At 44.2% G+C, this 72,089-nt stretch overlaps 2 protein-coding genes across 3 annotated transcripts; both read right to left on the minus strand.

Moving 5' to 3' along the window:
• Positions 1–19,611: 19,611 nt before the first annotated feature.
• Positions 19,612–28,722, minus strand: LOC109751327 (protein TIC110, chloroplastic). Its single transcript, XM_020310217.4, has 15 exons — positions 27,993–28,722; positions 27,560–27,619; positions 26,756–26,879; positions 26,538–26,606; positions 26,355–26,453; positions 25,463–25,529; positions 25,221–25,285; positions 24,606–24,700; positions 23,802–23,926; positions 23,612–23,712; positions 22,389–22,602; positions 21,706–21,860; positions 21,451–21,573; positions 20,324–21,313; positions 19,612–20,172 (listed from the first exon to the last, which is right to left on the minus strand). Exons 1-15 carry the CDS (start codon positions 28,535–28,537, stop codon positions 19,921–19,923), a joined length of 3,084 nt encoding a protein of 1,027 aa, XP_020165806.1. The 5' UTR covers positions 28,538–28,722; the 3' UTR covers positions 19,612–19,920.
• A 19,448-nt stretch (positions 28,723–48,170) lies between these two features.
• Positions 48,171–50,995, minus strand: LOC109751336 (zinc finger BED domain-containing protein RICESLEEPER 4). Of its 2 annotated transcripts, XM_020310226.4 has the most exons (4): positions 50,643–50,995; positions 48,736–49,443; positions 48,588–48,652; positions 48,171–48,476 (listed from the first exon to the last, which is right to left on the minus strand). In XM_020310226.4, exons 2-4 carry the CDS (start codon positions 49,340–49,342, stop codon positions 48,444–48,446), a joined length of 705 nt encoding a protein of 234 aa, XP_020165815.1. In that variant the 5' UTR covers positions 49,343–49,443; positions 50,643–50,995; the 3' UTR covers positions 48,171–48,443. The 2 variants fall into 2 exon arrangements, 1 of the variants encoding a protein (XP_020165815.1); XR_012180906.1 differs by lacking the exon at positions 48,736–49,443 and having other exon boundaries at positions 50,643–50,991.
• Between the last annotated feature and the right edge of the window lie 21,094 nt (positions 50,996–72,089).

Consider the following 72,089-nt stretch of genomic DNA (forward strand, 5'->3'; position numbering starts at 1 on the left):
CCGAGTTTGACTTTTGGTTTAGGTCATATGTGGATGTGGGAAGGTAGTTGAGTGTTTTGGAGCATATCACTAAGCACTTTGAGCAAGCAAGCCATTAAGCAACACCTCATCCCTCCTTGATAGTATTGGCTTTTCCTATAGACTCAATGTGATCTTGGATCACTAAAATATAAAATGTAGAGTCTTGAGCTTCAAGCTTGAGCCAAACTTTTTGTCCTTAGAATTTTGAGGGATCCACTTTCCTCATCCATGCCATGCCATTCATTGAGCTTTTCCTGAAATATTAATCTTGGAATAATGTTAGCTCAATGAGCTATATGTTGTTAGGAATTACCAAAACCACCCAGGGATAGTTGCACTTTCACTAAGCGGTAGCGATAGTCGTAGAAGCAATAGTTGGCGAGACGACAACGATGCTTCGATGGAGATCAAGGTGTCAAGCCTGTGACAATGGTGATCATGACGGTGCTTTGGAGATGCAGGTCAAAGGCACAAGATGATGATGGCCATATCATATCACTTATATTGATTGCATGTGATGTTTATCCTTTATGCATCTTATTTTGCTTAGTACGGCGGTAGCATTATAAGATGATCTCTCACTAAATTTCAAGGTATAAGTGTTATCCCTGAGTATGCACTATTGCTACAGTTCGTCATGCCAAGACACCATGTGATGATCGGGTGTGATGAGCTCTATGTTCACATACAACGGGTGCAAGCCAGTTTTGCACATGCAGAATACTCGGGTTAAACTTGACGAGCCTAGCATATGCAGATATGGCCTCGGAACACTGAGACCGAAAGGTCGAGCGTGCATCATATAGTAGATACTGAAGGAAATATGCCCTAGAGGCAATAATAAAGTTATTATTTATTTCCTTATATCATGATAAATTTTTATTATTCATGCTAGAATTGTATTAACCGGAAACATAATACATGTGTGAATATATAGACAAACAGAGTGTCACTAGTATGCCTCTACTTGACTAGCTCGTTAATCGAAGATGGTTATGTTTCCTAATCATAGACATGAGTTGTCATTTGATTAACGGGATCACATCATTAGGAGAATGATATGATTGACATGACCCATTCCGTTAGCTTAGCACACGATCGTTTAGTATGTTGCTATTGTTTTCTTCATGACTTATACATGTTCCTATGACTATGAGATTATGCAACTCCCGTTTACCGGAGGAACACTTTGTGTGCTACCAAACGTCACAACGTAACTGGGTGATTATAAAGGTGCTCTACAGGTGTCTCCGAAGGTACATGTTGGGTTGGCGTATTTCGAGATTAGGATTTGTCACTCCGATTGTCGGAGAGGTATCTCTGGGCCCTCTCGGTAATGCACATCACTTAAGCCTTGCAAGCATTGCAACTAATGAGTTAGTTGCGGGATGATGTATTACGGAACGAGTAAAGAGACTTGCCGGTAACGAGATTGAACTAGGTATTGAGATACCGACGATCGAATCTCGGGCAAGTAACATACCGATGACAAAGGGAACAACGTATGTTGTTATGCGGTATGACCGATAAAGATCTTCGTAGAATATGTAGGAGCCAATATGAGCATCCAGGTTCCGCTATTGGTTATTGACCGGAGACGTGTCTCGGTCATGTCTACATAGTTCTCGAACCCGTAGGGTCCGCACGCTTAACGTTACGATGACAAGTTTATTATGAGTTTATATGTTTTGATGTACCGAAGGATGTTCGGAGTCCCGGATGTGATCACGGACATGACGAGGAGTCTCGAAATGGTCGAGACATGAAGATTGATATATTGGAAGCCTATGTTTGGATATCGGAAGTGTTCCGGGTGAAATAGTGATTTTACCGGAGTACCGGAGGGGTTACCGGAACCCCCCAGAGGCTATTGGGCCTTATGGGCCCAAGTGGAGGAAGAGGAGAGGCGGCCAAGGGGCAGCCGCGCGCCCCTCCCCCCCCCAAGTATGAATTGGACAAGGAGGGGGGCGCCCCCCCCCTTTCCTTTCCCCTCTCTCCTCCTTCCCCCCAAGTCCTAATCCAACTAGGGAAAAGGGGGGAGTCCTACTCCCGGTAGGAGTAGGACTCCTCCGGCGCGCCTCCTCCTATGGCCGGCCGCACCCCCCCTTGCTCCTTTATATACGGGGGTAGGGGGCACCCTAGAGACACAACAATTGATCATTGATCTCTTAGCCGTGTGCGGTGCCCCCCTCCACCATATTACACCTCGATAATACTATAGCGGTGCTTAGGCGAAGCCCTGCGTCGGTAGAACATCAACATCGTCACCACGCCATCGTGCTGACGAAACTCTCCCTCAACACTCGGCTGGATCGGAGTTCGAGGGACGTCATCGGGCTGAACGTGTGCTGAACTCGGAGGTGCCGTGCGTTCGGTACTTGATCGGTCAGATCGTGAAGACGTACGACTACATCAACCACATTGTGCAAACGCTTCCGCTTTCGGTCTACGAGGGTACGTGGACAACACTCTCCCCTCTCGTTGCTATGCATCACCATGATCTTCCGTGTGCGTAGGAAAATTTTGAAATTACTACGTTCCCCAACAGATATGATCAACATAGTGGTGTTCACCATTGAAAACTACTCCATCTCACGTGATGATCGGACATGGTTTAGTTGATATGGATCACGTGATCACTTAGATGATTAGAGGGATGTCTATCTAAGTGGGAGTTCTTAAGTAATATGATTAATTGAACTTTAATTTATCATGAACTTAGTCCTGGTAGTATTGGCATAACTATGTTGTAGATCAATAGCTCGCGATGTAGCTCCCCATGTATTTTTGATATGTTCCTAGAGAAAAACTATGTTGAAAGATGATAGTAGCAATGATGCGGACAAGGTCCGTGATCTGAGGATTATCTTCATTGTTGCACAGAAGAATTATGTCCGTGATGCACCGCTAGGTGATGGACCTATTGCAGGAGCAGATGCAGATGTTATGAACGTTTGGCAAGCTCGGTATGATAACTACTTGATAGTTTAGTGTGTCATGCTTTACGGCTTAGAACCGGGACTTCAAAAACGTTTTGAATGCCTCAGAGCGTATAAGATGTTCCAAGAGCTTGGTATTTCAGAGTCATGCCCGAGTCGAGAGGTATGAGACCTCTGACAAGTACTTTGCCCACAAGATGGAGGAGAATAGCTCAACCAGTGAGCATGTGCTCAGATTGTCTGAGTACTACAATCGCTTGAATCAAGTGGGAGTTAATATTCCAGATAAAATAGTGATTGACAGAGTTCTGTAGTCACTATCACCAAGTTACTGGAACTTCGTGATGAACTATAATATGCAAAGGATGACGAAAACGGTTCCCAAGCTCTTCGTGATGCTGAAATCGACGAAGGCAGAAATCAAGAAAAGCATCAAATGTTGATGGTTGACAAAACCACAAGTTTCAAGTAAAAGGGAAAGGGAAAGAAAGGGAACTTCAAGAAGAATGGCAAGCAAGTTGCCACTCCCATGAAGAAGCCCAAAGGTAGACCCAAGCCTGAAACTGAGTGCTTCTACTGCGAAGGAAATGGTCACTCGAAGCGGAACTACCCCAAATACTTGGCGGATAAGAAGGATGGCAAAGTGAACAAAGTATATATGATATACGTGTTATTGATGTGTACTTTACTAGTGTTCATAGTAGCCCCTGGGTATTTGATACTGGTTCAGTTGCTATGATTAGTAACTCGAAACAAGAGTTACAAAATGAACAAAGACTAGTTGAGGGCAAGGTGACGATGTGTGTTGGAAATGATTCCAAGGTTGATAAGATCACCATCGCACACTCCCTTTACCTTCGGGATTAGTGTTGAACCTAAAATAAATGTTATTTGGTGTTTGCGTTGAGCATAATATGATTGGATCATGTTTATTGCAATACGATTATTCATTTAAGTCAAAGAATAATTGTTATTTTGTTTACATGAATAGAACCTTCTGTGGTCATACACCCAAGGTGAATGGTTTATTGAATCTCGATCGTAGTAATACACATATTCATAATATTGATGCCAAAATATGCAAAGTTGATAATGATAGTGCAACATATTTGTGGCACTGCCATTTAGGTCATATTGGTGTAAAGCGCATGAAGAAACTCCATGCTGATGGGCTTTTGAAATCACTTGATGCTTGCGAACCATGCCTCATGGAGAAGATGACTAAAACTCCATTCTCCGAAACAATGGAGCGAGCAACTGACTTATTGAAAATAATACATACTGATGTATGCGATCCGATGAGTGTTGAGGCTCGCGGCGGGTACCGTTATTTTTCTGACCTTCACAGATGATTTGAGCAGATATGGGTATATCTACTTGATGAAACATAAGTCTGAAACATTTGAAAAGTTCAAAGAATTTCAGAGTGAAGTGGGAAATCATCGTAACAAGAAAATAAAGTTTCTACGATCTGATCGCGGAGACGAATATTTGAGTTACGAGTTTGGTCTTCATTTGAAACAATGTGGAATAGTTTCGCAAATCACGCCAGCTAGAACACCACAGTGTAATGGTATGTCCGAACATCATAACCGTACTTTATTAGATATGGTGCAATCTATGATGTCTCTTACCGATGTATCACTATCTTTTGGGGGTTATGCATTAGAGACAGCTCCATTCACGTTAAATAGGGCACCATCTAAATCTGTTGAGACGACACCATATGAACTGCGGTTTGGCAAGAAACCCAAGTTGTCGTTTCTTAGAATTTGGGGCTGTGATGCTTATGTGAAAAAGCTTCAACCTGAGAAGCTCGAACCCAAATCGAAGAAATATGTCTTCATAGGATACCCAAAAGAAACTGTTGGGTACACCTTCTATCACAGATCCGAAGGCAAGATCTTTGTTGCTAAGATTGGATCCTTTCTAGAGAAGGAGTCTCTCTTGAAAGAAGTGAGTGCACTACTGGAATCAGAGGATTTTTCATCAGCCCCTTCTTTGTCGTCTGCTAGCGGACGGCAAAGGAGGTCTTTGCCGTCCGTTTCCAAAAAACAGACGACAAAGAACTGGCTGATGGCAAAGATCATATTTGCCATCAGCCAGTTCTTTGCCGTCTGCTAGCGGATGGCAAAGAAGCTTTGCCGTCGGCTAGCAGACGGCAAAGAGGGAGGGGCCCCACTGACGAGCTGCTTAAAAAAAACTTAACGGCCCCCCTCTTTGCCGTCTGCTAGCAGACGGCAAAGAGCAAAAAAGCGGACGGCAAAGGGGGGCGAACGGCAAAGATTTAACATATCTAACGGCCGCGCCCCACCCCGCCCCTCTCTCTGTTTCTCTCTCTCTTCACACGCGCGCCGCCGCCCCCACCACTCGTCGCCGCCCTGTCGCCCCACCACCCCGCCGCCCCACTGGCCCCCCGCCCCGGTGCCACCGCGGCCCCGCCGCCCTGCTGTCTCGGCGCCACCGCGCCCCGGCCCCCCGGTGCCCCACCGCCCCGGCCCTGTCGCCACTGCCGCCCGGCGCCGTCGCCCCACCACCCGGCGCCCCACCGGCCCCCCGCCCCGTCGCCCCCGCCGCCCTGTCGTCTCGGCGCCGCCGCGCCCCGGCCCCGGCCCCGTCGCCACTGCCGCCCGGCGCCGCCGCCCCAGGCCGCCCCGCCCCCCTCCTCCACCGGCCCTGCCCCAAGTGAGCTCTACCTCCTCTTTTTTTTTTCCTTTTTTTTGTTTTTTTGTTTTAGGTTTATGTTTAGTTTAGATTTAGTTTTAGTTTTAGTTTTAGTTTTAGGTTTAGGTTTAGTTTAGTTTTAGGTTTAGATTTAGTTTTTTCCTTTTTTCTGTTTTTTTAGTTTTAGGTTTATGTTTAGTTTAGATTTAGTTTTAGTTTTAGTTTTAGATTTAGGTTTAGGTTTAGGTTTAGTTTAGTTTTAGGAAAGAAGAAGAAGAAAAAAAGAGGAGAGGAGGAGAAGAAGAAGAGGAAAAAGGAAAGGAAGAAGAAGAAGAGGAGGAGGAGAAGAAAAAAGAAGAAGAGGAAGAAGAAGAAGAAGAAGAAGAAAGAGGAGAGGAGGAGAAGAAGAAGAGGAAAAAGGAAAGGAGGAAGAACAAGAAGAAGAAGAAGAAGAAGAAGAAGAAGAAGAAGAAGAAGAAGAAGAAGAAGAAGAAGAAGAAGGAAGAAAAGGAAGAAAAGGAAGAAGAGGAAGAAGAAGAAAAGGAAAAAAGAGGGGGGAAACCCGACCCGACACGGCACCCCGGCACGACACCCCGACCCCGACCCCGACACCCCGACCCCGACCCCGACACCCCGACCCCGACCCCGACACCGACACGGCACCCCGACCCCGACCCGGCACCCCGACCCGAGACCCCGACCCCGACCCCGACACCCTGACCCCGAGCCTGACCCGACACCCCGACCCCGACAACCGACCCCCTGACCCCGACACCCCGACCTCGACACGACACCCCGACCCCCCGACCCCGAAACAGCACCCCGACCCCCCGACCCCGAAACAGCACCCCGACCCCGACACGGCACCCCGACACCGACACGACACCCCGACCCCCGACACCTCCCGAAAAGGTGTTCTTTGGCCTTCCAGAGGCCGACGGGGTCATATATTTGTGAATTATTAGTTAGGTCATATATTTTTCAATTTTGTTATGAAAACATCATATATAATTGTGTTGATCGGGTAGTTTTAAATGTGCAGTTGTTTCATCGCTGCGAGGTTTGGTGTTCGATGACCTCGCCGTGCGTTTGACGAGCTCTGCCCCTTCGTTCGTGGGTGAGCACAAATGACATGTCCTCCTCCCCCATTAATTATTTGATCTATTCCGATGAAACTTGATAGCTAGCTATATATGTGTCTTGAATCATCAGTATGCGTAACCAATATGTGTCTCCCGTTTGAAAGCGTCATAGTTATAAATATGCATGCATTTGCATATTTATAACCTTGATTCTTTCGAATTGTCCAACGCTATCCATGGACAGCCCGAGTATGTGTAGATTGGGTTCGTTTTCCCATATGCTTTGCTCCGGATCCGACGCATAAATTTCGTCAGTGCCTCCCCTGTTGTTCTCCGGGTACACATCCTCTCTGTTTATTGCAGAGACGTGTATCAGGAGAACAGCGGGGAGGTGCTGCCGAAATTTTGCGTCGGATCCGGAGCATAGCATGGTAAAATGAACCCAATCTACACATACACGGGTGGGATTAGGACCTATCATTACCTATTAGAATGTAGGTTGCATGGACGTAATAAAATTGACAAAGTAGATCAACTGATGAATATATACATGGTGAATTACATATATAATTGTTGTGTGTCCAGTAGCTCTGAAAGTCAAGATGAGTGATCGTGCGTGGATGTATACCGGTCACACTGGTCAGAACAAATGGAGCGCTGAATGGTTCACAAAAACCAAGGGGTTTGTGCAAGCCGCAATTGCAAATGGCCAGAGGAAAACCTGGTGCCCCTGTTTCCGGTGCGACAATTGGGAAAACAGGACAGAGGCTGAAATGGGCAAACACCTGCAGAAGAGTGGTTTTATGCCCGATTATACGGTGTGGACATTTCATGGTGAGTCTGCCCAACGTGACCGAGCTGAGGTGGATCGTCGTCGCACCGACGAGCATGGTACCGGGATGGAAAACATGGTGCAAGACTATGATGATGCTCGGGATTATGACGAGGAGATGGAGGAATCTGCAAAGGCCTTCAATGAAATGTTGGAGTCTTCAAAACGTCCGCTCCACGAGCACACTGAGCTTTGTCAGTTGGATGCCATCTCACAAGTAATGGCTCTGAAGGCTCAGTTCAACTTGGGCAGAGAATGCTATGACGCAATTATGACAGTATTTGGACGCTTTCTACCCAAAGGCCATGTAATGCCTGCAAACCTGTACCAGTCCGTTCATTTGACAAGTACGACATCAACGGGTATCGCTTTCGTACCTATGGCAAAGAGCTATCTATGGCCGACCGAAAGTCTACAAATTTTTGTGTATCTGCTATCGGCGAAGGAGGTACCGAGTATTATGGGAGAGTTGAAGCAATTTATGAACTTCTGTTCTATGGTGAAAACCCACCGAATGTCGTAGTCTTCAAATGTTATTGGTTTCAGCCGAAGGAGACTAGAAGGACTCATGAACATATAGGGCTAGTTGAAATCAACCAAAGCACCCATTTAGATGTTCCTGATGTCTATATTACGGCTCAACAGGCGACCCAAGTATTCTATCTACCGTGGGCCCGCCAAACTAATCCAAATCTGAAAGGTTGGGATGTCGCTTATGAAGTGCCGCCACGTGCTAGACTTTCTCCCCCAAAGGAAGAGGATTATGAACCTCACATTAACCCAGACACATATGAAGGAGAATTCTTCCAAGAGACACGTCTTTCCAAAAAGTGTTTCAAGAACCGCTATACTTCACCCCAAAACATTGAAGTAGACAACGACAGTGAATCCGACATCACCCCAGAGGAGGAACAAGAAGAGCCAGAACAAGAAGAGGTTACTGTTGCGGATGACCTGTCAATGCTTGACCGATTACGTCAAGGTGGCCTTGCACATGTTGATGCAAATGAACCCTATGAGCCCATCATTGATTATAGTGATGATGATGATTATGCATTTATTGATGATATTGATAGAGATTATTAGTAGTGTCAGGTATTCAATTTTTTTATGTTGTACTTGATGATGATACACTTAAGTGATATACATATTATTATTCATGTCGGTACTTTTTTTATGTTGTACTAATTTCGTTTATTCTTTGTCATGGCAGGTGTTGAAAGATGGTGGGCGCTGGTCGGGAGCGCGCCGAGGCCCCTTCTTCGTCGGCGCGTGGTGCGAGGTCTTCCATTCCACACGCACCTCTCCGCCGAGCGTTGCTGGACAGTATGGCGACACCGCCGGGCCCTTCTTCGTGGACCGCGGTGCCCAGCAGGGGACGAGGTAAGAAGAAGAGAGGAGGTGGAGCACGTGGTCGCGGGAGAGGAGGTAGGGTGACTCTTACGGCGCCTTCCTCGCCGCCACCCCCAGCTGTTTCACCCGAGCACGTGACTGCTAGGGTGGACTCGTCCGAGGAGGAGGCTACACGGACTCCGGTCCACGAGCCTCCGGTCCACGGGTCTTCGGCCCACGAGAGTTGGGCCCACGAGACCCCAGAGGAGCACACGTCTGGATGGGGTACCTGGTCGGGTCAGCCTGAGGAGCCGAGTGGCCATGTTGATGATGGCGGGGAGCCGAGTGGCCATGCTGATGATGGCGGGGAGCCGACTGATATTGAGGAGGAGGGGGGCAACGTCTACCAGCGTGGTGCTACACGGCTCCCGTCCGTGCCAGCGACCCGCGAGCAGAGGTGGTTGATTTTCCCTGATGGGGAGAGGTAAGTGCATTTAATCTTTTTGTACCTTCTGCATTCACGTTTCTTCAAATAACTAATGCGTTGGCCTTGTCATGCTGCAGGGGTTGGGACCACCATGAAAGTGTCCATCGGCCCAACTCCGTCCTTGGAGTTCTGATTCGGCAAAACTTCTCGGGGTTTGTCACGTTGCCTGGTGAGGGTCGGCTTCCAGAGGTTGGATTGAGTTGGGAGGACTACTTGGCTGCCCCGGCCCCGCCGGGTGAGATTATCGACGGTGTCTTGTGCAAGACGAGGGCAGACGTGGTGATCAGAAAGTTCTGGGTAATTTCTCCTTTACACAATTAAAAATCTTCAACTAGATAGTTATTAATTGTACTAATCAATATTGTCTCATTTGATTGCAGACATTCTACAGGTGTGAGGAGGGATACGAGGAGGAGGCGGCAGATGTTATCGACAAGGAGTGCAAGCGCCTACTTCAGAACTTACGGCATGAGGTTCGGGTGCAGGCTGTTCGAGACTACTACGCCGGGCGTGGTATCAAGAAGCCCAAGCAGGAGTGCCGCGATAAGTTCTTGAGTAAGGAGTAGTACATGAAGGTAATTCTTAAGGCCTTGTACTTACTTCCTTCATTTAGTAATTCATAGCCGTAGCGCTCAAGTTTCTATTTGCTAACTTAGGCCCCTCCGAGATGGTGTGCGGATCGGATGGATTGTTGGGAGGTGTTGGTCAATGCGTGGTGCTCAAAAGAATGGCGGGCCACCCACAACGAGGCCAAGGACAAACGTGCCCAAATGGAAGGTGTGCCACACCATCAAGGCAGCTCCAACTTATTTCAGTACGGGCGGAACTGGGTATGTGGTTTGCTTCATGATTCATGCAATTCATTCATCATGCTAGTTTTAGCCCTTTAATTACTAGTTTACTTTGTTTCTCTCTTTCAGGCACGCTACAATAAGGCGGATAAGGTGCCAGAGGTGTACGACCTGTATGCCATGGCCCACACTGGCCCTTACAAGAAAGTCAAGGCATTCTCTGCGTCTGACCTCGATGATCCAAAGAACTTCACCAACATCTCCGCCCACGACAAGCTCGTGCAATATAGAGATCAGGGGAAGGCGAGGAAAGGGGAGGACTTTAACCCGAGCCAGGGTCCCATTGATACAGAGCTACTGATGATATCTGGTGGCGGGAGGTCCCATGGATCCATAGCCATGGGAGATGGACTTATCCGTTGTCCTAGCACTCTCCCGGAGATCAAGGCGCGCCAGTCGAGCTCCGCTCCTGAGATAAGGCCTCGTGAACGGCCAGTCCAACTTGCCTTCAAGGTTAGTTATACGTACTCAACTATCTTTCTCCATTACATTGTGTGCGCTTCCATCAATGATTACAAATGGTCATGTGAGTGGTTTTGCGGGCTGCTATACAGAGTGAGAGAGATAGAACGGAGAAACTTCTGGCAGAGGCGGCGGAGAGGCAGCGTGAGTTGGAGGAGAGGACGACAAAGATGTTGGAGGAGGAGAGGGCACGGAATGACATGCAGGCAAGGGCCATGTACGAGCTCCTTGTGGTAAGTTTCTTCTGCAGATTACTTGCTAGTATTAACATTTGAGTCTCATTACTAACTAGTATGACTCTGTTGTGAAAACCAAATGTGCAGTCTGTGTGCGAGAAGTCCGGTCAGACCGCTCCGCCGATGCCAGTGATTGCTCCTAGGAGCACGGTGAGTTTAATTTGAATGGACATTACTTGCTAGTCTTAACATTTGAGTGTCATAATGCTAACGAGACATTGGAAATGATCTTTGGTGCAGCTTAACTCCAGAAACGCATCGCACGATCCTTCTCCAGCTACCGGCGCGAGCCAGCCTGCTCCTACACCTCCCTGATCACGGTAAGTTTCTCTAGTGTTTTGCTTAACAAATGCATAAAGACCTAGACTTAGCTTTATTTCCTCCAATATGCTTACCATAATGACCTAGAGTTAGCTTCTTTTCCTCCAAAATGACTTAATAAGCTTACTGACCTCATAAACCATCCATTTTACCTAAGTTAGCTCTAAAACGATATGTACTTAGCTTACTTATGTCAAAAATTGCATAATTAGCTTAGTTAGCTCATAAACGATCCATTTTACCTAAGTTAGCTCTAAAATGACTCATTTTACCTTAGTTAGCTTATAAGTGATCCAATTTATCCAAGTTAGCTCTAAAATGACCCATTTTACGTAGATTAGCTCCTAAATGATCCATTTTACCTACGTTAGCTTTAAAATGACCCATTTCACCTAGGTTAGCTCCAAAATGACCCATTTCACCTAGGTTAGCTCCAAAATAACCCATCTTACCTAGGTTAGCTTATAAATGATCCAGTTTATCCAAGTTAGCTCTAAAATGACCCAATTTACCTGAGTAGCTCCTAAATGATCCATTTCACCTAAGTTAGCTAAAAACGATCCATTTCACCTAAATTAGCTCTTAAATGATCCATTTCACCTAAGTTAGCTCAAAAACGATCCATTTCACCTTAGTTAGCTCAAAAACGTGGCATTTCACCTTAGTTAGCTCATAAACGACCCATTTCAACTAAGTTAGCTAAAAAATGATCCATTTCACCTAAGTTAGCTCAAAAACGATCCATTTCACCTTAGTTAGCTCAAAAACGATCCATTTCACCTTAGTTAGCTCATAAACGACCCATTTCAACTAAGTTAGCTCATAAATGATCCATTTCACCTAAGTTAGCTCATAAACGACCCATTTCAACTAAGTTAGCTCATAAATGATCCATTTCACCTAAGTTAGCTCATAAATGATCCATTTCACCTAAGTTAGCTCAAAAGGATCCATTTCACCTTACTTAGCTCAAAAACGATGCCCTTCACCTTAGTTAGCTCATAAACGACCCATTTCAACTAAGTTAGCTCATAAATGATCCATTTCAACTAAGTTAGCTCATAAACAACCCATTTCAACTTAGTTAGCTCATATATGATCCATTTCACCTAAGTTAGCTCATAAATGACATATACTTCTTGTTCTAGTCTTCTTCTTGTTCTAGTCACCTATTTCTAACTTTCTTATTTACCATTTTGCAGATTTCATTCACTTCATGGAAGCTAGCTTGCTATGATGGAGTGCTTGCTTTTCCTTTGATGAAACTTTGCATTGTATCTAGCTTGCTATGATGGAACTTGCCATCTTGATGAAACTTTGCATTGTAATATATATATGGATGGAACAATGTGTATGGATGGAACTTGCTTATGTATGAACAATGTGTATGGATGAAACTGATGTGATATGTGATATGAAACTTATGTGCTGGATATGTGATATGGAAATATATCTATATATGTCATATATATTTGCTGTGAAAATTGTTGGATTTAAAAAAAATAGGAAAAAAAGAGCCAATATGCAGGCTCTTTGCCGTCTGCCACCGACGGCAAAGGCCTCTTTGCCATCAGCAGCGGACGGCAAAGAGGCCACGTGGCAGGCAACTGTGCTTCCTGGGAGGCTGACCAATTTGGTCAGTTTGCCTACAGTGCCTGACGGCAAAGGCTTTGCCGTCCGCGGCGGACGGCAAAGAGTAAAAACTTTGCCTACAGCGGCGGACGGAAAAGGCCTGCCGTGTAGTGACATCGGCTGACATCATTCGGCAGACGGCAAAGGCCTTCCGAAGTTTGCCGTCAGCGGCGGACGGCAAAGGCCTGCCGTTAACCACCTAACGGAGTAACAGCGCATTTATTGCCGTCTGCATTCTTTGTCATCCGCTTCTGATGGCAAAGGCCCCTTTGTCGTCAGCCGCCCGAAGCAGACGGCAAAGTAGCTCTTTGCCGGACCTTACTTTGCCGTCCCCTTTTGCCGTCCGCGGCGGACGGCAAAGACCTTTGCCGTCCGCCATCCATGCCTTTGCCGTCTGCCGTGGCAGATGGCAAAGTAGCTGATTCATGTAGTGGTGGGAGGAAAGTAGAACTTGATGAGGTAGTTGTACCTTCTCCCTTATTGAAAAGTAGTTCATCACAGAAATCAGTTCCAGTGATTCCTACACCAATTGGTGAGGAAGATAATGATGATGATCATGAAACTTCTGATCAATTTACTACCGAACCTCGTAGGTCAACCAGAGTAAGATCCACACCAGAGTGGTACGGTAATCCTGTTCTGGAGGTCATGTTACTTGACCATGACAAACCTACAAACTATGAGGAAGCGATGATGAGCCTAGATTCCGCGAAATGGCTTGAGGCCATGAAATCTGAGATGGGAAACATGTATGAGAAAAAAGTATGGAATTTGATTGACTTGCCCGATGATCAGCTAGCCATTGAGAATAAATGGATCTTCAAGAGGAAGACATACGCTGATAGTAGTGTTACTATCTACAAAGCTCGAATTGTCACAAAAAAGTTTTCGACAAGTTCAAGGTGTTGACTACTATAAGATTTTCTCACTCGTAGCGATGCTTAAGTCTGCCCGAATCATGTTAGCAATTGCCACATTTTATGAAATCTGGCAAATGGATGTCAAAACTACATTCCTTAATGGATTTCTTAAAGAAGAGTTGTATATGATACAAACAGAAGGTTTTGTCAATCCTAAAGGTGCTAACAAAATGTGCAAGCTCCAGCGATCCATCTATGGACTGGTGCAAGCATCTCGGAGTTGAAATATACGCTTTGATAAGTTGATCAAAGCATATAGTTTTATACAGACTTGCGGTGAAGCCTGTATTTACAATAAAGTGAGTGGGAGCACTACAGCCTTTCTGATAAGTATATGTGAATGACATATTGTTGATCGGAAATGATGTATAATTTTCTAGAAAGCATAAAGGAGTGTTTGAAAGGAGTTTTTTAAAGAAAGACCTCGGTGAAGCTGCTTACATATTGGGCATCAAGATCTATAGAGATAGATCAAGACGCTTGATAAGATTTTTCAATGAGTACATACCTTGACAAGATTTTTGAAGTAGTTTAAAATGGAACAGTCAAAGAAGGAGTTCTTGCCTGTATTGCAAGGTGTAAAGTTGAGTAAGACTCAAAACACGACCATGGAAGAAAATAGAAAGAGAATGAAAGTCATTCCCTATGCCTCAGCCATAGGTTCTATAAAGTATGCTATGTTGTGTACCAAACCTTTTGTGTACCTTGCCATGAGTTTGGCAAAGGGGTACGATATTGATCCAGGAGTGGATCACTTGACAGCGGTCAAAATTATCCTTAGAAGACTAAGGAGATATTTCTCGGTTATGGAGGTGATAAAGAGTTCATCGTAAAGAGTTACGCTGATGCAAGCTTTTACACCGATCCGGATGACTCTGAGTCTCAATCTGGATACATATTGAAAGTGGGAGCAATTAGCTAGAGTAGCTCCATGCAGAGCATTGTAGACATAGAAAATTTGCAAAATACATACGGCTCTGAATATGACAAACCCATTGACTAAGCTTCTCTCACAAGCAAAACATGATCACGCCTTAGTACTCTTTGGGTGTTAATCACATAGCGATGTGAACTACATTATTGACTCTAGTAAAACCCTTTGGGTATTAGTCACATGACGATGTGAACTAATAACATGGTGATGTGAACTACTGGTGTTAAATCACATGACGATGTGAACTAGATTATTGACTCTAGTGCAAGTGGGAGACTGAAGGAAAATATGCCCTAGAGGCAATAATAAAGTTGTTATTTATATTTCCTTATATCATGATAAATGTTTATTATTCATGCTAGAATTGTATTAACCGGAAACTTAGTACATGTGTGAATACATAGACAAAACAGAGTGTCCCTAGTATTCCTCTACTTGACTAGCTCGTTAATCAAAGATGGCTATGTTTCCTGACCATAGACATGTGTTGTCATTTGATGAACGGGATCACATCATTAGAGAATGATGTGGTGGACAAGACCCCATCCGTTAGCTTAGCATTATGATCGTTGAGTTTTATTGCTATTGCTTTCTTCATGACTTATACATGTTCCTCTGACTATGAGATTATGCAACTCCCAAATACCGGAAGAACACCTTGTGTGCTATCAAACATCACAACGTAACTGGGTGATTATAAAGATGCTCTATAGGTGTCTCCGAAGGTGTTTGTTGGGTTGGCATAGATCGAGACTAGGATTTGTCACTCCGTGTATCGGAGAGGTATCTCTGGGCCCTCTCGGTAATGCACATCACTATAAGCCTTGCAAGCAATGTGACTAATGAGTTAGTTGCGGGATGATGCATTACGGAATGAGTAAAGAGACTTGCCGGTAACGAGATTGAACTGGGTATGATGATACCGATGATCGAATCTCGGGCAAATAACATACCGATGACAAAGGGAACAACGTATGTTGTTATGCGGTTTGACCGATAAAGATCTTCGTAGAATATGTAGGAGCCAATATAAGCATCCAGGTTCCGCTATTGGTTATTGACGGGAGATGAGTCTCGGTCATGTCTACATAGTTCCCGAACCCGTAGGGTCCGCACGCTTAACGTTCGATGACGATCGGTATTATGAGTTTATGTGTTTTGATGTACCGAAGGTAGTTTGGAGTCCCGGATGAGATCATGGACATGGCGAGGAGTCTCGAAATGGTCGAGACATAAAGATTGATATATTGGATGACTATATTCGGACACGGAATGGTTCCGAGGTGTATCGAGTATTTACCGGAGTACCGGGGGGTTACCGGAACCCCCCGAGGGGGTCAATGGGCCTTCATGGGCCTTAGTGGAAGAGAGGAGGAGGAGGCCAAGTGGAGGGCGCGCGCCCCCCAAGCCCAATTCGAATTGGGGAGGGGCCGGCACCCCTTTTCCTTCTCTCCCTCTTCCCCTTCCTTCCCCCTCCTAGTTGGACTAGGAAAGGGGGGAACCTACTCCTAGTAGGAGTAGGATTCCCCCCCTTGGGGCGCGCCCCATGAGGTCGGCCGGCCCCCTCCTCCACTCCTTTATATACGGGGGAGGGGGGCACTCCATAGACACACAAGTTGTTTTCTTAGCCGTGTGCGGTGCCCCCCTCCATAGATTTCCACCCCGGTCATATTGTCGTAGTGCTTAGGCGAAGCCCTGCGTTGGTAACTTCATCATCATCGTCAACACGCCGTCGTGCTGACGAAAATCTCCCTCGGCCTCAGCTGGATCTAGAAGTTCGAGGGACGTCACCGAGCTGAACGTGTGCAGATCGCGGAGGTGTCGTGCGTTCGGTACTTGATCAGTTGGATCACGAAGACGTTCGACTACATCAACCGTGTTACTTAACGCTTCCGCTTTCGGTCTACGAGGGTACGTGGACACACTCTGCCCGCTCGTTGCTATGCTTCTCCTAGATAGATCTTGCGTGATCGTAGGATTTTTTTTTTTTTTTGAAATACTACGTTCCCCAACACCCACTCGTGCAGCCAGCGGCGGCCGAAGCCCTTGGCCGCCACCTCGTCGTCGGGGAACCTCTCCGTCATGGTGAGTGTGGACGGTGAAGGCTGGGTTTTTTGGGCAAGAAAGGTGGTCGGCACTAGAGCGGTGCAGGCGAGAGAGAGATAGCTTGGCGAGTTTGCAGCGAGCGGCGACGAAGGTCGGCTTTTATAGCGGCGAGAGGGCGGGAGCGATGTGGACGCATGGTGGGAAAGGGCGGAACGCGCAGCGGGATTGGGCAGGGACGCGCGGCGGTAGCTCCCATCACTGCGTCGTCCTTCATCAATGGAAGGTTGACCGGCGACCACATTGATTCGCGCAGGAGCCGAGGCTAGGCGATCAAGACGACGAATCCTATTCGCTGACTCGGCGAGCCCATAGGGTGGGAATCTAGCGCGGGTTGTTTTCGTGCCATTTTTCTTTCCCCCGGCGCCCCCGGTCGCCCCCAGCGTGATGGGTTCGGCCTGAGCCCGCCGACGCCAATTTCAACCCAAACCGATGAAAGTTGGGCTCCTGAGGGCGTGACTGGGCGCTTTTTTTTGCGCCGACGATAAAAAAAGTGCCTTGAGGACCTGTTGGGTGGGGGGGGGGGGGTGGAGATGCTTTAGGCACTAGCACCTTTGAGGTGTACCAATGCACCAGGCAACCAAAAACACATTTAGAAGCTGTGACTAGAGATGAACATCTATACCATGTCATAAAATCTAAGGTTTGAATTCAATTCACAAATTGATAGACAAAAAGGCAAAATATGGTGTAATGTAAAAAAAGGGCAAAACTTGAGTTGATTCTCACAAAAATGATGGTATTCAAATTTTAGGAGCGAAGGATTTGGTGCCACATGAGATGCCCTATTTTCATTGGTAATTTTTTTAGTTGATTTTGCAAGAATCTTGGCATATAATACAAGTTAGAGCATCTCCAGCTGCGTCCCCAACAGGCCCTCCCCGGGCGTTTTTGCCGCGCCGGCGCCGAAAAAACGGCCCAGTCGCGCCCCCAGAAGCCCGTTTTTCGCCGGCTCGGGCCGAAACTGGTGCCGGCGGACCCAGGCCGAACCCGGCGCCCCGGGGGGGGCGCCTGGGGCGCCGGCACAAGCGAAAAGGGCGCGTGGGTCCGCCCTGTCGGCGAGTCGAGCGCCTCTTCCCGCCGTTTCTTCCCACTTTTCCCCCACTTCCCTCACATTCTCTTCCTTCCTCCCGCCAATCTCCCTCCCGCTCGCCTTCCAGACGGCCGCCATGCCACCGAAGAAGTACGTCGTCCCCCGCGCGGCGGCAACCGCGACCGCCTCCGTCGCCCATCCGAAGCAGAGGAAGCCGAGGGCGCCGCCGTCCAAGCCACCGGGCATGTCAAATGCCGAGTGGAGGGCGGAAGTTCAGCGACGGGAGGCTGTCACCGCCGACCGGCAGAACAGGGCCATCGCCAAGAAGACCCGCGACAACGCAGCGCGTGCGGCTGCGGCTGCCTCATCGGCGGACCAAGCCGAGGCTGAGGCGACTCGCGCGGGGATGATGAATCCACCCGGTAGCCACGCCCGGTACGCGCCCTGGGGCCAGCAAGGCGTCGACTCTCCGCAACCATGGGGATCGCCCTCGCCGGGCTACGCCGACGGGGACGCGCACGGTGGGTTCAACCCAAACGTCACCTTCCCCCATGGACACCCGGCCCAGCACACGCCCTCGCCCGCCTTCGCCGGCGTGCAGTACCCTCCATACAACTACTCGCCGCCCGCCTACGCTTCCTCCCCGACGCCCCCACTCCGCCATGGCCGGACGGCAACAAAGGTGCCAAGAAGGGGAAATACGCCGACGCGACTACCGCTCGAGTGTAGGAGTCCATCGAGCACTGCCTCGCCGACGCGCAGGCCCAGGCCGTCCTTCGAGAGGAGAAGACCGACGCGCGGTGGTCGGCGTTGATGTCGAGCAGCGCCGTCAAGCTCGACCTGCTCCGGTCCAACGTCGCCGCGAAGAAGAGAAACACCGACCTGGTTTTCCTGCTGGGCGGGGCGGACATGCTCCAGTGCACCGACGAGGCGGTCAAGGCGTGGTACTTGGCGGAGCGCGGCCTCATCCTGAACCAGCTTCCCTCGACAACACCGCCGACGCCGCCGCCGCCGCCAAGCCCGCGTGATGACGCCTCCACGACGCCCAGCACCACCGAAGCCACGCCGACACAGCCCAGCGCAGAAGCAGCTCCGACACCGCCAAGACCGCGCACGCCAACTCCGCCGACGCCTGGGGCAGAGCCCGCCGAGTGGTGCGTTGCGCACGCGAAGTTCTGCCGCTCTATTTTTTGTACGCCGAACTGTGACTTGCGATCGCCGGACTTGTGGCGTCTTTTGTGAGCGGGAACGACCAAGTTCGAATTTTCCGCGTCCTAGGGGCAGCGCCTGGGGGCGTGACTGGGAGCTAGGTCGCCCCCAGGGGCCGAACTAGCGCCGGTTCGCCCCCAGACCGCTCTTTTTTTGCGCCCTCGGGGGCCGAACGGCTGGAGATGCTCTTAGTTGTCGATAACAGGAAGTATGATATACTAATATCATGCATATTATACTAGTGTACAATACTACTTTATACTAATATCATGCATATTATACTAGTGTACAATACTACTTTAAGTTACTACATCTTATGTTACTTTATTAATTGTCATGTATGACATAAAGTAGTACAACATTTACTATGATGCAGTATCATAATATGATGTTACATTCTCTCTTTCCCCATTTAATTGTGTGCCATCAAAAAAGTCTAATTGACATGCATGATACATATTCTCTCTTTCTCCATTTAATTGTGTACCGCATCATATAAAAAATCTAGTTGGCATACATGATACTGTTTATGATACTACCGTTACGACCAGCCTTACACAACAAACCACATTTATTACAGAAGGACCTGCAGTGACTCTGGTACATGACCAAGAGGCCAAAAGCGCAAAGGAGAAACAGAAAATGATTTCAGTATGGTTTGAAAGAATGCAGCAGAAAACTGTCACCTTGTGGTGTCAAATCTGTCTATACAAAATACTTATGCATGTCAGGATTATGCGTTGCTTCTCAAAACCATGCCTAGCTACAACAGCAGCTATTGGCGCCACAGCACCGTGTCTGGCAGGAGCTCGACTCTGCTGGCTACCTAACAAAAAAGTGCCTCTTCCCATCATCATCCCCTCTAGAACGCCAACTCTTCTTCCTCTTGACCTGTTTGAGGCAACGTGCCTGCCGTCGCCGCATCCCGAAGGTCCTCAGCCTTCTCGGCACTGATGTCGAGTAAATACTGCAACCTTGACAGCTTATCCTGCTTCGGAATGCTCTTCATGTACACACAGTACAGGTCGTCAAGCTCGCGCGGAGTGGGCCATGACAAAGGCTTCGAAGCAGGCACAGCAGCATCACATGCGAGCAGGTCGTTCAGTGATGAAATCTGCATCAGATATGAAGCAATGAAAATTTTCACCACAAACTTCAAGAAATCTGCAGGAGTATAACCTAGCAGATGTTATTATACCTATATCTCTAGGAGCAATTACGTAAATTTAACAAAACAAGCAGACAATGGGGCACACGGTACGTACCACACCATCTCTCTTCTTCTGCCGAAGCAAAGCAACAGCCTGGACAAGGGCGTTCTCCAACCTAACCTTCGCAATGTCCTGAACAATCGACCTGGCCTTCTCAGCACTTATGATAAGATCAGCTGGCATCTTTACATACACTTCCTCTTCATCAAATTCACCTGTGCCTGATGAGAATATCTCCTCAGCACACTTTTTGTAAATGGTTTCTCGCAACGGTTCTGAAATCAAGCTGTCCAGCTCGAAATTTGCGTCTTTCAATCCTCGGACCTGCTGTATACCAATCTGTCCTCGCGATATAGATGCTTCAATTGCACTAGACAACTTTGTCGTTGTGATGCTCTTAATGATTTTCTGTGCATGCTCAGATGGCAAACCAACCTGCTTCTGTATCGTTGCAAGCTGGTCAGCCTTGGATTCTGTCAACTTCCCATCAGCTAGAACCACTTCAGCCTGTTGCACAAATGCTTTTTCTGCCAGCTTAATGTGGACATCTTGAGCTTCTTTGGCGGTTAAACCAAGTATGTGTCCCAATTGCTTTAGCATTAAATACTCCGAATCGTCTTTCTTCGAGGAGATTGCTGTCCCGAATGAAACATTAGTAGTCTCACCAGTGATACAGAACATCAAATATGTTTGATACAGCTCAGCTCTATCTCTCAATGGAAGATCATCCTTGAGGCTTATCTCTTTCTGACTTGACTTGCCCAGCTTTTCTTTTAGCTCTTTATCAGGCCTTGTCTTCTTCAATGTTTCTAGTGATTCCCATTCATAGTCCTCATCCTCTCCCTCAGATTCAGTCGTTTCAGGTTCTGAGGTCGCACTTGATGTTGCAGGTTCAGCAGTTGTTAGCTCCCCTTTAATGTCAGCCAGAAGCTCACTTACAACAACTGTGTTGAAGGAAATTAACTTCTTCAACTCTTTTGCCTGTTCAATGCGATTCCCAGCTGCTTTTGCTTTCTGAATGTAGTTCAGGAATAATTTCCGTACCTGCCATTTGAATTTGGCAATACAGAAAATTAATTGGATCTGCAGTTGGAATATACCAAAAGATATACATAGTAGTAGTTTCTACAGAAGAATATAGGCCAATCTATATAGCCTAATTTTTTAGGTAAGAGGCATACTGCTTTACTAAAGATGGTCATAGCAGCCTCCTTTTTCAAGTTTAGACTCTGTGCTGCTTTCCTAACTGCCTCTCGTCTATCAGCGTTGTATCCATCAACTGACAAAATTGCTTCCTTGACAACCTGCAATGTCCTAAAAAGGGTAAGAATACATTTACACAGAACAGGCCATCAACTTTGCTGAACTAATGCAGATCTGGAATTTAACCTAAAATTATGCAGTGTGTTAATGAAAGGCACAATAAAATACATCACCTTTTCAAACAATTGACCGCAGATGTCAGTATGAGCAGCATCAACAGTTTCTTGAGGAATGCAGAGACGCACTTGGAATGCCATCAAAGCTTCTGTTTCATCCTTGCTCAGCTCTCCGTCAGCTACAAACTGCTGAAGCTTCTGTCTGTAAATGTCTGAAGTATGAAGCGGCATTAATACGCGCTGATAATCATAAATACAAAGGCAGTAATTTTAGCCATATCATATTTGTCTCTTTCCTACTCCCTCCGATCCATAATAAGTGTCGTGGTTTTGGTTTAAATTTGAACTAAAACCATGAAACTTATTATGGATCGGAGGGAGTAGTAAAAATCCATAACTGCTCGTACAACACAAGAACAACAATGTATAACAAGATTAAGTAAATGCAGTCAGTTCCCTTGCTGCATATTACTTCCTATAGTCAATGTAAAATGTTGGCAACTAAAATAATAAGCAGCAGTATCAGCCCACAGCTAATGCCTGATGATTGTATAATGAATAATTGTGTGTACTGATGCAGCAAAAGGATATAGGATACCATATAGAACCTAGTTAAACCAGATTCTCAATTTGACTCGTGATTTTCCAGAATGGTACGCATCTTGCTAGCAAGAGAAGGATTAAACTGTAGCAAATATAGAGTTACGCTGTAAAACTAGAAGCAAGTGACAACGTGGTACCTTCATGCATCTTGCTAGCAAGTTCAGGATCAAACTGTAGCTCTTCGCACAGATTTTGGAGGAACGATGCTTTGCTAGGAGCTGCAGCCAAATCAGTGTTAAAGGATTTTGCAAGTCTCTTTCTGTATGCTTGAGATTTGACATCTGAGATGATTGCTTCTGCTTCACGCTTCCCCAGTCCAAATATATTTCTCAGATCATTCAAAGGAGTAAGCTGGAATTTTTAATCACAGAAAGATTTATCTTGTAAGGCTTAGTTGTTGTTGTTGTTGTAAAGATTTATCTTGTTAAGATGCTACCATATGTTTCTAGACTCAATGGTCAGAGAGCATGGGCAAAAATATAAGACAGTTCATGTTGAAAAACCAAAATTGTCAGCCCGATGTGATACAATTGCTAGGTTATGTACTTCTCAAATTATCTCATCTTGATTAAAGCAACCTTTACAGAACAATGACAACAAATCAAAGTACTAGTTATTATCTATTGTGACTGTTCCCAGTTACTCCCTCCGTTCCTTTATATAAGGTGCACTAATTTGTTGGCATGAATCGGCATAAACTCTAGTTGAATCAGAGTATATGTTCTCTCTTTTGTCAAAAATTGCTGGTCTGATCAAGGGCTTGGTATTAAATTCATGCGAACCAGAAAATACTCTTGATGTGTTACTGATATGTAGCCCTAGGCCACACAGGTTATTCCTTAACAACAGTAACAGGTACCGCTTGAGTTTGTTTAGTTCAGCATCTAACATGATGTGAACTACAAAACAGAAGATGTGTGACATAGATGGGCGTGGAGTTACTGTTCATCCCGGGTGCAAACACTTTCAGACTACTGTTGTGTTGTCTGTGATCCAAATATGTCAATAGACTAACTGACTAAATTCGTCCACACAAAGTCCAGACTGTATTTTCCAAATACTACAGCCTTGCAAACTTGCACTGGTCTACTTAAATTAATATGCTTCACAATAATAGGTCAATAGACTAACTTTGTCCACATAAAAAATAACTTTGTCCACAAAAAATCCAGACTGTATTTTCCAAATCCTACAACCTTGCAAACTTGCACTGGTCTACTTAAATCAATATGCTTCACAATAATAGGTATCTGTTAACCATTTCAAAAGAACCCTGCGGAATTATTGATTACTTATTTTAGCTTGTCATCTGATATGGAGCATCAGCTAACTAAACAAAATGTGAATAACATGTGATCACCTTCTCATTATCAACAGGTCCATCTGAAAGTACATCTGTTGCATAGGCCCTATAGAGTGTCTTTAGATCACCAGCCCTCCTATCATGATCAAGCTCTCCCGCTATGCAATCCATGCAGAAGAACCAATAAGAATTCATAAGGACAGCCCACCTCATCAACATATGAATTCAAAAATCTTCACTAACTTACCTAATGAAATAGGTCCAAGCCCACGTGCAAATCGATCGCCTTGAGGGTGCTTGCTCAGTACAGTTAGCAGGCTATTAAATGCAAGGACACACTTTACTTCTTCAATAACCTGTGTTGGGCTATTCCTGCAGGCAGTGATAATATGGTTTAGTCCTGAGGTAAAAATTTGAGCATTCTGTATTGATAAGATCCAAAAAATTAAGCATAGCAAGATTCAGAGGGTCTACACTTCTTGACAGAGATACATGTATTTCCTAATAACTGAACAACGAAAACAAATGGGGCTTCTTGGAAAAGTATTTCTCAAACTTCCTTGGGAGTGCAGATAGCTCAGTTTTCGTAATAGTAGAAAAATATGATTTGCTAATTAATATTAAAGCAGATCAATCCACCAAACATACCCTAGTCTCCCTTATAAACAGCATGGTGCGTACAATAATACAGCTAAGATTTTTAACTGGAGATTGAGTTTATATGTTATTCTTCATGATATTAAAATAATACTGAAAGCTTGCAACTCGAACAAGCCAGCAAACACTGATAACATCACTTGCTCATGAGGTGGAAAGCCTCTCTTGTTGTGGAGGGAGGAGAAATAAATTTTATCATTGCTAGTTATGAAGTACTTTCCACAAATATAATATCAGAGGAAATTCTAATGTACAAAATACCTATATGTCGGCTTTAACAAAAATATATGTTCCCTTTTCTTAAAACCATCAGATTAGCAGTTAATACATTTATGTTTTCATGGAAATTGTCAAATAATGAAATCAGCCAGCAGGTTTGCAAGAGGCTTCATACGTGGCTTTGTTACGCGACTTCAAGATGTCTAAAGCTGATGAAATGTTTTCTTGAATCAACTTCTTCGCATGTTCCCTGAACATGTCAGCAGCAATCTGCCAAAATATAAATATCAGCACATGTTACAACAGAATATGCTTAGATTGACGTCGTCTGCCATGTCTTGCCAGCTAGTTGACTAACGCTTTCGAGCACGTACGCTGGCGCTCTTTGATAGAGCATTATCTACAACCCTGAAGCGAACTATGAAAAAGAAATCTAGCAGTCTCTTCCAGCAATGAATTGTAGCAGGGCTTGGTCTCGAAAGGTATAGATACCACCAGAAGCTTGGAAAGAAGAAGGAATGTCGACCTACCGCTCCGTGGGCTTTGAACCTTGCTTTTCTGTAAAATTCTCAGACGTCTTGTTTTTACTCCTATATTGGGAGTTACTCTACGTATTGCTTGACGTAAAACCAATAGTGGATTTGTTTCTGTCTTTTGTTGAATCTTTTTCACGCTCGATAGAGAATTTGATAAGCCAATGATTTTTTTCCGTCTTTCATAATACGGTTAACCACCATGTTAACTAATATGCTAAAGCAACCAGCAGTAAATCTCCAGAGAGAAGGATTACCTCATCAGAAAGTTTACACGCAAGTTGGGCTCTCCTTACTTCAATGAGAGTGCCTATGTCCAGACCTAGAAAAACAGAATATGTCCAGGTGAGAACATTCATGGAATGCAACAAGTAATTAGTATACAGGGGATATCCTTGCTATCTACCCTGCTCTAAATTTAATCTACTTGAATGACAAACCTTGTAAGCACGATATGACCTAAGAATGGAACTAATGCCTACAAATATTTCAGCGGTACCTCTACCAATAGACTTGAGCTGTATCGCGTACAAATTTTTGGCATTGTCCCGCATAGCAATGTCGATCTGCCAAAAGATTATGAAAATGTAACAAAACAACCATGATGTCAAATAAGACAGAGACACACAGAAACTATGCACCAAAGTAACAGGAGATGAGCAAGCATTTCAAAAGACATGCTCTATGAGAAAAAAACATCTGACTTATGTGAATGTGCGATCTGTACATGTTAAAGCAATCTACGTCTTCATCTTTATCAGCACAAAAGATCTTCCCTTTCAACTACTACATTCAGCCTGAAACAATTTTTATAGCCATATGCTACTCAAACTTTATAAGGTTGATCATGCTAGTCAAGAAACAGAAGCACTAAACATGTACAGTCAGTCTGTCTATTTTTTGTACAAGTAACAATGCATGTGTCATAGTGCATCACATTACATTGCATACATTATTTTGCAGGGAGAATTTTCACACCAGTAGATCATGTATGTCTCGCAGACTGATATGCACGACCAATAAGGGCAACAAATTTGTAATCATAGTACACACATAGATATTAAAATTGGCCATGACAAAATGAGAATGCCAAGATCACCTATTGCATTATGAAGGGTGAAACACTAGCTTCAGGAGGTCTCTTACAGTAACAATGTAGTTAGAAAATGGGTGCAATTACACTACAAAGTTTAGCAAAAACAACATACACCATAATGGAGGTAATGTTCTGCTTTCTCCATGAGATGAAATCATAAACAGAGAAATGGCATGCACAAAGGTAAAACAATGTATACTAATGTACCTGCGAATCAGTGATCCCGGAAAGATACCATGAAATCATAAACAGAGACATGCCATGCACAAAGGTAAAACAATGTATATTAATGTACCTGAGAATCAGTGATGCCGAAAAGACGTTTCCATGGAAGTAGGAAGGCTGATGCATCTCCAAAGACAAGATTTGACACATATATCAGCTTTTGAAATGCCTAAGAAATATTTCCATGGTTACTGTTAGGAACTACAGACAGTTTTAAGTATCCATGTATTTACTTCAAAGCAGAAACAATTACCCGCCGCTGTTCAATGTCAGCATCACGGTCCCTTGTTTCCAACCTCTCTCTGTATAAGCGTCTACCAATCTATTGAAATGGGCAAAGTAGAAGGCATAAGCACGCAGAGGGAAAATAGTCCAATTGTGAAAACAGTGACTAAAGATAATACAAACATCTGAAAACAATACGGGATACCAAGATGTAACAAAAAAAAGGCTTGGATCATGAGGGAATACCTCCATGTGCATATTTGCAGCATCTACATCATCGAGTCCAAGGCCTCTTTTAAATTTTGCAATGACCTCAACTTCATCACCTTTGAGATCTTCATCTCCTGGAGGAAGTACTGAGTAAAGAAAGCTGCAGGAAAAAAAGAATATAGGAGAAAGAATGAGCGAATGACAAATGTTCAGGAGCGTGAAACCACGTGAAGCTCAAATATCACATTGCAAAATTGGTACGATGTGGATAGTGTTCGATTTCTAAAGACGGTAAATGTTCAACACCAATGTGAATTTAGAAGTGCTTATCAAAAAGGTACTCCCTCCGTTCCATAATTCTTGTTGTGGTTTTAGTTCAAATTTGAACTAAAACCACGACAAGAATTTGAAACGGAGGGAGTAGTATATTAAGAATCGTACGAAATTTTTGAGTTGAATCGTGCTCATGTGCATATGTGCAAGCCTACCAATGTATAAAATGGTAGATTTGCCATATGAAAATAATGAGTGAATAGGCATCAACATTCACAGTACTTCCACCATTATAATAGATCCGTACCATTTACAGAAATATTATGGTACAAACTTCAATATTGCATGCTGTTGTTTATAAATTGTCAGAAGTGGCCCCTTTTTGGGACAGGAGGGGGTGATTGCTAAGAGAGGTGCAGCCATGTACTAGAAAATATGGTAGTGCAAATACTCCCATCCAAGAGTAAGATTGCACAGAATCCAGCATTTATCTGGTCGTTCTGTGCATACATGTTTTCACAATCATCATGGGAAACAACTGAACATCACGTGTATCAAGAGGTTTACCTGCCATACAGGTCACAGAGCTCTGTTTTGAAGGCTGCATCTTGTGTACTAACTCCATATCTACAAAAAATAAGAGAAGGATAAGATAATGCAGAAAGAGCAATGCCTTCAATACTTCCTTGCAAGTTCACATCACCCTAAAAAAATCATACGTCTCCTCCGCGTTACATTTAACGATAGCCCCAATTATATATTTCATCTTTTACAGAAGAAGTATACACCACAACGCTGCTAGTACCCCTAACAAGTTTGGAGTTTCAAAAGTAAATGCACAAACCACATTGCAAGCCTAAATTTGATACAAGAAAAAACGAGCACAACAAAACGTTAAGATGATCAAATGGCTGGTATAATCTATTTCAAAAAAAAACTGATGTAAACGACGCAAGCATAAAAGGAAGGCAGCAACTATACGGAGGCAATCCAAACTCACTTGTTCGCGATGGCCTCCACCTCGCTGGCCTCCAGCTTGGTGGGGTCGTCATGGCCGGCGACGTAGTTGTGCAACCCGACAGCGGCGACCTCTGGCACCACAGAGTTCACCGCGACGGCAGCCGCGACGCTGGCCCCACCAAGCACGGCCGCGCCCGCGAACGCCGCGGCCCGGTTGCCGCCGCCAGCGCGGAGCCCGATGCCGTAGCCCGCCGCCAACGCTGCGGCGGCGACCGCAAGCTCCGCCGCCGTCCGTGCCACCGGCGGCAGCGCCTCCACGAGCGGCTGCACGCCGGTGAGCTCCCTCCGCCCCCCGAACACCTGCTCACTCCGGCCGCCGAACACCTCCTCGTCCCGGTCCGCGGCGTCGCCCTCCCCCTCCCCCGAGGCCGCCACCCGGCGAGACCGCCGGCTGCGGAGGCGGGCGAAGGCGGTGCGCTTCCGTGGCGGGAAGCGGAGGAGGGGCAATGGTTTGAGCGGGGCGAAGAGGAGCGGGGAGGCGGCGGCGCGGGGCAAGGGCCTCGCAGAGACGAGGGAGAGCTCCATTGTAAGATCTCGCCTGGACGGACGGCGGCGGCGGCGGCGGCGGCGGGCGGAGGGGCGGAGGGGGAGGGGCGGGGCGAAGGGTGTGGATAGCGTTGCGACGATGGGGATTGGTGGGGGCGGTCGGGGCGGAGCAACGCCTGGGGGGCTCGGGCGGCTGGCTGGGCAAAGGGGTGGGACGAAGGGCCGAATTTAGGGGGCAAGGCAAGCACAATGTTTCCTTTTTCTTTTTTCTTTTTTTTTCTTTTGAATTTTGAGGATTAAGGAAACCGGAAGTAGTTACAATGTGATACAACTGCTTGTAAGAAAACCCAAAAAACTGTTCGCTAATATAGTGACGTCACACTCATCATACTTAAGCCACGAGATTTGAAAAATTGAAAAAAGAGTATGATAAAAGCCTTCAAAGATGAGTGTGTGCTTTCCATTAGACCTTCCGGAGCATCACGTTGACAAGATGACTGACAACAAGTCTTTCGTTGTTCATTCCTAGTTCATAAATAATATTAGTATTATGAATATCGCCGGGGTTGGTAGCTTATTGCTTTCACTTTTACCTCTTGAGACTTGTATGATATTGTAATAATTTGGAATGTGTCTAAAGTGAGAGAGTTGTTCCCATCTATTATTTCAAGAACACAAAAAAGTAAAAAAGGGTCGTTGTTGCAAAGGTATCGGGTCTAGTAAGCTAAGCTAATTAAATTATGCGGACGGTCTAATTGAGCACAGATAATCATCACAAAGATTTTTGTCGTGTGATACAAATAAATAACAAGACTTAATTAGCCTATGAGTTGTGGGAGGCTCTAACCTTTGGGTTACTAAATCTATGAACAAACATCATTTGTGTTCTATGTGCCACTTTCACTAAATCAATAGGATGAAAAAGGTAAAAAGTCAACATTCAATGCAAAAAATAAAGGGAAAATGCTAGCGTTCACTCGACAGGTGAAGCTGCGTGCATCAACCGCTTTTACGGTCGTCAGATTTGTTTCTGATCCAACAACTCGTAGCCATCTTCACCTTGTCATAACTTGGCCCTTGTTGAAATCCGTTCAACAAGGGGTCTGTTGTAAACCTTGAGTCATCGCTCCGTGCTCATGTCGCCTCGCCGGTGAGACCCCGCGCCCAGCCTCGTCTTCTTCTCCTCATCTTCCTCTTCTCCCCCTTCTCCCTCTAACCTCACAGCCCCCTCTGCAGATTGGCAACCATGGAGCCCACTTTGTCCGAACTCGTGCGGGAGGGCGCGCGTCACCACCACTCACCGACCAGCGAGCACCTCCCCCGCCGCGCTTCTTCTCCACCCAACGTCGTTGGCCTCGCGAGCCTCTGTTGCCGTCGTCAGCAACCCCGGTGCCGCTCGTGTCAAGCGTTCGCCTCTAACGCCGACGGACCTTAATACCCCGAGTCATCGCCAGTTCATCCTCACCGTTGGGATCCTGAGCGACGATGACCGACACAGATGAATCTTTTTGCAACAGTGGCGGCGAACGATGGTGGTCCTCAACGGCGGCAACGTATACGAGCTTTTGCAACAGCGACGGCGAACGACGATGGTGCTCAACGGTGACAGTGTACCGGCTAAGGGGCCTCTTGACTCCCAATCTGGTGGGCTCCGACCTGGGCCACATCAGGCAACCCATGGCGTATAATCAAAAGGATCTAGAAGACTTGGCGTACACGACAAGATGTTGGAGCCGTGCAGGACTTTGCCTCTCTATGCGTAACCGACTAGGATCTTGTACCCTAGGACCCCCAGCACCTATATAAACCCGGCTCATAGAAACCACAAGTTGTCTACAATCTTTTGATAGATATATATACTATGCACTCACTCGAACGCAATAAACTCAAGCATAACATAGGGTATTATCTCCTCGAAGAGCCCGAACCTAGGTAAAATCCATGTGTCTCTGTTACCCTCGTTTCAAGACATCTAGCTTAGGTTTAGGTTTCGTCAAACGACGGTGAATTTTTTGCAACATCACCTTGTTGCAAAGAAAGATTTATGCAACATCAGTTATGTTGCAAAGTGGCGCTAAACAGGCGATGATGTTTTTGCAACATCACCTCTATTGCAAAGGTTTTGTAACATTATCTATATTACAAGGTTTCTGCAACATCACCTTTGTTGTGACGGTGAAGGGCGCTTGTCCGCTTGATGGCACTAAATCCGATGACTCGCGACCCGGTCAGTCTTTTAAAAACATCAGTCGGCGGGCGCATAGCACGCCTCATAAATCAAACAACTCTAGAAGTTCGACACGGTCAACGAGCTAAACCACTTATGGGTGGTAATTGACAGCATGCCGCTCTTTTCATGGTTGTGTTTTATATTTCCTTGTTGTGATCTTCGGTAGCTTTGGTGCACAAAACCAAAGTACCCCACCCCTCGATCCATGGCAAAGTCATGCTAGAACAAAGTCTCACCACCTATCACCCGCACATGTCATATTATCGTGGATAATCTGAAGAGAACCATCAGACGAATAGTCTATCCAAGTTGGGTGCGATGTTTCTTAGCTCGAGCTCAAATGAGCTTGGTGAACAGTAAATTCCAAAAATATGAAAAATATGAAATTTTCTTGTAGCAAAACTTTGAAATTTTGAAGTGCTTCAAAGTTTTATCATGGAATGACATTCTTAGAAGTCGTGGCAAAGACAAAGTCAGCACTCCAAAATGCTTTGGAAGTCCTGGCACAAACTTCCCCGATCTTTACGACGAATTACTAGCTTCCATTGTGGGTTCCCGGCACATTAGGTGGCTTCAGATTGGGGTTCTCACATGAACATTATGGAAGATTCGCAACAAGTTTGTGATTGAACGCTTCCCGTTGCGGCGGTCTATTGACGCTATCTACAAATTGTGTAACTTTTTTGGAAGATGCGGAGGCCGCTTAGAGCATCTCTAGTAGACCCCGTATAATGCCCCGGCCCGCAAAATAACCGTTAAAATACGGGTCCACGCAAAAAAAGCCGCCCGATCAGACACCGTTGAAAGGATCGATATGGTTGACTAGAGGGGGTTGATACGTCTCCAACGTATCTATAATTTTTGATTGTTCCATGCTATTATATTATCTATCTTGGATGTTTATGGGCTTTATTTTACACTTTTATATTATTTTTGGGACTAACCTATTGACCCAGAGCCCAGTGCCAGTTCCTGTTTTTTTCCCTTGTTTCAGTGTTTCGAAGAAAAGGAATATCAAACGCAGTCGAAACGGAATGAAACCTTCTGGAGAAGTTATTTTTGGAAGGAAAGCTACCCGATAGACTTGGAGTGCGCGTCAAGAAAGAAACGACGGAGCCACGAGGTAGGGGGCGCGCCCTCCACCCTCGTGGGCCCCTCGTGGCTCCCCTGACGTATTTCTTCCGCCTATATATATCCATATACCCTAAAAACTTCAGGGAACAGAATAGATCGGGAGTTCCGCCGCCGCAAGCCTCTGTAGCCACGAAAAACCAATCGGGACCCTGTTCCGGCACCCTGCCGGAGGGGGGAACCCTCACTGGTGGCCATCTTCATCATCCCGGCGCTCTCCATGACGAGGAGGGAGTAGTTCACCCTCGGGGCTGAGGGTATGTAGCAGTAGCTATGTGTTTGATCTCTCTCTCTCTCTCTCGTGTTCTTGATTTGGCACGATCTTGATGTATCGCGAGCTTTGCTATTATAGTTGGATCTTATATTTCTTCTCCCCCTCTACTCTCTTGTAATGGATTGAGTTTTCCCTTTGAAGTAATCTTATCGGATTGAGTCTTTAATTATTTGAGAACACTTGATGTATGTCTTGCCGTGCGTATCTGTGGTGACAATGGGATATCACGTCATTCACTTGATGTATGTTTTGGTGATCAACTTGCGGGTTTCGCCCATGAACCTATGCATAGGGGTTGGCACACGTTTTCGTCTTGACTCTCCGGTAGAAACTTTGGGGCACTCTTTGAGGTTCTATGTGTTGGTTGAATAGATGAATCTGAGATTGTGTGATGCATATCGTATAATCATACCCACGGATACTTGAGGTGACATTGGAGTATCTAGGTGACATTAGGGTTTTGGTTGATTTGTGTCTTAAGGTGTTATTCTAGTACAAACTCTAGGGCTGTTTGTGACACTTATAGGAATAGCCCAACGGATTGATTGGAAAGAATAACTTTGAGGTGGTTTCGTACCCTACAATAATCTCTTCGTTTGTTCACCGCTATTAGTGACTTTGGAGTGACTCTTTGTTGCATGTTGAGGGATTATTATATGATCCAATTATGTTATTATTGTTGAGAGAACTTGCACTAGTGAAAGTATGAACCCTAGGCCTTGTTTCCTAGCATTGCAATACCGTTTACGCTCACTTTTACCACTTGCTACCTTGCTGTTTTTATATTTTCATATTACAAAAACCTATATCTACCATCCATATTGCACTTGTATCACCATCTCTTTGCCGAACTAGTGCACCTATACAATTTACCATTGTATTGGGTGCGTTGGGGACACAAGAGACTCTTTGTTATTTGGTTGCAGGGTTGCTTGAGAGAGACCATCTTCATCCTATGCCTCCCACGGATTGATAAACCTTAGGTCATCCACTTGAGGGAAATTTGCTAATGTCCTACAAACCTCTGCACTTGGAGGCCCAACAACGTGTACAAAAAGAAGGTTGCGTAGTAGACATCAAGCTCTTTTCTGGCGCCGTTGCCGGGGAGGTGAGTGCTTGAAGGTATATCTTTAGATCTTGCAATCGAATCTTTTTGTTTCTTGTTTTAGCACTAGTTTAGTTTATAAAATAAAACTACAAAAATGGAATTGAGTTTGTCTCATACGCTTCATCTTTTTAATATCTTTCGTGAGAATGATGGAAAGGAAAATTGTGCTCAATTGCTAGAAGAAGAATGCATTAAAATGTTTGGTACTAGATCTTTGTATGATGAGCATGATTGCAATATTGTTAGTATGAATTCCTTGAATATCCATGATGCTAATGATATGCAAAGCCACAAGCTCGGGGAAGCTATGTTTGATGAAGATGATATTTTTTGTCCCCCAAGCTTTGATGAGCAAATTTACTATGATGAAAGCATGCTTCCTATCTATGATGATTATTGTGATGACACGTATGCTTTAAAGAATAATGATAACCATGAAACTTGTTATCTTGATCTTAATTTTCAATCACATGATAGTTATTTTGTTGAGTTTGCTCCCACTATTATTCATGAGAATAAATTTGCTTATGTGGAGAGTAGTAAAATTTCTATGCAAGTAGATCATGAAAATAATGTTTTACGTGCTGGTTATATGGTTGAATTCATTCATGATGCTACTGAAAATTATTATGAGGGAGGATTATATGCTTGTAGGAATTGCAATAATATCAAGTTTCCTCTCTATGTGCTTAAAATTTTGAAGTCATGCTTGTTTTGCCTCCCTATGCTAGTTGATTATTGTTCCCATAAGTTGTTTGCTCACAAAATCCCAATGCATAGGAAGTGGGTTAGACTTAAATATGCTAGTCATATTCTTCATGATGCTCTCTTTATGTTTCAACTCTTATCTTTTAAGTGGGCATCATTGAAATCATCATGCCTAGCTAGGGGCGTTAAATGATAGCGCTTGTTGGGAGGCAACCCAATTTTATTTTAGTTTTCTGCTTTTTGGTTCTGTTTAGGAATAAATAAATAACCTAACCTCTGGTTAGATGTGGTTTTATGTTTTAATTAGTGTTTGTGCCAAGTAGAACCTTTGGGAAGACTTGGGTGAAGTCTTTATAATCATGCTATAAAAAACAGAAACTTGAGCGCTCACGAGATTAGCTAAAACTTTTTACTGGAGAGTGATATTTAGTTTATTCTTTTTGCAGATGATTATTAGACAAATTCCTCTGGTCCACCAATTTATTTTAGAATTTTTGGAGTTCCAGAAGTATACGTTTGATACAGATTACTACAGACTGTTCTGTTTTAAACAGATTCTGTTTTCATCGTGTTGCTTGCTTATTTTGATGAATCTATGGCTAGTAAAATAGTTTATAATCCATAGAGAAGTTGGAATACAGTAGGTTTAACACCAATATAAATAAAGAATGAGTTCATTACAGTACCTTGAAGTGGTCTTTTGTTTTGTTTCGCTAACGGAGCTCACGAGATTTCTGTTGAGTTTTGTGTTGTGAAGTTTTCAAGTTTTGGATAAAGATTCGATGGACTACGGAATAAGGATAACAAAGAGCCTAAGCTTGGGGATGCCCCGGATGGCATCCCCTCTTTCGTCTTTGTTCATCGATAACTTTACTTGGGGCTATGTTTTTATTCACCACATGATATGTGTTTTGCTTGGAGCGTCTTGTATGATTTGAGTCTTTGTTTGTTAGTTTGCCACAATCATCCTTGCTGTACACACCTTTTGAGAGAGCCATACATGATTTGGAAATTGTTAGAATACTCTATGTGCTTCACTTATATCTTTTGAGTTATATAGTTTTTCTCTAGTGCTTCACTTATATATTTTAGAGCACGGTGGTGGATTTGTTTTATAGAAACTATTGATCTCTCATGCTTCACTTAGATTATTTTGAGAGTCTTAAATAGCATGGTAATTTGCTTAAATATCTTAATATGCTAGGTATTCAAAAATAGTAAAAACTTTCTTATGAGTGTGTTGAATACTAAGAAAAGTTTGATGCTTGATGATTGTTTTGAGATTTGGAGGTAATAATATCAAAGTCGTGCTAGTTGAGTAGTTGTGAATTTGAGAAATGCTTGTGTTGAAGTTTGCAAGTCCCGTAGCATGCACGTATGGTAAACGTTATGTAACAAATTTGAAACATGAGGTGTTCTTTGATTGTCCTCCTTATCAGTGGCGGTCGGGGACGAGGGATGGTCTTTTCCTACCAATCTATCCCCCTAGGAGCATGTGCGTAGTGCTTTGGTTTTTGATGACTTGTAGATTTTTGCAATAAGTATGTGAGTTCTTTATGACTAATGTTGAGTCCATGGATTATACGCACTCTCACCCTTCCATCATTGCTAGCCTCTTCGGTACCGTGCATTGCCCTTTCTCACATTGAGAGTTGGTGCAAACTTCGCCGCTGCATCCAAACCCCGTGATATGATACGCTCTTTCACACATAAACCTCCTTATATCTTCCTCAAAACAGCCACCATACCTACCTATTATGGCATTTCCATAGCCATTCCGAGATATATTGCCATGCAACTTTCCATCATTCCCTTTATCATGACACATTCATCATTGTCATATTGCTGGCATGATCATGTAGTTGACATAGTATTTGTGGCAAAGCCACCGTTCGTAGTTCTTTCATACATGTCACTCTTGGTTCATTGCATATCCTGGTACACCGCCGGAGGCATTCATATAGAGTCATACTTTGTTCCAGTATCGAGTTGTAATCATTGAGTTGTAAATAAATAGAAGTGTGATGATCATCATTTTTTAGAGCATTGTCCCAAGTGAGGTAAAATAAAAAAATAAAAAAAGAGAGAAAGGCCATGAAAAAAAGAGAAGGCCCAAAAAAAAGAGAGAAAGGCCATAAAAAAGAAAAGGCCCAAAAAATGAGAGAAAAAGAGAGAAGAGACAATGCTACTATCCTTTTACCACACTTGTGCTTCAAAGTAGCACCATGATCTTCATGATAGAGAGTCTCCTATGTTGTCACTTTCATATACTAGTGGGAATTTTACATTATAGAACTTGGCTTGTATATTCCAACAATGGGCCTCCTCAAGTGCCCTAGGTCTTCGTGAGCAAGCAAGTTGGATGCACACCCACTTAGTTTCTTTTGTTGAGCTTTCATACATTTATAGCTCTAGTGCATCCGTTGCATCGCAATCCCTACTCCTTGCATTAACATCAATCGATGGGCATCTCCATAGCTCATTGATTAGCCTCGTTGATGTGAGACTTTCTCCTTTTTTGTCTTCTCCACATAACCCCCATCATTATATTCTATTCCACCCATAGTGCTATATCCATGGCTCGCGCTCATGTATTGCGTGAAGGTTTATAAGTTTGAGATTACTAAATTATGAAGCAATTGCTTGGCTTGTCATCGGGGTTGTGCATGATGAGAGTATTATTGTGTGACGAAAATGGAGCATGACTAAACTATATGATTTTGTAGGGATAAAAATTCTTTGGCCATGTTATTTTGAGAAGACATAATTGCTTAGTTAGTATGCTTGAAGTACTATTATTTCTATGTCAATATTGAACTTTTATCTTGAATCTTTCGGATCTGAATATTCATACCACAATTAAGAAGAATTACATTGAAATTATGCCAAGTAGCATTCCACATCAAAAATTCTGTTTTTATCATTTACCTACTCGAGGACGAGCAGGAATTAAGCTTGGGGATGCTCATACGTCTCCAACGTATCTATAATGTTTTATTGTTCCATGCTATTATTGAAGGAAATATGCCCTAGAGGCAATAATAAAGTTATTATTTATTTCCTTATATCATGATAAATGTTTATTATTCATGCTAGAATTGTATTAATCGGAAACATAATACATGTGTGAATACATAGACAAACAGAGTGTCACTAGTATGCCTCTACTTGACTAGCTCGTTAATCAAAGATGGTTATGTTTCCTAGCCATAGACATAAGTTGTCATTTGATTAACGAGATCACCTCATTAGGAGAATGACGTGATTGACTTGACCCATTCCATTAGCTTAGCACCCGATCATTTAGAATGTTGCTATTGCTTTCTTCATGACTTATACATGTTCCTCTGACTATGAGATTATGCAACTCCCGTTTACCGGAGGAACACTTTGTGTGCTACCAAACGTCACAACGTAAATGGGTGATTATAAAGGTGCTCTACAGGTGTCTCCAAAGGTACTTGTTGGGTTGGCGTATTTCGAGATTAGGATTTGTCACTCCGATTGTCGGAGAGCTATCTCTGGGTCCACTCGGTAATGCACATCACTATAAGCCTTGCAAGCATTGTGATTAATAAGTTAGTTGCGGGATGATGTGTTACGGAACGAGTAAAGAGCCTTGCCGGTAACGAGATTGAACTAGGTATCGAGATACCGACGATCGAATCTCGTCAAGTAACATACTGATGACAAAGGGAACAACATATGTTGTTATGCGGTCTGACCGATAAAGATCTTCGTAGAATATGTGGGAGCCAATATGGGCATCCAGGTCCCGCTATTGGTTATTGACCGGAGACGTGTCTCGGTCATGTCTACATAGTTCTCGAACCCGTAGGGTCCGCACGCTTAAAGTTACGATGACAGTTTTATTATGAGTTTATGTATGTTGATGTACCGAAGGAGTTCGGAGTCCCGGATGAGATCGGGGACATGACGAGGAGTCTCGAAATGGTCGAGACGTAAAGATCGATATATTGGACGACTATATTCGGACTTCGGAAAGGTTCCGAGTGATTCGGGTATTTTTCGGAGTACCGGAGAGTTACGGGAATACGTATTGGGCCTTATTGGGCCATACGGGAAAGAAGAAAAAGGGCCTCAAGGGTGGCGGCACCCCTCCCCTTGGTCTGGTCCGAATTGGACTAGGGAAGGGGGGCGCCCCCTTCCTCCTTCTCTTTTTCCCTTCCTCTTTTCCTATTCCATATGGGAGGTGGAATCCTACTAGGACTAGGGAGTCCTAGTAGGACTCCACACTTGGTGCGCCCCCTCCTAGGGCCGGCCTCCTCCTCCCTTGCTCCTTTATATACGGGGGCAGGGGGCACCCCAGAGACACAACAATTGATCCTTGAGATCTCTTAGCCGTGTGCGGTGCCCCCCTCCACCATATTACACCTCGATAATACCGTTGCGGAGCTTAAGCGAAGCCCTGCGTCGGTGGAACATCATCGTCGTCACCACGCCGTCGTGCTGACGAAACTCTCCCTCAACACTTGGCTGGATCGGAGTTCGAGGGACGTCATCGAGCTGAACGTGTGTAGAACTCGGAGGTGCCGTACGTTCGGTACTTGATCGGTCGGATCGTGAAGACGTACGACTACATCAACCGCGTTGTGATAACGCTTCCGCTATCGGTCTACGAGGGTACGTGGACAACACTCTCCCCTCTCGTTGCTATGCATCACCATGATCTTGCGTGTGCGTAGGAATTTTTTTGAAATTACTACGTTCCCCAACAATTATATTATCTATCTTGGATGTTTATGGGCTTTATTTTACACTTTTATATTATTTTTGGGACTAACCTATTGACCCAGATCCCAGTGCCAGTTCCTGTTTTTCCCCTTGTTTCAGTGTTTCGAAGAAAAGGACTATCAAACGGAGTCGAAACGGAATGAAACCTTCTAGAGAAGTTATTTTTGGAAGGAAAGCTACCCGATAGACTTGGAGTGCACATCAGGAAAGAAACGAGGGAGCCACGAGGTAGGGGGGCGCGCCCACCCCCCTAGGGCGCGCCCTCCACCCTCGTGGCTCCCCTGACGTATTTCTTCCGCCTATATATATCCATATACCCTAAAAACTTCAGGGAACAGAATAGATCGGGAGTTCCGCCGCCGCAAGCCTCTGTAGCCACGAAAAAACAATCGGGACCCTGTTCCGGCACCCTGCCGGATGGGGAAACCCTCACGGGTGGCCATCTTCATCATCCCGGCGCTCTCCATGACGAGGAGGGAGAACTTCACCCTCGGGGCTAAGGGTATGTACGAGTAGCTATGTGTTTGATCTCTCTCTCTCGTGTTCTCGATTTGGCATGATCTTGATGTATCACAAGCTTTGCTATTATAGTTGGATCTTATGTTTCCTCTCCCCCTCTACTCTCTTGTAATGGATTGAGTTTTCCCTTTGAAGTAATCTTATCGGATTGAGTCTTTAATTATTTGAGAACACTTGATGTATGTCTTGCCGTGCGTATCTGTGGTGACAATGGGATATCACGTGATTCACTTGATGTATGTTTTGGTGATCAACTTGCGGGTTTCGCCCATGAACCTATGCATAGGGGTAGGCACACATTTTCGTCTTCACTCTCCGGTAGAAACTTTGGGGCACTCTTTGAGGTTCTATGTGTTGGTTGAATAGATGAATCTGAGATTGTGTGATGCATATCGTATAATCATACCCATGGATACTTGAGGTGACATTAGGGTTTTGGTTGATTTGTGTCTTAAGGTGTTATTCTAGTACGAACTCTAGGGCTGTTTGTGACACTTATAGGAATAGCCCAACGGATTGATTGGAAAGAATAACTTTGAGGTGGTTTCGTACCCTACAATAATCTTTTCGTTTGTTCACCGCTATTAGTGACATTGGAGTGACTCTTTGTTGCATGTTGAGGGATTATTATATGATTCAATTATGTTATTATTGTTGAGAGAACTTGCACTAGTGAAAGTATGAACCCTAGGCCTTGTTTCCTAGCATTGCAATACCGTTTACGCTCACTTTTACCACTTGCTACCTTGCTGTTTTTATATATTCAGATTACAAAAACCTATATCTACCATCCATATTGCACTTGTATCACCATCTCTTCGCCGAACTAGTGCACCTGTACAATTTACCATTGTATTGGGTGTGTTGGGGACACAAGAGACTCTTTGTTATTTGGTTGCAGGGTTGCTTGAGAGAGACCATCTTCATCCTATGCCTCCCACGGATTGATAAACCTTAGGTCATCCACTTGAGGGAAATTTGCTACTGTCCTACAAACCTCTGCACTTGGAGGCCCAACAACGTCTACAAGAAGAAGGTTGCATAGTAGACATCAGGGGTGAATAGGCAACTACCAATTTCTAGCTTTTCTTAACAAATTAGGTTTAGCAACAAATAGGTTGTCTAGATGTGCAACTAGGTGAGCAACTGTAAGTGCATCTAGTGCCCCTTAGTGATTTTGGTGTATTGAAGACTTATAGGTTAAGGGACTAATGCGTTTGTGAGTGTACACAGGTGTATAAGTCTATGAGGAGTTTGATATTTATAGAGAAAGTCGACCCCGAAAATTGAATGTCTTCAACTGAAGACTTTGGCCTTTTGAAGACTTTAAAAGTGAAGAAATTGGTGTGATCCTGAAGACTTGATATTCATGCGAGGAATATGAAGCTTGAAGACTCTTGTTTTCGTAGTTTCATTTTTTCTTTCTTGAGTCATAGGAAACACCGTACTGTTAAAGGGGGTCGAGGAAATACTAAGGAAAAGTTTCCAAATGATGCTCATCTCAAAATCCTACACCTACCAATCCTTTCGAGTGAATCCATTGGAAATCTCATACAGTTTAGTCAATTTCTTCAGTGATAGAGACGAAGATCTTCTGGTCTTTGAGGAATTTGTTCTGACTGAGGAGTTAGGAATTCGCCAGTGCGGATTGCCTACGAGTGAGGAACATGATAGCCCTGAGGAATTTGATAGCCAAATTTCCGACCGTTGTTGTGCTACGCGCCAGCTGTCTCAAAATATCTACCCACCTAACGGTAATATCATTGAAGGGCATGTATGTCTTATCATGTCGGGCTGCTCCCTAGGCTATAAATAGCCCCCCCTACAACCACTAGCTGGCTGGCTACTCCGAGAGAAACGGACATTTGTCATTGAGAGCATCCCATCCTCCAAGGACTTTGAGCGAAAATCATCAAGTGAGGAAAACCCAAACCCAAACACCTACAAACCCAAAGTGATTGAGCATCACTGAAGAGATTGTTCCTGTGCGGAACCGATGCTTGTTACCTTTGAGGACTGTGCATCCTGTAAGTGCATCTAGTGCCCCTTAGTGATTTTGGTGTATTGAAGACTTATAGGTTAAGGATCTAATGTGTTTATGAGTGTACACAGGTCTATAAGTCTATGAGGAGTTTGATATTTACAGAGAAAGTCGACCGCTAAAAATGAAGTTCTTTGACTGAAGACTTTCTGAAGACTTTGAAATTGAAGAAATTGGTGTAACCTTGAAGACTTGGTATTCATTCGAGGAACATGAAGTGTGAAGACTTTTGTTTTCGTAGTTTCATTTTCTCTTTCTTGAGTCATAGGAAACACCGTACTGTTAAAGGGGGTCGAGGAAATACTAAGGAAAAATTTCCATGTGACGCTCAACTCAAAATCCTACACCTACCAATTCCTTCGAGTGAAGCCATTGGAAATCTCATACAGTTCAGTCAATTTCTTCAGTGACAGAGACGAAGTTCTTCTGGTCGCTGAGAAATTTGTTCTGACTGAGGAGTTAGGAATTCGCCAGTGCGGATTGCCTACACAGTGAGGAACATGATAGCCCTGAGGAATTTGTACCTCAAATTTCCGATCGTTGCTGTGCTACGCGCCAGCTGTCCCAAAATATCTTATCCATCCAACGGTCATATCATTGAAGGGCATTTATGTCTTATCATGTCGGGCTGCTCCCTAGGCTATAAATAGCCGCCCCCTACAACCACTAGCTGGTTGGCTGCTCTGAGAGAAACTGACACTTGTCATTTGAGAGCATCCCATCCTCCGAGGACTTTGAGCGAAAATCATCGAGTGAGGAAAACCCAAACCCAAACACCTACAAACCCAAAGTGATTGAGCATCACTGAAGAGATTGATCCTGCGTGGATCCGACGCTTGTTACCTTTGAAGACTGTGCTTCTTACAGACGGTTAGGCGTCATGGTCTAGAGCATCCAAGAGGAATTGTGGATCGCCGAGTGACCGAGTTTGTGAAGGTTCGGAAGTCACCTGAAGACTTACCACGAGTGATTGGGCGAGGACTGTGTGTCCTTAGCTCAAGGAGAATACGGTGAGGATTGTGTGTCCGGGACTGGGTGTCCTCAGGTTTAAATAGCTAGCTGCTCCAACCAGATGTACAACTGAGACAGCAGTTGGAACTGGTCTACCAAATCATTGTCTTCACCAAGCCAACTGGTTCTATTTCCTCAACTACTTCATTTCCCCAGTATTGTGTTGTTTGCTTGTCATATCTGTGTTTGAAGACTTTGACTGAAGACTTTCTCAATTTCCTGAGTTCAATTTCTTCGGTCTGTTTGTCTTCATCCTGTGCTATCCTGTGTTTACGCTTTCTGTACTCTGTGCTTGTCTTCATTTCATCATGATGACCATGCTTGTCTTTTGTTATGTTTACTTCTGAGTACTTATTCCGCTGCAAGTAGTTCTTCGCTAAGGAATTTCCTCACTAGCAAATTCCTCAGTGAAGAATTCATAAAAATCGCCTATTCACCCCCTCTAGTCGATATAACGCACTTTCAATTGGTATCAGAGCCAGGTTCTCCCTTGTTCTGTGTGATTTTGGTTTAACCGCCTGGAGTTTTAGTTATGTCGACCGCAGGTATGATCAAGGTGTCTGTTGGGTGTCCTAGCTTCGACGGGACGGACTACCCCTACTGGAAGAATAAGATGCGAATGCATCTTGAGGCAATTGATAACGATCTCTGGTATGTTGTGGAAAATGGTGTTCCCTCTGTCTCAACCTCACTGGACGCTACCGATGTGAAGAGATTCAAGCAACTCGACTCTCAAGCGAAGAATATCATATGTGGCCATCTGAGCAAAGGACAGTATGGTAGAGTGAGTGCTTTGGAAACTGCTAAGCTTATCTGGGATAGGCTGTCCAAAGTCAATGAAGGAGTTTCAACTCAGCGTGACTCTTGAGTTGATGTTCTTCGCAATCTCTTCAACCGCTTCAAAAGACTCGACAATGAGAATGTTCAGCAAACCTTCGATCGCCTCACTGACATCTCAAATGAGCTTCAAGCACTTGGTGCCACTGACATCACCGACCATGAGGTGGTGAAGAAATTGCTGAGATCGCTTGATTCCTCATTTGATACTCTGGCACTAATGATACAAGAGCGTGCTGATTACAAGTCACTTGACCCCGCTGATATCCTCGAGAGGCTAAATACTCATGAGTTCCAGCTTGCTGAAAAGAGAGATCTCTATGGTTCGAGCTATGGCAGATCACGTGCACTCAAGGCCAAGGCAGTGTCTGAGTCCGAAGATGAAGACTCTGGTAGCAGCCTGGGTGACCCTGAAGAACTGAGTCATGATCTAGCACTGCTCGTGAAGAAATTCTAGAAGTTCTCAAGACGTGGTCGCTTTGGAAGACCCTCAAGGAGCAATGATTCGTCATCCAGTGACTACAAGAAGAGGCTTTGTCACAAGTGCAAGAAACCTGGATACATTCAAGATTGTCCTCAGTGGGAAAAGGAATCAAAGAAGAAGAAATACAAGGATTACAGTTCTGATGATGCGAAGAAAAAGAAGAAATCCTCAAAATCTTCATCATCAAAATCCTCAAAGTCTTCATCTCACAAGAAGAGCAGCTCCAAGAAGGCTCGGGCATTCATTGGCAAGGAAATAGACTCTGAAGCTGAATCTGAGGAACAAGAAGAAGAGGAGGCATCTGAGGACTCCGAGTCTGGTGTGGCGAGCCTAGCCCTCGCTACTGCATTCGTCAGCAAGTCTATCTTCAACTCTGAAGAAAATGACCTCACCAACAAGGCTGATGAAGGCAATGATGACTACGCTCCCACCTATTGCTTCATGGCAAAGGGTGCCAAGGTACTAAAATATACCTCCTCTGAATCTAGTGAGAATGAATCTGATGAAAATCCTAAGCCCAGATACTCTAAACTTGCTAAGATTGTTGTGAAACAACAAAAGGCTTTTGAAAAGGTTCAAAACATGCTAGACAAAAGTGATGATATGTTGGGTGAAGAAATGGATCGCACTAAAGCCTTGACTGAGAATCTTCAGAGACTTCAGACCAGGTTTGACAACCTTCAAGGTCATCATAACACTCTCTTGTCTGATCATGAGAAGCTTTCTTATGAATTTCTTCAAAGAAAGCAAGATCTTGAGAAGCTAAGAGTGAGTTATGAAGATCTTCAGAAGGAGCGCGATTCATTACTTGCTCAACAAATCAGCGCTGCTCAGGAAGAATTTGTTCCTCCATGCTTGAAATGCATTGAACGTGAATCTGCTAATTCTTCACCTGAATGTTCAAATGCTTCAAATGTTACAAATTCTTCACCTACCTCTGTTATCACTAATTCCTCACCTGAGGACATTGCTAGTATCACTGACGATGCAGGGCTGAAGGAATTGTACATGACAGGCATGTATAAAAGCCTCAAAGGGCATCATACTCTTTGTGATGTGCTTAAAAAGCAGATCCTCAACAGGAACCCTAGGAAAGAGGGTATTGCCTTTGAGAGGAAACTCAATGCTGATGGTACATATTGGAAGCCTGAGCAGTACCCCAAAACCTCATGGGTTGCTGCAAAGGGACCTCCAGTTGATCCATCTAATTTATCTGGTTATACATGTGAATCTTCTCATTCTTCTGATGAGTCATTTGACTCCAACTATAAACTGTTCAAAAATCAGAATGGTGAAGTATTTGCTAGATATGTTGGCACTAACTGCAGGAACGGTTCCCCTATGAAGAAAATCTGGGTTCCCAAAAGGTGCCTTGAAAGTCTTCAGGTGAATGTCCTCATGACACCACGTGTGAAGAATAGGAACCCCAGATCAAATTCTTCATATGGACCAAATTCTTCATATGGATCCAAGTCCTCATACGGACCAAATTCCTCACGTGGATCAAATTCCTCAAAAGGATCAAAGTCCTCATATGAACATCATCGTGCTAACAACTCTGTTTCGCAGGGAAGAGCCAAGGGCTATGAATATGAGCATTATTCTTCTAATCATTATGTTCATAAGTCCTCGAAGAATTTCTCTGCTTATTCATATGCTTACCCTAACCCCTCTTATGTGAAACGAAATGGCTTGGCCTCTATGCCACCATTCTCATATGGAGCTCGCAGAGTGATGAACTCTTTGCCACCCCTTCAGATGTGGGTGGTGACGAAAAAGAACTAATTTCTTCTGCAGGGTCAGGTCTCCAGACGTGCTCAAACGTCTGAAGAATTTGCTGGGACCTGACAAAATGCCTGAAAGGACGCAGGCTAACCATGAAGAAATGAATTTTCATTTCACACGTCCCCTACCGATTTATTTGTTTTACTGCTTGATGAAATTGATCTGATGAATTGTGATATCATATTCTTCACTGCTGAAGTATATGAAGTTCGTAAGCTGCACTAATTCATCTGCAGGATGATCAACCCAAAGCCACTGAGTGGGTCCTTGATAGTGGATGTACAAATCACATGACTGGTGACAAGAATCTATTGATGGATGCTCCCTTATCGTCATCACATCTGAAGCATATCATCTTCGCTGACAAAAGCAAAAGTGAGGTATTGGGTCTAGGTAAGGTTGCAATCACAAAGGATCGACACATGGACAAAGTCATGCTTGTTGAGTCCTTAGGATACAACCTTATGTCTGTCTCAATGCTTTGTGATCTTGATATGGTTGTTGTCTTTGGCAAGTATCGTTGTGTGGTGATTATGGAAGCTGACAATTCCAAAGTCTTCGAAGGCTTTAGGAGAGGAGACTTGTATATTGTTGATTTCTCTGCAGATTCACAACCAGCCATGTGCCTACTTGCAAAAGCCTCAGAAGGATGGCTATGGCATCGACGACTTGGTCATGCAGGCATGAGGAATTTGCACATGCTTGCAAAGAAGAAGCATGTCATTGGCATTGAGAATGTCAAATTCCTTAAGGATCACTTATGCGGTGCCTGTGAAGCTGGAAAGATGACCAAGGCCAAGCATCCAGCGAAGACTATCATGACCACTACTCGTCCATTTGAATTGCTTCACATGGATCTCTTCGGTCCTAATCACTATTCCTCTGTTTCAAATGAAGCATCTCAATATGGCTTTGTTATTGTTGATGATTACTCTCGTTACACATGGGTACATATCGTCACTTACAAATGTGAAGTGCAGGAAGTCTTCAAACGATTTTCCTCGAGGGCTTCAACCAACTTTGGTGTGAAGATCAAGCACATCAGAAGTGACAATGGCACTGAGTTCAAGAATTTGGGACTCGATGACTATCTTGATGAACTTGGCATTACTCATGAGTTATCTGCTCCTTATACTCCTCAACAGAATGGCGTCGTGGAGTGCAAGAACAGGACTCTTGCTGAGATGGCTCGCACTATGCTCGATGAGTACAAAACACCTCGTCGTTTCTGGGTTGATGCAATTGATACTGCATGCCACATCATCAACAGAGTATATCTTCACAAATTCTTCAAGAAGATTGCCTATGAACTCCTCACTGACAAGAAACCCAATGTGAGTTATTTCAAAGTCTTCGGTGCTAAATGCTGGATAAGAGATCCTCATCACAACTCTAAATTTGCACCGAAAGCACATGAAGGTTTTATGCTTGGTTACGGAAAGGACTCGCACACCTACAGAGTCTTCAACAATGTTCTTCACAAGATTGTTGAAACTGTAGATGTGCGGTTCGATGAAACTAATGGCTCGCAAAGAGAGCACCTACCTTCTGTGATAGATGAACCAGCACCTGAGGATTCTATAAAGTTCAAGGCTACTGAGGACGTCATCCCTACTGAAGAATCTGCTGAAGAATTCATTCCAGAACATGAAAAACGTCAAGCTGATGCACCTGAGGAAATTGATGATGAAGAAAATGTTGATAAAGTTCCTCAACGACAATCAACTCATCCTCGCGTTGCAAAAGAAGTGCAAGTGGAGAAGATCATCAATGACATTAGAGCACCAGGTCCTCTCACCCGCTCAAAAGCTTCACATCTATCTAACTTTTGTGGGCACTATGCTTTTGTCTCTATCACAGAGCCCGCAAAGGTAGATGAAGCATTTCTGGAGCCTGAGTGGATTCAGGCCATGCAAGAAGAATTACATCAATTCAAGCTCAACAACGTCTGGGAACTGGTCAACCGTCCAGATCCTCGCAAGCATAATATCATTGGCACAAAGTGGATCTACCGCAACAAGCAAGATGAAAACGGCCTTGTGGTGAGGAATAAGGCACGACTAGTAGCTCAAGGCTACACACAGGTTGAAGGAATTGATTTCGATGAAACTTTTGCACCTGTTGCTAGACTTGAGGCTATTCGCATATTACTTGCTTATGCTAACCATCATGATATCATCTTATATCAAATGGATGTGAAAAGTGCATTCCTCAATGGTAAGCTTGAGGAAGAAGTATATGTTGCTCAACCCCCAGGTTTTAAAGATCCAAAGAACCCTGACAAAGTCTTCAGACTCAATAAGGCCCTCTATGGCCTCAAGCAGGCCCCTCGGGCGTGGTATGATACTTTGAAGGAATTCCTCATGAAGAATGGCTTCACACCCGGTTCACTCGATCCTACTCTCTTTACTAAGTCTTATGATGGTGAACTGTTTGTGTGCCAAATATATGTTGATGATATTATCTTTGGCTGTACTGACCAACGTTATAGTGATGAATTTGCCTATATGATGAGTGAAGAATATCAAATGTCTATGATGGGAGAGTTGAAATTCTTCTTAGGTCTTCAAATTCGTCAACAACGCAATGACATATTCATATATCAGGAGTAAGGATGGCAATGGGTAGGGTATAGGGCGGGCACAAGAATCCCATACCCATGCCCATGTTGCTCATGGGCACAAAACCACACCCATACCCGTGCCCATGGGCACAATACACTGCCCATACCCATACCCATCGGGCACCCATCGGGCAGCTCAATAATACATATATTATGTCATCACCAATACAAAATATAACAAAATAAATTAATTATCTCAATTCACAATTAACAAGCTGACTGATGACAATCACACGCTTAAGTAAATAATCTGACTGTTCGCAAAACCAATGGTCGGACAATCACACGCAACAGTAAATAACCTTATTACATGAGTAGCCAATAATAGCAGTGCAGAATTATGTAAAACAAAAAAGTACATCTCCAAATCTTGAAACATGATTTTATTAAATAACAAATGTGCTTTCTATCGCGGCCGCCAACCAGTAGCTCCAGGTCTTCATTCTTGAGTGATAATTGAAGTAGATTCATCCTTCACATGATACAGATCAAAAGAACATTATTTAATTATGCAGCAATAATCTTACAATTTATGAGCAAAATCTTGAAGTGCAAACAACAAGGTTGCAACAAAAGTAGTTACCATCTCTTCTTCATTGTCCTCAAGAACACTTTGAAATGTTGCAAAGAGAGTGGAATTCCAGCCACCTAATGAAATAACCAACAATTAGTATGTAAACAGCAAGGTATTTCGAAAATAAAAATAGGATGCAAGTTCAAACATTGAGTACCTAATAGATCAGCACGAGACCAAGCTTGCATGCATATGAGAGCTTCAGACACATTAGGAGTAAGTCTACTACGGTGTGCACTAAGAACTCTACCACTAGTACTGAATGCACATTCTGAAGCAACGGATGTTATAGGAATAGGCAATATATCACGAGCAAGTTTCTGTAAGGTAGGATACTTGACGCCCCCAACCTTCCACCAATCAATGATGTCCAGGTCTGGTGTTCTAGGCAGAGGAGCTTCTTCCAAATACAATTCCAATTCTGTATGGGACGACGAAGAAGAAGAAGGTGTAACGACACGATTGGACATATAAAGATCCAAGAGTTTCATGGCTTCATCCTCTTCTCCAGATGGGATTGAAGTAGCAGAAGCATCCCATGTATCCTCACATTTTGCTTTATCTTGGTATTGCTTTACCAAGTCAAACATTAACTCCCTCACTTTCTCTATTTCTTTGGATGCATGATGTCTTCCGTAAAGAGGACCATATAGAGCATTGAGAAAATGAAGTTTGTACCTTGAATCAAGGACTGTTGCAACTGCCATAAGACCATGTATATCTTTCCAATACTTCTCAAATTTATCCTTCATTTCCTCTGACATTTTTTGTATAAGCTTATTTTCACTTTTACCCCATTTCCTTATGGCCAAACGAATGGTAACTACTTTAGGGAAAAAGAGATTTGCTGTTACATACTTAGTTCCTGAAAATGACTCAAGGTACGGAATGTTTAAAATGTAAAAATAGGAAATATTGTGATCGCTAAATAGCAAAATTTAAAATGAGAATAACCAGTAACTAATTAACATTCTTTGCACCAAAAACATGCAACAGAAGAATCTTAATTGGAAGTTTATAGATATTAACTAATTAGTCAAACGGGAAAACACAATAGTGCACACACGACTATGTACATGTACTGCATACACTAGTATAAGAATATTATTCAGTTTGGCGTACACTAGTATAGGAATCCTTTTCTACCGTTCACGCATGCACATACTGTTACCTAGAGTAGAAAGCATATAGAGATTATATTAATATGTATAGAAGTTATGATGATGGACTAAGATAATTATGAGACTCTATTCTGTTGCACCTACCCTGATCGTCAAAGCTAACAGTTTGCTCAAAATGCGTTTTAGTGAACGATACTATGCACTGAAATTCAGTCATGGCATTTTTTTCAGTATAGCATGAAATTTATAGAGACTAGCCAAATAAACTTCACTTGATTTCATCTACTTATATTCTTCAGGGTCACAGGAGGCCCATGACTGAGCTACCATTCACTCATGCCATGCATGATGCATCTAACGATGAAAACTGCAGGTGCAGGTTCGCAAGCCGTGCATGGAAGTTGATATTTGCAGTCTGTTTAAGGAATCCGACAGCGTCCGGTCCAAGAATGAGAATCATGTGTTTTCTTAATAGTGACTTGAATCTAAAATCATAAAAGTATGTTTGTAGTTCAGCCATGCTTTGCGTATTCAATTTTTTTAACAAGAATACAAACAACCAAGTTTCTGAACTGTATAGAAGATACTCTTCAGTTTCAGTAAAAATGAACCAAGGTACAAAATGTTTAAAATGTAAAAGAATTGAAATATTGTGATCCCTAAATAGCAATATTTAAAATCAGAGTTACCAGTAACTACTTAGCATTCTTCGCACCAAAAACATGCAACAGAAGAATCTTAACTGGAAGCTTATAGATATTAACTAGTTAATTAAACGGGTAAACACAATAGTGCACACACGAATACATCCATGTAGTGCGTACACTAGTAGAGGAATATCCTTAAAAAAAGACGTACACTAGTACTGAACAAGAACCCATTCGATCTACACTAGTACTGAATCAGTTCATACTCATTTTGTACGAATAGGTAAGATTCATACCCTAAACGTCGGCAGTTTTGCCTGGTCATCGGTGCGGTCCTGCTCCCTGCCATATGGTACTGGCTCGCGGCCCGCCTCGTCGCTGTGGCCTACCTCGCCTTTGCCGCAGCCCCGTGCTGGGACGGTCACCACGGAGGGCGACTTAGATGGCTCACCGTTGGGAGCCTGGGATAGATGGAGATTTCAGAGAAAAAGGGAAGGTTCTGGGAGGACGACCAGGAGAAGAGGAGACGAGGCCGTCAATTTGTCAACGATTCTATGGGAAAAATCATGTTGTAGCATATACTCTGGGCTGGTAGAGTAATTTACGGCAGAGTAATTTCCTTCTCCTCTATTTTTGATCTGATTTCCTTATACTCTTTAGATAACAAATGTGATTATGTGGCTACAAGGAAAGAGTTAATAGGGCAGGGAAGGAAGGTTGTCAGACTATCTGGTCGGGTTCGGATATACCCGCGCATAAAGAATTATGCCCATGCCCTACCCACGATTAATCGGGTCGGGTTCGGGCGCTGCCCATGGGCACAAAACCATGCCCATACCCTGCCCATTCGGGTCGGGTGCCCATGCCCATGGGTAACTTGCCATCCTTACTCAGGAGAAATACCTCAAGGATGTACTGAGGAAATTCGGCATTCAAGATTGTAAAGGCATCAAAATTCCTATGCCCACAAATGGCCATCTTTGCACTGATGAAAATGGTATTGACTTTGATCATAAGGTATACCGCTCCATGATTGGTTCTTTATTGTACTTATGTGCATTTAGGCCGGATATAATGCTTAGTGTTTGCATGTGTGCCCGATTTCAAGCTGCACCGAAGGAATCACACCATAAGGCTGTGAAGCATATTCTTCGATATCTAGCTCACACACCAACACTAGGATTATGGTATCCCAAGGGCTCGAATTTTGATCTCATTGGATATTCTGACTCTGACTATGCTGGTGATCGTGTGGACCGCAAGTCAACATCTGGTACATGTCATTTCCTCGGACGATCTTTGGTCTGTTGGTCCTCGAAGAAACAGAACTGCGTATCACTGTCTACTGCTGAAGCTGAGTACATTGCTGCTGGTTCTTGCTGTGCTCAACTGCTATGGATGAAGCAAACTCTCAAGGACTATGGCGTCAACGTGAAGAATGTGCCTCTCCTCTGTGACAATGAGAGTGCCATCAAGATTGCTCACAACCCAGTTCAGCACTCGAAGACAAAGCACATTCAGATTCGTCATCATTTTCTTCGCGATCATGTATTGAAGGGCGACATTTCTATTGAGCATGTGAAGACTGAAGAACAGCTAGCCGATATCTTCACAAAGCCCTTGGATAAGAAGAGATTTAGCAAGTTGCTGTGTGAGCTAAATATCTTAGAGTCTTTGAATGTACTTTGAAAAGGCACTCATCCTAACACTTATGCAAAATTGATGACTTAGATGTGCAACACATGAAGAAACGTTTTTATTCAATCAATGAAGAATAACACTCTAAGTGTGAAGAAATTAATGAAGAATTTGATTCTCAGAACCCTACGACAATTGTACGCGGTGTCTGAAATCATCATTCTTATACGGTGGGTCACGCCACCACAAAAGTTGAAAATCTTCCATTTGAGTTTTTCCTCAGTATTTGAAATTCCTCAGTTGTTCAAATTCTTCAACTTTTCAAAATCTTTGCTTGTTCCGAAGTTTTTCTTCGTTGGCTATATATATTTGAGTTTATGTCCTCTACAGCATTCACTTATGGCTATTTCTTCAAGTTGGTTTTTCTGCTAAGTGAATGTGATCGGACCCTTCCCCCTCTATGCTATACTCAACCCAATCTATTCACAAATTCTTCATGTGCGTTCTATTTGAAACTCGTTCAAAGTCTTCACTGTGTCCTTGCCAGCTGAAGAAATTGCGAACGGAACGTTACAACTAATCTTATCCAAAATTTTCGGTTTTGCCGCTCAAACCGTTCCGCATCCCATGATGCATTTTTCTATTCACCCACGATCTTACACGATCTCCACCTCTCAGTACGTGGGTGACACATGTCGTGCGAAGGAGAAGGGTCAGGGGCACGTTCGTCCAAAATCTTCGGGCGAACAGTTTTTCACCGTGGCTATAAATACCCCTGTCCCCTTCCTCACTTCTTTTACTCCGCTCGAACTCTCTCTCCCGCTCGAGCTTCCCAAACCCTAGAGCCGCCGCTACTCCATCGTCGCCGGTGAGGAAGAGCTTCACTGCCTCAACCTCGTCGCCGTCGTATTCGCGCCGGCCGCGGAAATCTTCACCTCCGCCGCCGCCGTAGCCGTCTTCCTCCGCCAAGTTAGGGCGTGGAAGATCTACACCGACGAACTTCACTCCTTCATCTCTGTGTTCGTCGTGTTCTTCATTCAGGGTAATTAAAAGTTACTTTTACTGCCCTCTTTGATTCGAAATTTTTCTACCAAATCTTCAAAGGTGTTTTATTCCTCAAATCCTCACACACAAAACACCTCACAATTCATCTGTTCTTGATTCGTTTCTCTAAGCATCATTTTCTTCAAGATTCCTCAATTGTGTGGATCTTCGATCTATACAACTCTGGAACCTAAGACAAAGCACGCTTAGTGAAATTCTTCAAGACTCATCTGGTCAAATTCCTCAAACTTGTTCTTTTTAAAAAATCTTCTGAGAACGCATATGACCTCTCCAAATTCCTCGCAACTATACTCTGTTCACAGGTACACATGTCCGCTGCTGAATCACTAGGTTCTCATCAACTTAACTCATTTGCAGCGTTCCTCGAAGAAAAACTGCATACTTCTTCAGAGAATTCAATTGTTCAAATTCCTCAGCTGAAGAATATGGCAGATGGTAAGAAGCCGCAGAAAGGAGGAAAGAGGCCTGAGGTCATGAATGCTTTTGAAATCCCTGAGGACATTTACAAAGAATACTGCACACCTGATGAGGCCAAGTTTGGCAAAGAAAATAAGAATCAGCGCAAGGTGCGCATACAGAGGATTGAACGAAGATGGGCACGCGAATGGAGGGAATACAGATATGTAACCCCAAAGTATATGAAGAAATTCGCACTAAATCCTCCATGCCCAAGAGCCCCATTGGCACCTGGCCAAGTGGCAGATCCCACTAGCATCAAACGCGGTGAGGATTTTCCTGAAGAATGGGCCAAGCGCCAAGCCAAGTTGGCAAGACAAGCCAAAGAAGCAGTGAGGAAATTCAATGAAGACTCTGCTGCTGCTGCTGCTGCCACTGAGGCCTCTGTCAAGCCGAGGAAATCTATGCCAAAGAAGCCTGCACGTAAGCCAAGTGCTTCACCAACAGTGCCCTCACGGCCAAGTTCCTCAGCTGCGCCCTCACGGCCAGAATCTTCAAAATCTTCAAGACCAATTCCTCATGCTGCTCCTGCTCCTCCGAAATCCTCAGCTCCTCCTCCAAAGTCCTCAGCACCTGTGCATCTGGCCACGTGCCAAAGGACTGCAGGCATCTCCATTGCCTCTGGTGTCTCAGCAAGTTCCTCAGCTGCACCAAATTCTTCATCAGGCCCCACTCTGCTGAAGACCAAGGCAACTGCTGGACGAGGTCCTCGGCCAAGTCCTAAGAAGAAACAGGTCGCTTTCCAAGTGCCGCCTGAAGAAGATGAAGCTGATGATGATGAACTTGCAGATATCATCAGAGACAGACAAGAAAGGGCCGCTAGAGCCAAAGGCACACCTGTGCCACTGCTGTTGGATCCAAGGGCGATCCTAGATTACATTGATCTCTGGCACAAGGACCCAAACACTCCTATGCCTGACTTCAAGTTGACACCTGGTCAAAATCACATGCTAACTCATTTCATCCAAGAGGAGAAATGGAAATATGAGCAGGCCAGGCAGATCAAGAAGGCCCAGTACAAGAAGGAAAAGTATCTGAAGACCAACGTGGTCAAAATGACAACTGATGAACTCATCAAAATTCAGTCTGAAATCAAAACTCTCAGCGACAACTTCGACGCATACTATGCTGATTGGCAAGGAGCCAAAGTCAGGTTTGTGAAACTGACTGAGAAGTTCACCAATGTTGCAGCCCCATCGCAACAAGAAGTTCCTCAAGCTGAAGCTTCTGCTCAGCCGACTGAAGAACATGCCAGCACCGCTGATGACTTTCAGGCTGCTGAAGAAAATGTTAGTTCCAGGGCTAATGACTCCATTCCAGCCGCTGAAGAAATTGTCAGGGCATCCACTAGTGGTGCGCCTGAAGAAACTGAAGAAATCAGGGCAACTGCATCAGTTGCGCCTGAAGAAATTCAAACAGATTCCTCAGCTCCACCTGCGCCTACACCAACTCCTATCCTTCCATCTGCATCAGATGTGAAGAAGACCAAGGCTGCAGAGCGAGCTGCAGTGAAGAAAAGGAAAGCATCAAGTGCTTCAGAATCTTCAGCTCCAAAGAAGATGAAGCCTATGACCAGCTCGTTTGAAAATCCGATCGATGTTGTTCCGATTTCCACCATGCCATCAAAGGACCTTGTTCCTTTTGGTGAAGAATATGAGATCCCAAGCGGATCTGATGAAGAAACTCAATCTGCTGCTTCATCAGAGCAGATTGACGAAGAAATTGAAGTGGATGCGATCCCTTCTACACCAGTGGTATCCTCACCAATGCCTCAGTTCACAGCTGAAGAGGCTGGTGTTGAAGAATTGGACGATGAAGACGTGGATATTGGAAGTACAATGCCAGTAATGAATGATGACTTTTGGGAAAGTCAGCATCCCAATTCTCCACTCTTCACCCCGCTACAACAAATTCCTCAGTCCCCTGCACCAACAGTTCAAATGGGCTCTGAAGAAACTCATCCCACCTCATCTGTCCGTGAAGACATTCCAGCCACTAGTGCTGAAGAAACTGCTCCTGTTGATCATGTGACAACACAGACTGCACCTGAGGAGGAACCAGAAATTCCTCAGACTGATGAACCTGAGATCGCGATTCCTGAGGTCGTGATGCAACTCACTGACACTCCTCTGCCAAAGCCAAAGGATCCGTTCTCAAGGAAGCAAAATTTCAAAGCTGAAGACTTCTTTGGTGAGCATGTATTCTTCACTGATTACAACCCATATGACTCTGCTCGCATAAGAAAGAGGCGTTTCTGGACTGCTAGTCAAGCAAATTTCTATTCCTCAGTGCTATTCAACAAAGACAAAGTCTTCGATCATGCACATATTCCTCACGTGGACATGGAGTCTCTGCCGTGCTTCGAGCCAGTCCTCAGTGTTCTTCACGACGCTGGGCTGCTAAACTTCTGCACTGACATCTATGATTGGAATGAAGAACTCATTCTTCAGTTCTATGCAACGCTGCACATCACAGGAGATTCTGAAGATGTGAACTCATGGGTACTGGACTGGATGACAGAAAATACTCATTACAAGGCACCAGCTTCTGAATTGCTTCGTGCCCTACCACTCAGTCCTCCCCTTGAAGGTGCACGTTGTGTCTATAGTGAACCTGAGCTTACAAATCACTACATGCAAGTTTTGATGAAGCCTTTGAAGCCAGGGCAGGCCCCTCGAACCAATTTCCTCGTCAAGGAATTGCTGTATGTGCCTCGAACTGTCTATCGCATTCTGTCGAAGACAATGAGTCCTATCAAAGGCCACGACTCAAATGATGAAGAAGTCGTTGGCATCATGAAGAATCTGCTTTTCAATATCATTCATGGCGTTCCCGTCAACTTCCATGTTTTCTTCATGAGGACTCTGGCCAAATTGCTATGTCACCATTTGAGCTGAAGCCTTATGCGCCATGGATTATGAGATTCATCAGGACAAGGTCTTCACTCAGCTACAAAGCTGACACTCTGAACCACTGCAGCTACTTGCTTCCAATTGAAGTCCTCAAATGGACATTTTCCTCAGCCGATGACAAAGGCAAGGCAGCTGCTGTGATCGATGAAGGCATTCGTCCATTGGATGGTCAATTTCGCAAGGCTGCATCCTATTCCACCAATGATGACTCTGCCACACATGACTCTGCCGCCAACACTGCCAAGCAAAATCCTCAAGCCACCGCACCCAGGGTGATGACTGATCGTGAGCTTCTCCTCAGTCTTCATCAGAAGGTTGATCGCAATCATAAATGGGTCAAGCGCCAGTTTGGTTCAATTCTTCACAACATGACCTCAACACATAATGAAGTGAAGAAAAACCAATACTACCTCCATGAAACCTTCAACCGTACCTGGGCTATTCTGTCTCATGTCTACAACGCTGAAGACCTGAAGAAAATGGGTCTCAAGGAAGAATTTGACTGGTCTGCACCTCCTCCGAAGAAATACAAGAAGGTCAAGGTTCCTTCTTTGGTGGCCAGCTCCTATTCTTCATCGTGTGACACTGATGAACATGAAGACTTGGACGACACAGTGGCAGGCCCTACTTGAACAACCGACCCCGACAACGCTGGTGCTCCTTCATTAACTTGATTATCTTCAGGGGCGTTAGTCCTCAGTTTCGATCCTTTTGGTCATTCGATGACAAAGGGGGAGAAATTTGAGTTAGTCTTCAAGCGGGTCTACTATATGGGCGTTTTTTTTGCTAAGTTACAACTCTCGTTCTTCTGAAACTTTTATTGGATCGAGTTGTAAACTTAAACCCGATGGTGGTCTGATACTTCTGCTAGGTTATTCTGCATGCTTATTCCTCGATAATATTATTGCACGCATGCTGAATTACATCAGTCACCATATTTCATCACGCATTTCAAATTCTTCATATTATATGTCAATTGCGTGTATAAATTACAAGATATAGGGGGAGATCTCCATGATTCAACTCTTCAAGTGTGCATTGCTTCAAAAGCAAATTCCTCACTATGCACATCTCCAGGGGGAGTTCTTCTATATCTTGCAATCAAATTCCTCAATATCAGTATTTACACTTCATATGTTTATCCCCATTGAAAACTTAACCCATATTGTCATCAATCACCAAAAAGGGGAGATTGTAAGTGCATCTAGTGCCCCTTAGTGATTTTGGTGTATTGAAGACTTATAGGTTAAGGATCTAATGTGTTTATGAGTGTCCACAGGTCTATAAGTCTATGAGGAGTTTGATATTTACAGAGAAAGTCGACCCCTAAAAATGAAGTTCTTTGACTGAAGACTTTGGTATTCTGAAGACTTTGAAAGTGAAGAAATTGGTGTGATCCTGAAGACTTGATATTCATGCGAGGAATATGAAGCTTGAAGACTCTTGTTTTCGTAGTTTCATTTTCTCTTTCTTGAGTCATAGGAAACACCGTACTGTTAAAGGGGGTCGAGGTAAAACTAAGGAAAAGTTTCCAAATGATGCTCATCTCAAAATCCTACACCTACCAATCCTTTCGAGTGAATCCATTGGAAATCTCATACAGTTTAGTCAATTTCTTCAGTGATAGAGACAAAGATCTTCTGGTCTCTGAGGAATTTGTTCTGACTGAGGAGTTAGGAATTCGCCAGTGCGGATTGCCTACGAGTGAGGAACATGATAGCCCTGAGGAATTTGATAGCCAAATTTCCGACCGTTGTTGTGCTACGCGCCAGCTGTCTCAAAATATCTACCCACCTAACGGTAATATCACTGAAGGGCATTTATGTCTTATCATGTCGGGCTGCTCCCTAGGCTATAAATAGCCGCCCCCCTACAACCACTAGCTGGCTGGCTGCTCCGAGAGAAACGGACATTTGTCATTGAGAGCATCCCATCCTCCAAGGACTTTGAGCGAAAATCATCAAGTGAGGAAAACCCAAACCCAAACACGTACAAACCCAAAGTGATTGAGCATCACTGAAGAGATTGTTCCTGTGCGGAACCGATGCTTGTTACCTTTGAGGACTATGCATCCTGTAAGTGCATCTAGTGCCCCTTAGCGATTTTGGTGTATTGAAGACTTATAGGTTAAGGATCTAATGTGTTTATGAGTGTACACAGGTCTATAAGTCTATGAGGAGTTTGATATTTACAAAGAAAGTCGACCCCTAAAAATGAAGTTCTTTGACTAAAGACTTTGGTATTATGAAGACTTTCTGAAGACTTTGAAATTGAAGAAATTGGTGTAACCTTGAAGACTTGGTATTCATTCGAGGAACATGAAGCGTGAAGACTTTTGTTTTCGTAGTTTCATTTTCTCTTTCTTGAGTCATAGGAAACACCGTACTGTTAAAGGGGGTCGAGGAAATACTAAGGAAAAATTTCCATGTGACGCTCAACTCAAAATCCTACACCTACCAATTCCTTCGAGTGAAGCCATTGGAAATCTCATACAGTTCAGTCAATTTCTTCAGTGACAGAGACGAAGTTCTTCTGGTCGCTGAGAAATTTGTTCTGACTGAGGAGTTAGGAATTCGCCAGTGCGGATTGCCTACACAGTGAGGAACATGATAGCCCTGAGGAATTTGTACCTCAAATTTCCGATCGTTGCTGTGCTACGCGCCAGCTGTCCCAAAATATCTTATCCATCCAACGGTCATATCATTGAAGGGCATTTATGTCTTATCATGTCGGGCTGCTCCCTAGGCTATAAATAGCCGCCCCCTACAACCACTAGCTGGTTGGCTGCTCTGAGAGAAACTGACACTTGTCATTTGAGAGCGTCCCATCCTCCGAGGACTTTGAGCGAAAATCATCGAGTGAGGAAAACCCAAACCCAAACACCTACAAACCCAAAGTGATTGAGCATCACTGAAGAGATTGATCCTGCGTGGATCCGACGCTTGTTACCTTTGAAGACTGTGCTTCTTACAGACGGTTAGGCGTCATGGTCTAGAGCATCCAAGAGGAATTGTGGATCGCCGAGTGACCGAGTTTGTGAAGGTTCGGAAGTCACCTGAAGACTTACCACGAGTGATTGGGCGAGGACTGTGTGTCCTTAGCTCAAGGAGAATACGGTGAGGATTGTGTGTCCGGGACTGGGTGTCCTTAGGTTTAAATAGCTAGCTGCTCCAACCAGATGTACAACTGAGACAGCAGTTGGAACTGGTCTACCAAATCATTGTCTTCACCAAGCCAATTGGTTCTATTTCCTCAACTACTTCATTTCCTCAGTATTGTGTTGTTTGCTTGTCATATCTGTGTTTGAAGACTTTGACCGAAGACTTTCTCAATTTCCCCAGTTCAATTTCTTCAGTCTGTTTGTCTTCATCCTGTGCTATCCTGTGTTTATGCTTTCTGTACTCTGTGCTTGTCTTCATTTCATCATGATGACTATGCTTGTCTTTTGTTATGTTTACTTCTGCGTACTTATTCCACTGCAAGTAGTTCTTCACTAAGGAATTTCCTCACTAGCAAATTCCTCAGTGAAGAATTCATAAAAATCGCCTATTCACCCCCCTCCAGTCGATATAACGCACTTTCACATCCTCCAAACGGTTAGGCGTCATGGTCTAGAGCATCCAAGAGGAAATTGTGGATCACCGAGTGACTGAGTCTGTGAAGGTTTGGAAGTCACTTGAAGACTTACCACGAGTGATTGGGCGAGGTCTGTGTGACCTTAGCTCAAGGAGAATACGGTGAGGATTGTGTGTCCTTAGGTTTAAATACCTAGCCGCTCCAACCAGACGTACGACTGTCACAGCAGTTGGAACTGGTCTACCAAATCATCATCTTCACCGAGCTACTAGTTCTATTTCCTCAACTCTTTCATTTCCTCATTTCTGTGTAGAAGTACTTGACCGTTACTGTTTGAAGACTTTGACTGAAGACTTTCTCAATTTCCTCTATCCTATTTCTTCAGTCAGTTTGTCTTCATCCTGCTTATCATGTGTTTACACTACTTGTACTCTGTGCTTATTTTCATTTCATCATGATGACTATGCTTCTGTTCCATTATGCTTGCATCTGAGTACTTTTTCCGCTGCTAAGTAGTTTGTTGCTTAGGAATTTCCTCACCCTAAAATTCCTTAGTGACGAATTTGTAAAAATCGCCTATTCACCCCCCACTAGTTGATATAACGCACTTTCAATTGGTATCAGAGCATGGTACTCCCTTGTTCTGTGTGATTTTGGTTTAACCGCCTGGAGTTTTAGTTATGTCGACTGCAGGTATGATCAAGGTCTCTGCTGGGTGTCCTACCTCCAATGGGACGGACTACCCCTACTGGAAGAACAAGATGCAAATGCATCTTGAGGCAATTGACAACGATCTCTGGTACGTTGTGGAAATGGCGTTCTGTTGTAGGGTGGAACCCTAGATGGAGATCTTTCACGAATTGGAGGGGAAATCCCCAAGAACACGAAGAACACAAGAGAGGGGAAACACTCAAATTGACTAGATCCAATCACACATATGCTAGATCCAAGAACACACAAGAGGTCACAATGATCCAAGAACAAAAAAGGAAAGATACAAGGTACTAGTTCATCCCAATCCTACGAGGAGAGAGGTCTTGATGATCCTATGATGGGGATCCTTCCCAAGATGGGGGCTTGATATCCACTAGTAAAAATCGCCTATTCACCCCATCTCCCCCTTTTTGGTGATTGATGACAATATAGGTTAAGTTTTCAACGGGGATAAACATATGAAGTGTAAATACTGATATTGAGGAATTTGATTGCAAAATATAGAAGAACTCCCCCTGAAGATGTGCATAGTGAGGAATTTGCTTTTGAAGCAATGCACATTTTGAAGAGTAGAATCATGGAGATCTCCAACTATATCTTGTAATTCATACACACACTTAACATATAATATGAAGAATTTTAAATGCATGATGAAATATGGTGACTGATGTAATTCTGCATGCGTGCATTAACATATATGAGGAAATAGCATGCAGAAAAACATAGCGAAAGTATCAGACCACCATCGGAGTTAAGTTTACAACTCGATCCAACAAAGTCTTCAAAAGAACGAGAGTTGTAACTTAGCCAAAAACCCCCATATGATAGACCCGCTTGAAGACTAACTCAAATTTCTCCCCCTTTGTCATTGAGTGACCAAAAGGGACGAAAAATGAGGACTAATGCCCCTGAAGAATATCACAAAGTCGACGGAGGAGCGCCAGGATTGTTGGGGTCGGTTGTTGAAGTAGGGCCTGCCGCAGTGTCGTTCAAGTCTTCATGCTCATCAGTCTCGCGCGATGAAGAATATGAGCTGGCCACCAAGTGAGGAACTTGGAATTTCTTCGACGGTGGCTGAGACCAATCAAAGTCCTGCTTGAAGCCCATCTATTTCAGATCTTCTTCATCGTAGAGATGAGATAGAACAGCGCAGGTGCGATCAAATACTTCATGGAGATAGTAATGGTTCTTCTTCACTGAATTCTGAGTGATGGTCATGTTTTGAAGAATTGAACCAAACTGTCTTTTTACCCACCTATGGTTGCAATCGACCTTTTGGTGAAGACAGAGGAGAAGCTCACGATCAGTCTTCACCCTTGGAGCTGTGCCTTGAGGATTTTGCTTTGAGGCATTGGCGGTAGAGTCATGAGTTGCAGAGTCATGAGTGGCAGAGTCATCATTCGTGGAGTAGGGTGCAGCTTTGCGGAACTGACCATCCAATGGACGAACGCAGCAGGTGCCTTGCCCTTCTCATCAGATGAGGAAAATGTCCGCTTGAGGACTTCTATTGGGGGCAAGTAGCTGAGATGATTCTGAAAGTCAGCCTTGTAATTGATTGAAGACCTTGTTCTGAGGAATCTCATGTTGGGGAACGTAGTAATTTCAAAAAATTTCCTACGCACACGCAAGATCATGGTGATGCATAGCAACGAGAGGGGAGAGTGTTGTCCACGTACCCTCGTAGACCGAAAGCGGAAGTGTTAGCACAACGCGGTTGATGTAGTCGTACGTCTTCACGATCCGACCGATCAAGTACCGAACACAAGACACCTCCGAGTTCAGCACACGTTCAGCCCGATGATGTCCCTCGAACTCCGGTCCAGCCGAGTGTTGAGGGAGAGTTTCGTCAGCACGACGGCGTGGTGATGATGTTGATGTTTTACCGACGCAGGGCTTCGCCTAAGCACCGCTACAGTATTATCGAGGTGGATTATGGTGGAGGGGGCACCGCACACGGCTAAGAGATCAATGATCAATTGTTGTCTCTAGGGTGCCCCCCTGCCCTCATATATAAAGGAGCAAGGGGGGGTGCGGCCGGCCATAGGAGGAGGCGCGCCGGAGGAGTCCTACTCCTACCGGGAGTAGGACTCCCCCCTTTTTCCCTAGTTGGATTAGGACTTGGGGGGAAGGAGGAGAGAGGGGAAAGGAAAGGGGGGGGGGGCGCCGCCCCCTCCTTGTCCAATTCGGACTTGGGGGGGGGGAGGGGCGCGCGGCTGCCCCTTGGCCGCCTCTCCTCTTCCTCCACTTGGGCCCATAAGGCCCAATAGCCTCCGGGGGGTTCCGGTAACCCCTCCGGTACTCCGGTAAAATCACTATTTCACTCGGAACACTTCCAATATCCAAACATAGGCTTCCAATATATCAATCTTCATGTCTCGACCATTTCGAGACTCCTTGTCATGTCCGTGATCACATCCGGGACTCCGAACATCCTTCGGTACATCAAAACACATAAACTCATAATAAACTTGTCATCGTAACGTTAAGCGTGCGGACCCTACGGGTTCGAGAACTATGTAGACATGACCGAGACACGTCTCCGGTCAATAACCAATAGCGGAACCTGGATGCTCATATTGGCTCCTACATATTCTACGAAGATCTTTATCGGTCAGACCGCATAACAACATACGTTGTTCCCTTTGTCATCGGTATGTTACTTGCCCGAGATTCGATCGTCGGTATCTCAATACCTAGTTCAATCTCGTTACCGGCAAGTCTCTTTACTCGTTCCGTAATACATCATCCCGCAACTAACTCATTAGTTGCAATGCTTGCAAGGCTTAAGTGATGTGCATTACCGAGAGGGCCCAGAGATACCTCTCCGACAATCGGAGTGACAAATCCTAATCTCGAAATACGCCAACCTAACATGTACCTTCGGAGACACCTGTAGAGGACCTTTATAATCACCCAGTTACGTTGTGACGTTTGGTAGCACACAAAGTGTTCCTCCGGTAAACGGGAGTTGCATAATCTCATAGTCATAGGAACATGTATAAGTCATGAAGAAAGCAATAGCAACATACTAAACGATCGTGTGCTAAGCTAACGGAATGGGTCATGTCAATCATATCATTCTCCTAATGATGTGATCTCGTTAATCAAATGACAACTCATGTCTATGGTTAGGAAACATAACCATCTTCGATTAACGAGCTAGTCAAGTAGAGGCATACTAGTGACACTCTGTTTGTCTATATATTCACACATGTATTATGTTTCCGGTTAATACAATTCTAGCATGAATAATAACATTTATCATGATATAAGGAAATAAATAATAACTTTATTATTGCCTCAAGGGCATATTTCCTTCATCTCATAATCCAAGGAGCATAAGGCTTCAACTCAAAAGGCGACAATGCAACATTTGCCAGAGTCCTCATGAAGAAATCATGGTAGTTGATCAGAACTCCATGGATCATGTTGAAAAGCAAATTCTTCATGATGCCAATTACCTCTTCTTCATTCGAGTCGTGGCCTTTGATTGGACTCAACGTCTTGGTCAGAATGCGATAGATAGTCCGTGGCACATACAACAATTCCTTTACGAGGAATTTGGTCCTTGGGGCTTGACCAGGCTTCAGCGGTTTCATCGGAACTTGCATGTAATGGTCAGATAGCTCAGGTTCAAGATAGATACAACGTGCACCTTCAAGGGGAGGACTGACAGGCAGGGCATGAAGCAATTTAGAGGCCAGTGCTCTGAAGTGAGTGTTTTCTGTCATCCAGTCCAACACCCAAGAATTCACATCTTCAGCATTTCCTGTGATGTGCGGCATTGCATAGAACTGAAGAATTAGCTCTTCATTCCAGTCTATGATGTCGGTACAGAAGTTTAGTAGCCCAGCTTCATGAAGCACATTGAGGACTGGTGTGAAGCAAGGCAGTGACTTCATGTCTACATGAGGAATATGCTCATGGTCAAATACTTTGTCCTTATCGAAAAGCAGTGAAGAATAGAAGTTGGCTTGGCTTGCTGTCCGGAAACGCTTCCTTCGCAGACGAGCAGAGTCATAAGGATTGTAATCTGTGAAGAATACATGCTCATGGAAGAAATCATCAGCCTTGAAGTTCTGCTTCTTGGAGAAGGGATTCTTCGGCTTGGGCAGAGGAGTGTCAGTCGAAGTCATCATAGCCTCAGGAATCACATTCTCAGGAACCACAGGCTGAGGAAATTCAGATTCTTCTTCTGTAGCAGCCTGGGTCTTCAATTCTTCATCAACATTAACATCAGCACTAGTGGCTTGAATTTCTTCAGGAATGGAAGGAGTGACTTGAGGTTCTTCAGAGCCCATTTGAACTTCAGTGTGCACTGGGGACTGAGCAATTTGTTGCAGTGGCGTGAACATGGGAGAGTTGGGGTGTTGACTTTCCCAAAAGTCATCATTCATCACTAAAGTAGTGCTCCCAATGTCCACGTCTTTATCTTCTTCATTTAATTCTTCAACGCTTGCCTCTTCAGCAGTGAACTGAGGCATAGGCGATGAGACGACAGGGGTTGAAGGGATATTATCCGCTTCAATTTCTTCGTCCAACTGCTCTGAAGAAGCAGCAGAAGGAACGTCTTCATTAGATCCGCTTGGGATCTCACAGTCTTCACAAAAAGGAATGAGTTCCTTTGATGGCATACTGGAGACAGGAACAACATCAATAGGATTCTCAAGTGAGCTGGTTAATGTCTTCAACTTCTTTGGGGCTGAAGAATTAGATGAAGCAGATGCCCTTTTCTTCACTGCTGCTCGCTCCGCGGCCTTGGTTTTCTTTGCTTCTGATGCAGAAGGAAGAATTGGACTTGGTGTTGGTGCAGAAGGAGCAGAGGAAATTGGTACATTTACCTTAGGCACAACTGATGCAGTTGGCCTGGTTGGTTCAGTTTCTTCAGGCTCAGCAGTTGATGGCTCAGCTGGCCTGGATTGTTCCTCAGGCGCAACACTAGTGGTTGCCCTGGCAATTTCATCAGCGGCTGGAATGGAGTCATCAGCCCTGGTACTAGCAGTTTCATCAGCAGCCTGATTTTCATCAGCGGCGCTGGCATGTTCTTCAGTGGGCTGAGCAGATGCTTCACCCTGAGGAGATTCAGTTCATGGAGTGAATTTTTTAGTTAACTTCACAAATCTTACTTTGGCTCCAAGCCAGTCAGCATAGTAGCCATCAAATTCATCGCTGAGATTTTTGATCTCTGATTGCAGAGCTACAAGTTCATCAGTTGTCATATTGACAACATTTTTCTTCAGAAGGCGCTCCTTCTTGTATTGGGCTTTCTTCAGTTGCCTGGCCTTCTCATATTTCCATTTCTCTTCGCCTATGAAGGCGGTCAGCATGTGACTTTGACTAGGAGTGTGGTTCCTCTCAGGCAAAGATGTGTTGGGGTCCTTATGCCATAGGTCGATGAAGTCGAGGATCAACTTTGGATCCAGCATCAATGGCACATTGCTGCCTTTGGCTCTAGTGGCCCTCTGCTGTTTGTCTCTGATGATTTCAAGTTCTTCATCATCAGCTTCGTCATCACTGGACAGTACTTTGAAGGCGACCTGCTTCTTATGAGGACTTGGTCTAGTGCCTCGTCCAGAAGTGGCCTTGGTCTTCAGCAAGGTGGGGCCTGTTAAGGAATGCGGAGGAGCTGAAGAACTTGTAGAGGCTCCTGAGGAAATTGATTTGCATGTGGTCCTTTGACATGAGGCAAGATGCACAGGTGCTGAGGACTTTGCCGGAGGAGCTGAGGACTTTGGAGGAGCAGGAGCAGCAAGAGGAATTTTCTGTGAGGGCTTTGCAGAACTGGGCCGTGAGGGCATTGCCGAGGTGCTTGGCCGTGAGGGCATTGAAGCAGAAGCATTAGGCTTGTGTGTGGGCTTCTTGGGCATAGCCTTCTTAGGCTTGCTAGCAGAGGTCTCAGTAGTGGCAGTAGCAGAATCTTCATTGAATTTCTTCACTGCCTCTTTTGCCATTTTGGCCAGTTTAGCTTGACTCTTGGCCCATTCAGCGGGAAAATCCTCACCGCGTCTGATGCTTGAGGGATCAACTTCTTGGCCAGATGCCAGTGGAGGTCTTGGGCATGGAGGGTGTACAGCGAATTTCTTCATGTACTTTCGAGTGACATAGCGATATTCCCTCCATTCTCTGGCCCATCTCCTCTTTATCTTCTGAATGCGCACTTTGCGCTCATTCTTCGTTTCATGAGGAGGAGTGCAGTACCCTGCATAGATGTCATCAGGAATTTCAAACGCAGTGTTGACTTCAGGTTTCTTCCCTCCTTTATGAGGTTTCTTGCCATCAGCCATTTTCTTCAGCTGAGGAATCTGAACAACAGAATTCTCTGAAGAGGTATGCAACTTTTCTTCGAGGAACGCTGCAAATGAGTTAAGTTGATGAGAACCTAGTGATTCAGCAGCGGACATGTGTACCTGTGAACGGAGTATAGGTGCGAAGAATTTGGAGAGGTCATATGCGTTCTCAGAAGATTTTGCAAAATGAACAAGTTTGAGGAATTTGACTAGATGTGTCTTGAGGAATTTCACTAAGCGTTCTTTGTCTTAGGTTCCAGAGTTGTATAGACTGAGAATCCACACAATTGAGGAATCTTGAAGAAAAACGTTGCTTAGGGAAACATATCAAGAACAGATGTTTGTGTGAGGTGTTTAGTGTGTGAAGATTGAAAAATAAACACCTTTTGAAGATTTTCAAGAAATCACTAGAATCAACAAGGGCGGTAAAAGTGACTTTTAATTACCCTTGACGAAGAACACGACGAACTATGAATAGTAGATTTGAAGCTCGTCGGTTCAGATCTTCCACACCCTAACTTGGCTGAGGAAGACAGCTACGGTGGCGGCGGAGTGAAGAAATCCGCGGCCGGCGCGAGTACGACGGCGACGAGGTCGAGGCAGCGAAGCTTTTCCTCACCGGCGACGATGGAAGTAGTGGCGGCGCTAGGTTTTGAGAGCTCGAGCGAGGGAGTGAGGTCAAGCGGAGTAAAAACAGTCTGAGAAGGGTGAGAGGTATTTATAGCCGAGATGAAAAACTGCTCGCCCGAGGAAAATCGACGAACGTGCCCCTGACCCTTCTCATTCGTGTGACATGTGTCACCCACGTACCGTGAGGTGGAGATCGTGGGTGAATAGGATAATCATATCGTGGAATGTGGAATGGTTTGAGCGGCAAAAGCCAAAAATTCAGATTAAAATATTTTAAGGTTTCGTTCACAAATTCTTCAGCTGACAAGGACACAGTGAAGATTTTGAACGGGTTTCAAATAGAACGCACATGAAGAATTTTGTGAACAGACTGGGTTGAGTTTAGCATAGAGGGGGAAGGGTCCGATCACATTCACCTAGCAGAAAAAGCAACTTGAAGAAATAGCAATAAGTGAATGCTGTAGAGTACATAAACTCATATTTTTATATTGCCAATGAAGAAAAACAACGGAAGCAGTGAAGATAATGCAAAGTTGAAGAAATTGAACAACTGAGGAATTTAAAAAATGAAGAAAAACTCAAATTGAAGATTTTCAACTTTTGTTGGTGGCGTAACTCACCGTATAAGAATGCTGATTTCAGACACCGCGTACAATTGTCGTATGGCTCTGAGAATCAAATTCTTCGTTAATTTCTTCACTCTTAGGGTGTTAGTCTTCATTGATTGAAGAAAAACGTTACTTCATGTGTTGCACATCTAAGTCATCAATTTTGCATAAGTGTTACGATGTGTGTCCTTTTCAAAGGACATTCGAAGATTCTAAGATATTTAGCTCACACCGCAACTAGCTAAATCTCTTCTCATCCAAGGGCTTTGTGAAGATATCGGCTAGCTGTTCTTCAGTCTTCACGTGCTCGATGGAGATGTCGCCCTTCAACACATGATGACGAAGAAAATGATGATGAATCTGAATGTGCTTTGTCTTCAAGTGCTGAACTGGGTTATGAGCAATCTTGATGGCACTCTCATTGTCACAATAGAGTGGCACATTCTTCACATTGATGCCGTAGTCCTTGAGGGTTTGCTTCATCCATAACAATTGAGCACAGCACGAACGAGCAGCAATGTACTCAGCTTCAGCAGTAGAGAGTGATACGCAGTTCTGTTTCTTCGAGGACCAACAGACCAAGGATCGTCCGAGGAAATGGCATGTGCCTGATGTTGACTTGCGGTCCACACGATCACCAGCATAGTCAGAGTCTGAATGTCCAATGAGATCAAAAGCCGAGCCCTTGGGATACCATAATCCAAGTGTTGGAGTGTGAGCTAGATATCGAAGAATGTGCTTCACAGCCTTATGGTGTGATTCCTTTGGTGTAGCTTGAAATTGGGCACACATGCAAACACTAAGCATAATATCTAGCCTAGATGCACATAAATACAATAAAGAGCCAATCATGGAGCGGTACACCTTTTGATCAAAGTCAATACCATTTTCATCAGTGCAAAGATGGCCATTTGTGGGCATAGGGATTTTGACGCCTTTGCAATCTTGCATGCCGAATTTCCTCAATACATCCTTGAGGTATTTCTCCTGAGATATGAATATGCCATTGCGCTGTTGACGAATTTGAAAACCTAAGAAGAATTTCAATTCTCCCATCATAGACATTTGATATTCTTCACTCATTATATAGGCAAATTCATCACTGTAACATTGGTAAGTACAGCCAAAGATAATATCATCAACATATATTTGGCACACGAATAGTTCATCATCATAAGTTTTGGTGAAAAGAGTTGGGTCAAGTGAACCGGGTTTGAAGCCTTTCTTCATGAGGAATTCCTTCAAAGTATCATACCACGCCTGAGGGGCCTGCTTGAGGCCATAGAGGGCCTTATTGAGTCTGAAGACTTTGTCAGGATGCTTTCGATCTTCAAAACCTGGGGGTTGAGCAACATATACTTCTTCCTCAAGCTTACCATTGAGGAATGCACTTTTCACATCCATTTGATATAAGATGATATTGTGATGGTTAGCATAAGCAAGTAATATGCGAATAGCCTCAAGTCTAGCAACAGGTGCAAAAGTTTCATCGAAATCAATGCCTTCAACCTGTGTATAGCCTTGAGCTACAAGTCGTGCCTTATTCCTCACCACAAGGCCATTTTCATGTTGCTTGTTGCGGTAGATCCACTTTGTGCCGATGATATTGTGCTTGCGAGGATCTGGTCGCTTGATAAGCTCCCAGACATTGTTGAGCTCGAACTGATGTAATTCTTCTTGCATAGCTCGAATCCACTCAGGCTCCAGAAATGTTTCATCTACCTTAGTGGGCTCTGTGATAGAGATGAAAGAAAAGTGCCCACAAAAGTTAGACAAATGTGAAGCTTTTGAGCGTGTGAGAGGACCTGGTGCGTTGATGTCACTGATGATTTTCTCAATCTGCACTTCATTTGCAACGCGAGGATGAGCGGGTTGGCGACGAGGAATTTGCTCAGCATTTTCTTCAGAGCCATTTTCCTCAGGTGCACCAGCATGATGTTCTTCATGGTCTGGAATGACTTCTTCAGCAGATTCTTCGGTAGGAATGACATCCTTAGTAGCCTTGAACTTGATTGTTTCCTCAGGTGACTGTTCATCTAGCATAGGAGGTAGGTGCTCTCTTTGCGAGCCATTAGTTTCATCGAACCGCACATCTACAGTTTCAACAACCTTGTGGTGAACATTGTTGAAGACTCTGTAGGTGTGCGAGTCCTTCTGTAACCAAGCATAAAACCTTCATGTGCTTTCGGTGCAAATTTAGAATTGTGATGAGGATCTCTAATCCAACATTTAGCACCGAAGACTTTGAAACAACTCACATTGGGTTTCTTGTCAGTGAGGAGTTCATATGCAGTCTTCTTGAAGAATTTGTGAAGATATACCTTGTTGATGATGTAGCACGCAGTATCAATTGCCTCGGTCCAGAAATGACGAGGTGTCTTGTATTCATCAAGCATAGTGCAAGCCATCTCAACAAGAGTCCTGTTCTTGCGCTCCATGACGCCATTCTGCTGAGGAGTATAAGGAGCAGATAACTCATGAGTAATACCAAGTTTATCAAGATAGTCATCAAGACCAGTATTCTTGAACTTAGTCATTGTCACTTCTGATGTGCTTGATCTTCACACCAAAGTTGGTTGAAGCCCTCGAGGAAAATTGTTTGAAGACTTCCTGCACTTCACATTTGTAAGTGACGATATGTACACATGTGTAACAAGAGTAATCATCAACAATAACAAAGCCATATAGAGATGCTTCATTGGTGAATGAAGAATAATGTTTAGGACCAAAGAGATCCATGTGAAGCAATTCAAATGGTCGAGTGGTAGTCATGATAGTCTTTGCTGGATGCTTGACCTTGGTCATCTTTCCAGCCTCACAAGCACCGCATATGTGATCCTTGAGGAATTTGACTTCTCAATGCCAATGACATGCTTCTTCTTCGCGAGCGTGTGCAAGTTCCTCATGCCAACATGACCGAGTCATCGATGCCATAGCCAGCCTTCTGAAGCTTTTGCAAGTAGGCATATAGCGGGTTGTGGTCCTGTAGAGAAATCAACAATATACAGGTCTCCTCTCCTAAAGCCTTTGAAGACTTTGGAATGGTCAGCTTCCATGATCACAACACAATGATACTTGCCAAAGATAACGACCATATCAAGATGACAAAGCATTGAGACGGACATGAGATTGAATCATAAGGACTCTACAAGCATGACTTTGTCCATGTGTCGATCCTTTGAGATAGCAACCTTACCACGACCCAATACCTTGCTTTTTTCCTTTGTCAGCGTAGGTGATATGCTTCAGATGTGATGGAGATAAGGGAGCGTCCATCAATAAGTTCTTGTCACTAGTCATGTGATTTGTACATCCACTATCAAGGACCCACTCAGTGGCTTTGGGTTGATCATCCTGCAGATGAATTAGTGCAGCTTACAAACTCATATACTTCATTAGTGAAGAATATGATATCAAATTCATAAGATCAATTTCATCAAGCAAGAGAACAGATAAAGCAGTATGAGGATGTGAGAAATGAAAATTCATTTCTTCATGATTAGCTTGCGTCCTTTCAAGCATATTCATGTCTCCAGCAAATTCTTCAGACGCTTAAGTATGTCTGGAGACCTGACCCTGCATAAGAGATTAGTTCTTTTTCTTCACCACCCACATCTGGAGGGGTGGCAAAGAGTTCATCATTCTGCGAGCTCCATAAGAGAAATGTGGCATAGAAGCCAGTCCACTTCATTTCACATAAGAGGAGTTAGGGTAAGCGTATGAATAAGTAGAAAAAATCTTCGAGGACTTATGAACATAATGATTTGAAGAATAATGCACATATTCATAGCCCTTGGTTATCCCTTGTGAAACAGAAGTGTTAGCACGATGATGTTGAAATGAGGACTTTGATCCTT

This window comes from Aegilops tauschii, chromosome 1 (assembly GCF_002575655.3).
Source record: "Aegilops tauschii subsp. strangulata cultivar AL8/78 chromosome 1, Aet v6.0, whole genome shotgun sequence".
Classification (NCBI taxonomy): Eukaryota; Viridiplantae; Streptophyta; class Magnoliopsida; order Poales; family Poaceae; genus Aegilops; species Aegilops tauschii.

Coding starts and splice junctions, on each gene's coding strand:
- LOC109751327 (XM_020310217.4), bottom strand. CDS start 28,537: ATGGAGCTCTCCCTCGTCTCTGCGAGGCCCTTGCCCCGCGCCGCCGCC. Junction 25,530..26,354: donor TCGGCATCACTGATTCTCAG/GTACATTAATAT, acceptor ATCTTTTGGCAG/ATCGACATTGCTATGCGGGA. Junction 22,603..23,611: donor GACCTGTTGATAATGAGAAG/GTGATCACATGT, acceptor TAAAAATTCCAG/CTTACTCCTTTGAATGATCT.
- LOC109751336 (XM_020310226.4), bottom strand. CDS start 49,342: ATGTCAGAGGAAATGAAGGATAAATTTGAGAAGTATTGGAAAGATATA. Junction 48,653..48,735: donor GTCTCGTGCTGATCTATTAG/GTACTCAATGTT, acceptor TTATTTCATTAG/GTGGCTGGAATTCCACTCTC. Junction 48,477..48,587: donor AGGACAATGAAGAAGAGATG/GTAACTACTTTT, acceptor TATCATGTGAAG/GATGAATCTACTTCAATTAT.